Source organism: Rhinolophus sinicus, chromosome 2, assembly GCF_057876585.1.
Source record: "Rhinolophus sinicus isolate RSI-liver-muscle chromosome 2, RSI-T2T, whole genome shotgun sequence".
NCBI lineage: Eukaryota > Metazoa > Chordata > Mammalia > Chiroptera > Rhinolophidae > Rhinolophus > Rhinolophus sinicus.
This window is the reverse complement of record NC_142502.1, coordinates 102,503,619-102,564,566: the sequence shown is the minus strand read 5'-3', so window position 1 is coordinate 102,564,566 and position 60,948 is coordinate 102,503,619. Positions and strand designations below refer to the sequence as shown.

Sequence of the window (60,948 nt, the reverse complement as noted above, 5' to 3'; positions counted from 1 at the left end):
ATTCAAACCGCATCAAATGGAAGCCCACGTCTCCAGGGCCAGCTCATTCCATTTGTACGTTTTGCCTGTTTACAGACCCTGGTATTGGGTAGAAGCAAACTGAGGGGAGCGCTTTTTCCAGAAAAGGCAGGCTCGGTGCTTCAACTGGCTCCATGTCTGCCCCTTCTGCTCTAACCGCATGAACAATACACCAAATGACGCCATAAATGATGCCGTAAACCTGCGAATGTCATCCGGTTAATGACGGGTTTGGGAGGAATATTCTCTGAAGCTGAGAGGCTTTTGAAGGGACAGTCTCCCTGGTAACAGGTCTATGGCCTGGCTGATACTCTGTGAACTGTAATCTCGGCCTGGCCTAATTCAGAAAATCACCCAACACCCCGCCCTGGGGCTGAGCTACACCAGGCCCTGGCACCTCTTACCCACAGGCGGGGCTGCCCCCAGCCGTCGAGCGATGGCCCTCTCATACAAACACGAAGGACTGAGAGAGACTCTGCAGTAGTTTGAAAGCTCAGAAAAATAAGAGACTCCCCACAAAACTCCAAATCACCACCAATACATTTATTTGAGGGAGACAGGGTCAAATCTTCTCGGGCATTTTTAAACCGGGTAGGACTAGAGACACTGATCTGCCTAACCCTGGGTGTTCACAGAGGCACAGGGAACCAGGTCCTGCACGCTGCGGCGTCGCCATTAAACCACTGAGCACGTGATGAGGGGAAGACATTCTGAGCAGTCACATGATTTCCCATTCAGAAGGTGCTGCCTTCGTATCAGAAAAGTAGTGTTGAGAAAAACAAAGGCAGAACCTAGCAACAGTTTCCCAGCACAGACGGGGACATGACGTGACGCGGCCTCGTGAAAGGGGATCACGCCCTATTTACAAGCAGGAGAGCGAGGCTCCCATGAGCTGCAGGATGAGAGCTGGGGCTGACTTGGGTGTGAGTGGAGGTGGGATCTGACACCATGAGCCTTTTCCCATCCAACCTGGGCCTCCACAAGCCATTCTCTGGCCCCCTGCACAAGGCAGATGCAGCAAACATGCGAAGTGAGGGGACTGTGCCCCAGGCCCGCCCACCTTCCCCAGGTCTGACAGGTGAGCCTCACCCCCACCCAACCCCCACTCTGGACACACATGGCAAACATGGGACACCGGAGCCCAGCTGTGCTGGGGCACGTCTAGGTGTTGCTGGGTTGGCGCTGTCTTACAAGTGCCCGAGATGACCAGGCCTCACCCACAACGGCCAGGCTGAGACCGCGTGTTTTCCGGTGATCCCGGTTACTCCAGGGCGAAGCACGAGCCTGATGACACCCGGCGGAAAAGCAGGCTGGAGCCGCGGAAGAGCTGGCCCTGGGTTGGAAGGACCAGTCAGGTCAGCAAGAGGGGAGGCCATGCTTCCTATCCCGCCCCAGAGCCCGGCCGGCCTCGGGCGGCAGAGGACCCAGCAGCGCAGAGAAGCCGGGTCGGGGTGGCAGGCCGAGGCTCACATGCCTGAAGGGCGAGGTCAGACTGCCTTGTGCTGAGTGGCTCACTTCACACCACAGGGCGTCCAATGCTGGGGGACTACTCGGAAGGCAACCCCCCAAGAGGAGGGCACTGCGGTCCAGGACTCCTCCAATGCCCACGGGACGTGATGCACTAGAACCGACCGGAGTCGCTGGGGAGAACCCCACCCATCTCTCTGTCTCCCCACATCCCTCCTACGTGTCCTATGAGCAACCTGAGGCCAGTCAGTGCACTGGCTCCTCCTCAGGCTTCTGTCCCATTTTCCTTGAAGGCAAACCAAGGCCAAGAAAAGGCAAGGATCCGCCCTGGGCCAGATACCCGGGATTCTTGGCCTCTGGGCCCAGGAGTTCCAGCTGGCAAGAGGGTGCCTGGGCACAGAAGACCGGTCCCTCGCCAGGCTCACCATGTGGCCCAGCTCACCCGCTGGCTGTCCTGGGGACTGGGACGTCCCACAGGAGGAGGGGTCGGCCTCCAGCACGCCAGCTGCCTGGCAGAAATCGGTCCCAACCCAATGACTGCATTTCCAGCCATGTTACTCCAGGTGTAAGTTCTTGGGCTTTGCCACCTCCCCATGGCTCCCTCACACGTGTTCTAAGAGTCTTTCAGAGTTGAAGAAAGAGACCCGTCTCATGGACATTTCGAAATCAACTCAGATCTAATTTATCTCAAATCCTTTCTAAAATGTTAATTTATATGCCTTAAATCAAGACATTCTCTTTATCCTCTCTAGCCACAGCACTGTATCCCATGACGACCCCTTATCTTCCCAAGCAATGAAGAATCCACAAAACCATTTCATCTGCTCTATATGGAGGGAGTAGGAAAACCCTCCTCCCTCGGGAGCTTGCTTACCTGCACACTCAGGTACTTCCAGCAGTGGATCCAGGATTTGAACACTGGAGAGTAAGGGGGGAGCCCGGCCTGTAGCCTGCACGGGAAGGAGTGCATGTTAGATCCAGAGAACATGGGAGACGATCAGCCAAGGAAAAGGATACCGCAAGAAGCGGTCACCACCCACATCCTGAACCTGTCATCCCAAAAGGGTGTGGTGAATCCCAGAGGAAACCAGGGTGCCTGGCAGGCTGAACCCACACACAGACTGCGGGGGGGTGGGGGGGGCAGAGCACTGGATGGGCTCAGCCGGGTACCCGGAGCCTGGGCAGTGCCTGGTGGATGTGTGCACACTTACCCGCAGTTGTTCACAGCCATGAGATCACCGACCAGCAGAAAGGGGTAGGTCAGCATGCTCACTGCAATCTGAAAGCCAGGGAGACCTGAGTGTCAGGGACCCACCACCAGCCCTGACCTGGGCTCGGGGAGCAGGGACACACTGTGCCAACACCCTGTACTGAGGCCGGTAGGCCGGCCTCCGGCCACGACCAGAGCCGGCCTCCGAGGCCCCACCCAGGCCCACTGGGCAGTGGGAAGAGCAGCTGGCTTGACTTACCCCCATCACGAATTTGGTGTAGCTCCGGATGGCCAGGGCCTGGCTGAACTGCAGAGACAGAAATGAAGACGGGTTTGCCACAGGCACCTCAGGATGCAGACGTCAGATACGCAGGTGCTGGCTCTGTGCTGCCTGGTCTGTGATTCCCTCACCTGCCCTCCACACTGGCCTCACACACCCTCCACGCACACCACATGCCCTCTCAGGGCCTGCCAGCAGCTTCCATGGCCTTGTAGTCAGAACCAAGAGAAGAGCTGGGAGGCGCAAGTGGATAACCTCACTGAAGGGATTTCAGTGACCCAGCCAGGATGGGGAGAAGTGAAGACCACTGGCTGCGGCCTGTGTAACCCCATCGAGCTGGGAGCTCCAAGGGTTTGGCCTGAGCCTGCCTTAATCAGTGTCCAGGGCTTGGCACAGTCAGTGCTCAGTAAATGCTTACTGAATGAAAAGACAGACACCCACCCCAACTACCCAGGCACAGGATCCTAGTCCTGTAGCAAAAGGGGAGGGGAAACTCTGGGCTTACTGCTACCCTGTACCTCACCAAGCTCTCTCTCCCCCTTCAGACTCTAACTTCTGAAGTCTGCTTTGCCCAGGAAACAGCCCCTAAGTAGGAAGGGGGACTACCCATCCCTTAGTTTCCTGTGGCGTGGCCATCCCACCAGACGGGTGCCATGCAACCCTGAGTGGAGGTCTGCTCAGCCCTCTGAGTGGCAGCCTTTAAGCCACACACAGAAAAGCAGTTGGAAAACACTTTGAATGAAGCTGCTGACTGCTGCTGGTGCGACCTAAGTGCCGTAGCCCCTGGTCACACACCTGCCCACCTAGACTAGAGGAAACCCATCAGTTGTGGGACACCCCCCGCCCCAAGACACCCCAGCTGTCTCAGCCTTCCGGCAGCAGCTCTCCCATCCACGAGACCCCCGAGACAGGGCAGGGCCATGGCCACTGTAACTGTAGCTAGGAGCTGTCTCTACAGAGCCACTTGAATTTATTGACACTGGAAGGCCAGAGGACTCACCTACCCAAGTCAAATGGCCCAATAGCTTCCCTCTGAGCAGAGGCTCTCGGGGTACTCCTTGCCACAGACACATGCCCCCCCCACAGACACAGACACGTGTAGACGACGACCCCCAGGTGATTAGGCAGACAGGTCCCTAGCCCCTCACCTATCCTCATGGGGTGGGCAATTCCTGCTGTGAGAATATCTGGCTACCAGGAATTCCTTGCCCATCACTGCTCTCCAACTCTCATCTTGCTTCAGGTAGAACCAGTTAACTTATCGGGTCCCCAGACGTCCTTCAATAAGCGCCTTTTAGAAGGACCCATGCCTGACCCACTCTGCTGGGGTCTGTGTACCCCAGGCTGTGTAGGCCACCGCTGACAAAATAGTGGGGTGCTCCTGGACAGTACACGTCCTCCCTGATTTGAGAAACTTCAAGGGGGGCAGCAGCCCCAGCCTGGCACAGGCAAGGACCCAGTCCCAGCCCTGTCAATTCCTAGCTGAGTGCCTCTGGCGGGCCCTTCGATCTCTGGGTCTCGAGTTCTCTATCTGTAAAACAGGCTGATACGTATATCTGCCCTGCTCCCTGCACTGGGGTTCTGTCAGGATCGAATGTCATAATGTTCACAGAAGGGCTTTGAAAAGCAGAAAAACTCGGCAAAAGTTAAAGGGAGGTTGTTAGCTGGTCGGTCTATCTTCTGATGTCCTGCCCCCTAACTGGGTCACTAACTTAAACCATCCTCGGATAAGCAGGGGCCGATCTTATTTCTAAAGCTGCCCAGAGCCACTCATTCTATAAACTCCTCCGGGTTACCCATCTTGAATCTCATCTCTTGAGGCCATTGTTGCCAGAGGCAAAGCTTGGCCTGGGGACAATCAGATGCCCTCTCTAGCTCTCAGGGCCTGGTGCTCAGAATCCCAGACGCCTCCAGTCTGCCCCAGACCCTGGGCATCAGCAATACACGGAAAGATGGACAAGTCCTTGTTCGAACCAACCTGGGAACCTGGATTCTGGTCGTTCCCCAGCCCCCCTGGGGTGTCACTCACGCTGTCATCCACCAGGTAGGCATTGATGAAATGGGCCAGCAGGTTACAGCCCCACAAGAAAACCACATCTCCCAGGAGGTGAGGGATTAAGCCGCTAAAAAACAAGGTGAGCAAAGATGAGCAGAGGAGGGAGGGGGGCATTTCCTGGGCGCTGCACACCCAGGAAGCAGGCAGGGATGTTCCAAGCTCCAAACATCAGCATGTCCACCACCACGATAGGAAGGCAGCCTGCAGGGCCTGTGAGCCCACACCAGGAAGGCAGCTTCCTTTCTCCAGCGGGTGGATGGATGTTAGATGCCACACCTGCCGCCACAAATTAGTTTACGGTTTCACAAGTGGTTTTCAAACCCCAGAAGCTAGGCCTCAAGCTGTAAACGTTGTTAACTCTGGCATTTTCACTGTGCATTATGAAAGAGTGTCTACATGTTGGTAGGTTTCTCCTGACCTCTTAATCAACTCTCAGAAAACACTTGGCTCAATGCATCTGTTGTCTTCAGCCCTGGAATGCTTCAATGCAGACATTCCATGCAAGGTTTTACAAGAGGGCTGTCTTTTAAAGTGATTACCTTTGCGATAAGCAGCTCTACAAATAGATAAGGAAGCTTCCCCTAGCGTACAGTGCTGAGGACAAGCCACGCTGAGATCAGTGAGTTCTTTGTGCTACTTGTGTTTTTTAAATGAGCTTATTGACTTGCTGCAATATGGAATGACTTAAAAAGATCTCCAGCAGAATGATTATCTCTTGGGGAGGGGGAGCAGAATTATGATTTTTGAATTTTTAAAAATCCTTTTTCAAAAAATTTGAGTTCAAGAGTATATGCAACCCGTCTATGTAACGAGGGATGTTAGTAAAATGAACCTTCATGAATGCAGTTTCTAATCCTGTTGCTTCCACCTCTGCTCAGATTGACTTTCCACACATACCCTAGATACCAATGTGACAACCAAAATGTCTCCAGATGCTACCAATGTCCGTAGGGGCAAAATCACCTCCTGGTGGGTGAGACACACACGCCTACATGTAGTCATTTCAGGGTTAAAACGAGGGCTCAGAAATGAAAACACCTAGCCAACTATGAAACCACACTGAGTTACTAGAGACTACAATGAGTTAATACTTAGTATATACTTTGTACATAACAGCATGTACGTCACTGCCGAGACCTTAAAAAGGCAAATGACACTTGTCAGGCCCAGCTTTGGCGTTCCATTTGCGGCTTTTTCTGTCTGGACACAGTCTTTCGGATATGAGTTTTCTTTGTAAGTAAAGTAAGGTGGATGTGAGACACCGAGGAGGGCGGAGGGTCTGTGGCCCTCGGGAGACCATGTGCCCCGCTGACGGCTGCCAGCAGGGCTAGGCTTTCTGACTTTTCAAGAGAAGGCAGAAATACGGATTGCTATGTGAAATTCCCTAAACGTTAAATGTGAAGAACTCACGTGTCAGAAATACTACGTCAAACAGAAACCATCAGCTAGAGTCAGCCTGTGAGCTGCCAGTGCTCGACCCTCATCCATGTCCCAGATTTCAGTCCCCTTCATTGTTTAGCAGTGAAACACAGGACGAGAGAGTGCCCCAGCTCATGTCCAGCCCCGCGCCTACCCCCAGCCCTGGAGCAAACAGACGGAGCCCAAGGGGGTGGGGTCAGTCCAGTCAGCACTGGACGAACAGTACCACGTCTGTGGGAGCCGTGATCTGGCAAGGGCTGGTGGCTTTGTCCCGAGGAGCCGCACATGCTGTGGAAGTCAGCTACTCAGGCGGGCAGAGCTGGGGTTAGTCTGAGGCCAGCAGCTGCGGCCTGAGAGGTTGACAGTGAGCCTGTTAGTAGAGCCATGCCCTGTGGCTGGTTATGGGGGGTATAAACTCACGTACACGAAGAATCCCAGCAGCCCCTCCTCTTTGAAAATCTTCCCAATGGAGCTCAGCACACCGCTGTGAAGAAAGCGACACAGGGATAGAGGTCACCCAGTGACCTGGAGAAGCCTACCCTGCTCAGAGCCATCCAATCCCAGCTGGGATGGGCAAGGGAGATTCTGTTCCCAGGCAGAACCCAAGTGGAAAAGATTAGAGAGCTCCTGTTTGGGGGTGAGGGGGCGCTTACCCAGTTCGTGGAGACTGGGGAAACCCAGCCACGACTAGGGCAGAACCCTAGCAGTTCGCTACGGCTATTTTCTGTGGGTCTGGAATTTAGGAATGAACCGTCCAGCCTGGGCTGCTGCAAAGGTGACGGGCCCTTCTCCTGCCTGGCCGTGGTGCTTATCTCTGGCTGAACAATCTTCGGACAGAAGCCTGAATGATCGACAGAGTGAGAGCAGGGGTGGTGAGTGGAGAGAACCACCTCCCCAAGGGCAGAGAAGGAACACGGCCCTGTAGCAGGAGGCCCTGGAATCAGACCGCCCAGACGCAGCCTGGGAAAAGGCACCTGGCCCTCCCGAGCAGGGAGCTTGGGGACAAGCCTGGTCACTGCAGCCTGTAAGAGACCAGAGGATGGGCTGTGGCATCTCAGGTGTGAAATGCAAGGGAGGTTCAAGAGCAAGCTCTGTGACCTGCAGCTAGCAGTGCCAAATGGCCTGTCGTGTGCGAGGCTCTGCAAAGCCTAGATGGCAGGGGTTGCCTACAAGAACAAGTTGGTGGGAGACAGAGCTCTGGCTTGTGCTGGTCCTGAGGCACCCAGCCCTGCCAGGCCTCTACCTTTCTTCTCAGAACAGTGGCTCAGCCATTCCTGGTCCCATCTATCAACCTCACATCTCAGTCTGGGGGAATGGGCCAATTTCCCTGAGGGAACCAAAATGAGGCACCATGACAGGCGCGCTTCCTGGGGCAACGGCCCTATAGGACAGCTGCAGGAAACAACCGAACCTAGGAAATGAGAGAGAGGACAGGTAACACAGGCGCCTCCTCCTGTCACACGCCTCCAGGACTGAGAGCCTCAGAGGAGCAGAGAGGGCATAAGTGCCACAGAGCAGGGCTGTGTCAGCACACCTATGCCCACAGCCCTAAGGACACAGAGACGCTGCGTAAGTGTTTGGTGAACAACTGCAAGGATGAGCTCCAAGCCACGGCAGAGCGACAGGAGGAAACGAGCTGTAAGCTGGGTTCTAGGAAAGCTGGAGAAATCGTTAGGGCATAACCTCGGGTCTAGGAGGGAATCCCTGCTCAGTCCTAAGTAGCAGAACCAGCTCTGGTACAGAATCGGCTCCTAATCCACGCCGACTCCAAGCCCACTCACCCCCTCTGGCAGAGCTTCCAGGCTCATCCAGAGCAGCCTAGACCAAGGGTGCACAAGAGAATATGCCCCTGGATACGGACTACGGGAGCCACTGGCACGTTCCTCGGGAGCCAGCAAATGAGAATTAGGGCAGAGAAGCAGCACGACTGTGAGTGGGGACCGGGTCCCTCCTGCCAGTCCCGAGGAGAATGACCCACCTGTACTTGGCCTCCCGTCCCACAAACTGGACCATGCAGCGCATTGAGATGACTGAGGGGAAAAGAAACACACACAAGTGACATGACGCAAACACACCAAGCCCATGACATCCCAGCTGTGGGGTGCCCGCTGCAGTGGCCACTGCGTAACATGGCCTGCGTCAGAGTGCGGGGTGACACACCCCCATGACCACAGCATCCCGTTTCTTCTGCCTGGGAGAGCCCCAGCTGCCTCTGGACAGGACTCCCAGCCAACCTCTCCTCAGCAGGGTTCCAACGGAACACCCCTCCCCACTGCCACCGCCCAGGAATTCTACCGCTGCCCAGCTACAGTCCACGAGGGGTCATCCCACGGCTGAGCTGCAATCTCCAGTGGGGCAGCTCACCATGCAGGGGGTGGGCCAGCATGCGGGACACGCACTGCATCATCATCTCATAGGAGGTCTGCAAGAGAGCAGAGGGGGCTCAGTGCGGCCTGCCGCTGGGAGTGGCACTCCTGGGGAGCTAGGAGCTTTCATGAGGGAGAGCCCAGGATCCCGCAGCCCCCACGTGGGGCCAGTCTACCTCGATGGCCCCACTTGTCACCCACCCCTAATTCCTTCCGCCCAGGACTGCCAGGTCCCTGCCAGGTCCCTGGTGGCTCAAGGCTTTCTGGGATCCCCTGCAGTATTTGGAATGGGGCTCCTTCCACATCCCACCCCCCCATGCAAGCGTGAGGAGCCAACTCTGAGACTCAGTGACCTGCCTACCTCCGGAGTGAGACATCATCTGTCTCCCTCTAAGGGCCTCTCCCCCTGCAATTCTAACACCCACCTCTTTCACCACTTTCCTCAGAGAAGTCTTCATGTCATCCTTGTTGCAAACCTGCTCGACCTCATCTGGAGGGAAAACCTGAAATACAAAGGACAGCTATGCCTCTTAAATGTAACTCATGGCGCAGAGACAGCAGGAACCAGTTCCCACTATTTTCTCTGTCCATTAGCTGGGCCTGCCCCTGGAGACCCCCAGGGCTGGAGTTCGGGGAAAAAAGTCCCTGCCTGGTGTCACAGCTGTGGGAAAGTGGGGGGACTGCGGGGCAGAAGCCCTCCCACGAGAGTAGACGCCGCACTGGACCACCAGGGTTTGGAGCCTGGCTATAATGCTGGGGTGGAGGCCCAACCAGTCTGGAAACGGAGAAGCTGGACGGTGCACATGGCTGCCTCTGGGGGGGCAGGGAGCTCAGGGGAACCTCGGGCAACTGCTCCTGGCTTCGCCCCGGGCTCACCTTCTTCATGCTGCCCCGGGTCACGGTGGAGAGGGCGTTGGACATGAGTCGGGGGCTTAGGCCTCGGAACAGCCCTATCTTCCCATCCACTTGCACGATGTACTTGGCTGGAAGTAAGCAGAGGCGGCAGTGTCACACCCAGCCCAGACACCCACGCCTGGGTCCCATTCACACCCAGACCAGATGCAGCCTGTCCCTCAGTCATGGAAGGGAGCACCCAGCCAGGACCCCAGGAGTAATCAGGTCCCACCCCCAACAGCTTCTCTAGCCTCTCTTCCTTTGGGTAAAAACCTTCAAAACGTATTTTTCACAAACCGGTTCACATATTTTCTTTTTTCAGCTTTGAAAAATTGACTTGGCAAACTGAGCTAAAGTTTTCCAACTCAGCAACTTAAATGCTGCAACCCAGAAACCAATCCTGTCGCTTATAAAGAAATGTCTTTCTCAGGGGAAAGGAAACAGGCAGAGGGTACCCACAGGCAATGATGAAGTTTGCAACCTAAGGGAGGAAAAAAGGGAAAGGAAGGGCTCCCAGAAGAAAGGCTCAAGAACATCCCGAGTATGCCATGGAGGGGCCGTCCCCACCTTGTCACTATGCTTTGCCCAGGACCCCATCTGGCACTCGTGGGCATTTATTAGTCAAGGTGTGTGTGTAGGGGGAGGGCACAAGTGGAGAAGTAACTGAAACAGAGGCACCAATGAACTATTCTACAGAAAAACTTAGGCAGTCAAGGAAGCTAGACCCTACCTGTGCGTCAGTGTTTTTCATTAGGGTCTATAAAAGGATCACTTTTTTAAATGTCTTGTTGTTTTAATATCAGATTTTAAACTATGTTAAAAAAGGTGGTGTATTTTTGTAAAGCTGTGTACTTGGAAGCTAGCAGAATGTTCTCTCAGAGGTGCTCCCCTTTCAGGCCCACGACCTTAGCTCTCCAGCACCGCACAGTGGCAGGAAGCAGCACACTAGGCCTTTCTCTCCGCGACATGTCTGCCAGCCCAGCGATTTCATGTCACTGCTAGCAGGGGTTTTCACAGGGCCTCACAGTACCTGTCACCTGTATTCGTGGCTTCCTGAGATGGGGTAGGGCTCGGAAGAGAGCGGAGCGACGTGGCAAGGTGCCCTGCTTCACAGAGCGAACAGGTAGAAGGAATGTGGCGGGAGGGGAGCGCCAGCCAGCAGAGAGCTGGGCAGGAAAAAGCCTGAGTGATCTGGGCGAGACACTCACCTCTTTCTACCCGATTTGCCCACCAGTAAGAAGGAGTAAGGACCCCTACTTCTCCCCATCTCAGAGATGAACTATGAACAAGTGAGAGCAGAGAAAGGCATGCAGAAATGCCGACAGAGGCCTTTCCGGGTACAAAGGGGCTCCCTTATTCCAGGGGTTCTCGACAGTCTCTGGAAAACTCTCCAGGAAGTTCTCTTCATTACACCAAAGGACACCACGGCAGCTGCGGCGGTTTTCACCAAGACACGGGCGGAGTAGATGCTGCCCAGAGTCCACGAGACACCCAGACAGCCAAGGCCCCTCCTGGCAGGAGAGCCAGGATGGAGTCAGAAATACCCAGTGGGCATCTGCTTACAGCGTTTATATAAACGGGGTGGAGGGAGCACCTCAGAACGCTGCTCATCTTTGCAAGGGGCAGTAATGTGAAAGTCAAGGGCCCTCTACCTGAGTCCTTTAGGGAAAGGCCGTGCGACGTGAATAGAGCCAGTCTGGCTCCTAACGTGAGTCCCTCACATGGCTGGAAGCATGTGTAGCCGTAAACAGACCCAGTGTTCACTTTCTATACCGGTCTCACTGTACTTTGGTGGGGGAACCTTCCTAATTCCCCCTCCCCCACACTGACAATCTTTAAATAAAAACAAATATGAACACATTTCCCCACAAAATGACACGTTCTGCCTATACTTAACAACATAGTAGCAAAACTCAAAAAGACACATGGTATCAGATCCTGCCAACAGTGCATGAAGTAGAAAAATGGTGACAGGAGGCGAAGTCCAACTTTATTCAGCAGAAAGAAAGACTTTCAGAGAACCTTCTGGACTGACCAAACAGATACGAGCAGAGGTGAAAGAAGCATGAGGGGATCAGCCTGGCTGTGAACGTGGAGACCAAGGGCACATTTAAAGAAGTCCCCATCACGCTCATCCTGGGAGGGTGGGGACTGGAAGAGGAAAGCGATGGTGGACCTGAAAGGCCTCGCGCAGCTGGCACCTACGGGCCAGGGAATGGGCAGCAGAGGCAGCCAGGCGGGCTTCGCTGGCATCAGCAGGCTGCATGGTGGTGGGCTTCCTAGTGGGGCCCTCCCGACAGGCAGAGCTGCTGGGGCGGGGGTGGGGGATGAAGGGTCAGGCCTGGAGACGCCACTGTGCAGACGTGTAATGCGGGACCAGGACAGAAAGCAGCCCGAGCTCACGTAGCTGGTCAGGGCACACTGGCGTGAAGCCGTGACTCATCACGCATGCAGCTCTATACCCACTGGTGGAGGTGCCAGAGGGAGTCAGCACCATGCCGGGGAGCACAGGGAAAGAGGACAAACAAAGAAGGAAAAGAGCTGGAGAAGACGGAAAGCGAGAAAGATAGTAACAGAGCCAGACTGCTGGGAAGGCAGAAGGCACGTATACCAACCCCATTCCAGACAAACCTGGAGCAGCAGGGGTGACAGGGCCCAGTGTCCTGGACTGGCCCCTCCCTCGCACATCTGTCTGCCCCTCCTGCTGCCTGGGCTGATGGCAGCGGCTGTGGGAAGAGGAGCTGCACCACAGCTGTATCGTTTACTTGCTCCCACCCTGACACCTGCTGCCTCTGGCCACACTCTTCGATCCCCTCCTCCATGCCAGCTCTGACTCTGGGTGCCATGCTGCCCAGTGTCCCCCAGGGCCAGCAAGCCCTGCTCCCCGTTTGATGCTTCTTTTCTGCCAGTGTGGTCTCACCTGCCTTGGAAGCACACTCACCGTAGGTGAAGAAGCTCGGCAGATAGAGGACCTTCCTGCCCAGGACATTGGTCCCAATGGTGGGGGGCATCGGCTCATGACCCACCTTCGGAATCAACAAATACAGAAGGAAGGTCAGATTCCACTGCGGATTCAGTCCTAGAGCTTCTCCTATTTCCCGGGCCTCTAACTTCTCCCACAGACTCTAATCTAATGCCGCTCCGGTTGCTCCATCGAAACATACCAGAAATTTCATCAGTGTCTATAACCATCAGCATCACGGAATCTCCCGATGAACAGCAAGGTCAGTCCCAGCTACCACCCTCCCACAAGCCAAGGCACCTCCGTCCCGACAGGCTCACCTTCAATCCCAGGTTTCACCAGGGCAAAATCCATTTTTATATGCTTTGAACCCCCTGCTCATCTCAGAATAAATCTGTGAATTCTCATCTCTGGGTGAGAAACTTCAGTCCAGTCTCAGTCCCAATGTGGCAACACCGAAAACACAGCACACCCAAACCTCAGCCCCAAACTTCAGACAGCTCAGCTCCAAGTAACCTATGCCAAAGTTCACCCCACAACTCAAATTTCTTACCACACCCACTGAAGACGCCAACAGATCTGTTCCTCACTCCCAGGCAAACTGTGACTTTGAATCCCAGTTGGTCCTCAAACAACTAATTCCTCAACTGTGTTCTGATCTCGAGCACCCATATCCCTGTGACAGAATGTCCCCTCATTTCTGTGGGGCTGTCTCATTCTTGCTGTGGAAATGCTGGTTATATAAGGGACCTGTTAAACTCATGGGTGGGTGAAGGACCAAACCACCCATACCCTTGTGAGGAGGTGGGGTCTCTCCTGATGGGTGAGGCCATTTGTTATGCTGCCTCATAAATGAGGAGAGAGACTCTCTCCGCTGCCGGGCAGGAGGCAAGGTGTCTAGGAGACTAGCGCCTAAGCGTGGTGTGAGAAGGCCCCTTCCTTGGCCGGATGCTGGGACAGCAGCCCTGTCCCTCAAAGCAGGCCAGCCGAGCTAATGAACCAGAGCAGCAACTCTTTGAATGTGGAAAGGAGCAAAAACGGCAGGGCTGGGCAGCTCTGCCTTAAAAACTGGACTACGTATGCTTCTAGTGCTTTTCTGGCTCAATTCCCTTTCTTGTTTGTCTTAGTCAGTCAAGTGTTTTTGAAAGTTCAGGCTGGGCCGGCCCGATGGCTCAGGTGGTTGGAGCACCGTGCTCCTAACGCCGAAGTCACCAGCTTGGTTCGATTCCCACATGGGCCAGTGAGCTGTGCCTACAGCTAAGATTGTGAACAACGGCTCTCCCTGGAGCTGGGCTGGAGCTGGGCTGCCGTGGGCTGCCAAGTGTTGCCGCAGGCTACCGTGTGCCGCGGCCGGCAGCCACTGTGAGTGGCCGGCAGCTGGCGAGAGCTGCCATGAGCTGCTGTGACTGGTGATTGACTGCCTAGGGGGGGTGGGGGGTCAGGGCAAGGCTCATAATACCAGCATGGGCCAGGGAGCTATGTCCTACACAAGTAGACTGAGGAACAACAGCTTGAAACGGAATGTGGGGGGCAGCCAGAAGGGGGCGGGAAAGAAAGGTCAGGCTGTCCTTTGTGGATGTGATTCTCTGAGCTACATGACAGATCAATGATTATAAATTAAGAACCCACCTCTGGATGGGGACCTTCTTTAAAGAAAAATTCTGGCCCAGAGGATGAAAAGGATGAGCCAGCTGACCCAAGCAGTTAGCCCTCCCCTTCTCCACCTTTCCCCTTCTGGATTAAAAGCTCGAAGGTTCTAAGTTTTTATTTTTATTTTGTTCTCTTATACAGGCAACATTCCTTTTATACCCTCAACTCCAAGTCTGGGCTACTGCTCTTTTGCTTTTGCTGTGTTACCCAGTCTAGTCACTACAATTTGGGAGTCCCATCAATTCCAATTTCATCCTTAAATCTGCTGTGTCCTTTCACCCCATGTCCCCCTAGTTCTGCAATCTGTTGAGTCTACATTTTAAACTTCCACTGGGTTATCCAAGGCACAATGGTCAGACTTTACCCCTATTCCCCTCACCCTCAAGTTCTCATTAGGTATTTGTGCCTAAGTCATACCCACCTAATTTCACCCCCAATTAACCCAGTCCTAACCACAGCCAAAGCTGTGGCTCTATATCAAATATTGGCAAAGCCAGTATATCACCCTCAAATCTCCCTGAACTGCATTTTTATTTACCTAATCTAGACACCCCCAAATCTACCACTCCAATCCTGCTACCCGTCCCGAACAGGGGTTGGCCTTTTGCAAAATGTTACCCTGATTCCCAAGCTATACCATTAAGATTTCACCCTAAAATATGGTACACTCAGCACCCGCTGGGTTCAAATCGGATAGGCCACCTGTCACCCCAACTGAGTTCACCCATCCGTACCCCGCCATCCAGGTCTTCTCATCCTTTAGCCTCCCTTCATTCCCCAATTCCCATTCTCCCTCATTCCCAACTCTTTTTGTCCAATTCCCTCTTCAAATCACCCTTATTTCAAATTTCTTCTCAAATGTGTACATCAAATCTACTATGGTCCAAAGGATGAAGCCACCCCCCACTTATTTCACATGGAGCCTCCCATTCCTGTCTGTACTCCAGCATCCCCCACTCCACAGAGCTTCCTATCTGCCACCCTAAAATGCCAGCCCTCACCAATCTCACTCTGTCAGCCGAAAAACTCAGCTCCCAGTATCCTTACTTCGCATGTCAGGTACCAATGGTTCTAAAGCCCCAATTTCTGTAATTTCTATTGTCGTAAATATAATCCTAATTCTCTAAGTAAAGCAGCCCTCACTCCCAAATTACAACCAAATGACAGTCTTGACCTTCCTCCCATCAGCCATTTCCAAATCTCAGTAACAATTAGAGTCTAGTCAGGCACCCTGATTTCCCTGACTAAATCTCCTTATTCCTTGTCATACCCCCAAACCTACTACCCCATTCCTCAGACCTGAGATTTCAATTACTCCTATTGAAGTCTCTCTTATGACAATTGTATGTTACACTGTCAGTACAATTACAAAGACAGTATATCTAACACCTATCCACCTCAACTCAAAAATCAAACCTCAAATTTTGGTTGGGTCTCCATCTCAATTTTTACCCCCCACTACCCACACTCCTTAACAGGAAAATTCTAGGCTAAATCTTCAGACATTAGTCCAGGCCTGAACCACTTCCATCTAAACAGTATCCATCTCCTTCACCAGCAACTAATCCTGCCAAATACACTCCCTCCACCTCGCTTCCTTCCAATTCAATCTCTCCCTCTCTCAAGCAGCCTGCTTCATCCGTGAGGAATTGTTGGGCACCACCAAATACACCAAGTGCACCTGCATGATTAGATTCCAGAGACATCTGTACCTTGGTCTGTTTCTGCCGGCTGCTACCTATCCTGTCTCCTAATGTCCCAACTACCCTTTCTGCTCAATTCCAATACTTCCAAACCCCTTCAGCCCATCCCCCCAGACAGAAGGGCTGTGATCCCCATCTCCGACCACAACCATGACGTCCATTTTCCAAATACGTCATCTCTTTCTCCCCAAAAGCTTCCTCCTCACTCCCATCTCCAGAAAATCGCCACCATTCCCTTCCCCCATTGCGTCGCCCTGTTCCCTCCCCCCCAAACGCGTCACCCCGTCCCCTCCTCCACCAAGTCTGCCATCGCCATCAGATCCAGAGCCCCATCTCCTGCAAACCCATAGCTTTCCCCTGCTAAATCCTCTGCCTTCGCCCTCTTCCACTACATGCCGTAACCATTAAATCCATTGTCCCCGTCCCCTCCTCCCAGAGTCTGATGCCCTTTCTCCTTTCCTAAATTTTTGGCTCTGGCTTCCCGTTCTTTGTCTAACAAACCGCTTTAAATCCATCCCTATCAAATCCCTATCAAATCCCGACCTCTACCCTAAGAATGTGCTCATCTTCTAAATACTTTGCCTTGGACCCCAGTCCTCCTCCCCACCCATTCGCTCAAACTTCCCGCCCCTCCCCCCAACTCTATTGCTTTACTCACCCCAAAATGATGCCCCTTCCTTCCTATTCGAAGTTCATCGCCTCCATTTCTTCATCCCCCAAACCCGTCTCTCTATACCATCGCCCTCCCCCTTGCACTCCCCAAATCCTTCCACCCTCTCCCAAATCTGTCGCTCCGACCTCTTCGCCCCCTTTTCTGCACCCCCAAACCTGTGTTCCCTGCATCCCCAAGCCCCTCATCGCTTTCCTCCTCTCCCACAACTTCGGCCCGCCAAACCCTCGGTCCCGCCTCTCTCCCCAAATCCGTCGCCACAGACTCCTCCGCCCCAATTCTGACCAGATCGAGGCCTGTCACCTTCACGCGAGCCCCCGCCTCCCTACGGCGCCCCCGACCCCCCACCTGGATGAGTAGCTTCACGTAGAGCAGCGGATGGCTGAGCGCTGTCACGCCCGCGCCCAGCGCCACGAAAAGAGCTTCGGTGGTCGGGGCGTTGTCCGCGGAGCCAAAGCCCCCCGACGCGCCGTCCATCCTGCGGGCCGAGGGCTGCGCCGCAGGCCGAGGGTGGCGCGGGTGTGCACGGTGAGCGGGAGGCGGATCGCGAGCCCGGGCCTCGACCCCCGCCGCCGCTCCGCCGCGAGCTCCGGCTCCCGCTCCGGCTCCCGCCATCCCCGCGGCACCGCCGCGAGCCCAAGGCGCCACTTCCGGGTCCGAGGCCCCCATGGCGCCGGGCAGCGAGGTCACTCCCCGTCACGTGACGCGCAGCGACCCGCCTCTCGCAGGCGTCAGGGGCCGGGCCGGGCCGCCCCACTCCGGGCCGCGGGGGAGCCCTGGGGGTGGCGCCGCAGATGGTACACACCGGATGTGGTCCCGGGCCGCGTGGAGACCTGGCGCTGCGCTGGGCTGGTGGCCGCGGGTCGGTGGTCGCGCACGGCCCCCGTCCAGCGCTAGGGGCGTGTGTAGGCCGCCGCAAGCCCGGGCGTCCCCCCCGGAGCCCCAGAGAGCGGCGGGGGCGGGGCTCAGCGGCTGTGGAAGCCAGACACCCCCAATATGGTGTGCGGCGCTTCTAAGCCCCCTCCCGGCTTCGGCAGTTTTCTCCGCAGTTCTGTGCCCGCCCCTTTGCGGCCCGGAGCCCAGGCTGGGCGGCCCGCGAGGCCGACCCCTCCGCTGTCTCCAGCCTTGTTTTCCCCTTTGCCTTCCCCACCAGATGGAATCCGGTCGCCCCTCAGTGATGTGGTCTCCCTCCTTTGCGCTTGAGGCCTCGCGAAACTACCTTGGAGCCAACGGTTAGAAAATGGGTTTTGCCCTAAAGTGCTAGGCGTATCTCTCTGACTAGATCGAGGGGGTTGTCATCAGCCGTTCAAAGTGAGCACACGCAGGCATTGTGCCTGCCAGACACCGGTAGTCTGATCTTTAGTTGATACAAATGAAGAATACTAACTGGCCCTTACATCGCACTTTGTGCCAGACACGTTCTAAAGTGCGCATGTTAACTCCAGTATAATCCTCGCAACCAGCCAGGGAGGAAGATACAGCAGGTCCTCTAATAACGTTTTATTCAACTTCATTTCCTTTTGTTACAATGTTGAGATGCAAAGGAACTTATCCCCGTTTATATTGATTAGCTTATGGTAAAATCAGTCTTATTACAGGATTCACATTTAGTCGCAGAACCTACCCCCTACCGCTGAGGACTTACTGTATTTATCGCAGCAGGTGTTCTGTTCCGGTTTGTAAAAGTGCCCATCCCCTCAACAACACTTAGAAGGCACCCTGCTACTTGTGAAGGTGCTCAGTAAAAGTTCCTGTTTAAATGGAAAGGAATGGAGTAACCTAGACTCTGCAGGAACACAGCAATGGGGCACCTGGTCCCTTTGCCTGTACTAGTCATGTGTTCATTGTGAGAAAGTTCTTTAGGACAGACGTCTGCCATCTGGCTATTTAGTCCAGATTTCCTGCAGTCTGCCCTTCCCAGCTCCCTTCCTGCCTTGCTCCCTAAAAAGCTGCCTTCCCTCTTGCCACTCCTGACAAATAGTCTATACACCTTCCACATCCAAATCCTGCCAGTCCACCTCCCTCCCTGCCTTTCTCCCCCACACTGGCCTCCCTAACCCAGATTTTTTCTGGTCTGAATCACTGCAAAGCCTCCTGGCCCTTTCAAGTTACTGTTCTCTTTCAAACACAACTTTCATTCAAACTTACCTCCCGCCCCAGGAGCACGTTAAAGGACTTCCTTTTGCCTGGATTCTGATTTAACTTTCTCAACAGGGAACTTCAAGTCAAGTTCATGCATAGCCTCATCTAACATTACAGCTGCCATACTAATTCTCCACCCAGAAGTGGATTTCTCGCTTGGGAGGTGGGATTACCTCATCTTCCTTCTGAAACTGCCTCACACAAACCTTTTCTTCCTCCTCTGGTCTTTTCCTCCCCATTTTTCTCCAGCTGTTTGTTTTTCCTTCTGACCTTGACTGCATGTCCACTGTTAGGCCTTTTACTCTGCCTTACATGGTCACCTAACTTTTTTGTGTATATTTGGTCCTTTCAGATAGTGGTTCCATGTAAGGCAACTATGTCTTACATTATTTTGTATCTTCCACAGCATCAAAAATATGGGGATATACCTGCAGTAAATGTTCAGTAAATTGTTTTTAAGTGATTGAATAATTTCCCTAAGCAAAGAAATTAAAGTAAAAATGGGTCAGTTAAAGCAGTTAGACTCCTAGGAAACCAAACAGAAGCAAGTGTAAAACTCCTCTATGGCTGTATTTCCACAACCCAGGACTCCTAGAGACACCAAGAGGAAGGAAAAAACAAAAAACCCTCACAATAAAAAAATTAAAAATCACTCAAAATCACATTCCATCATGAGAGTGAATGGACAAAATAGAAGGAGTCATAGTCCTGGGAACTTCACATAATAGAGCAATCTGAAAGAAACTTTAAGGGGGGAAATGTAGTTTTCAAATGAAGGCAAAGATAAAGAATAGAAAGTACTAGAAAAAAGAAAAGGACATTGTGAAAAAAGAACAGATATATTCGAAAAGGGATCAAACAGATCATCCAGAAGTGAAAGTATGCTTACTGAAATGATGGAATGAAAGAAAATCTTGCTCAGAATTCACTCAACAGAGCAATCTGGCAGTATGTATGTACTTAACACAGTTAGCTCTGAGCAGGGTTAGTGCCCCCCTGTGGTCCCATTCCCCTCTGCAATCACCATGGCAGTGTTTCCACACCATGCTATAGCTGTCGGCTGTCAGTCTCTCCTGTTACAGTGTAACTTCCTTGAGCGCAGGGACTGTCCTATTTATGTGGCACATGGTAGGAACCCACTAAATATTTACTAGAAAATGAGTGAAAAAGCAAAAATACTTTTAACAATCGTACAGTTATTTGTGATAACACCACTTACAAAATGAAAACTTTAGGGAGACCCGTATGCCCAAAGCAAGATCCCCTGAACAGCAGGAAATTAACAAAATATAAGACTCTTGTCGACTTTGAGAATTGCCACCTGTATAAACCACCAGTCCCCAGAATCTTGTGGGAAACTAATGGTAAGATGAAAAGAGAATACAAAATAGTAAGTACCCACTATTGCAACTAATTGACATCGCACTATTCAGGTCAGGAGAGAAATTGAGGTGATGCCAAGGTCAGCATGAGCGGTCAGTCCTCACCTGGGGAGAGTCGAGGCACAGCAAGTGTCAGGAGAATTTACCCTGGTGTAAAAGCCTGGATATAGGCTCCCTGTTTACTAGTTCTGGCTGAGAACGTTCTGGCTGCTGTCTCTGTTCACCTGTTGGCCTGGGTGGGGATGGGGAGCCCTGGGTCCCTAGGGTCCCATACCCAGACATCAATCCCACCCAGAGACCAAGCTCCAAAAGGAGCCAAAGTTAGGTTCTGGCACCACTGCCCCTGCCATTCCCCAACCTCCCCGCAAACACATAGGCTTCTATTGAGCAGTTTTAAGAGCTAAATTCAACCAGCTATCCTGTATTCAGGGGCTCCTCTGCTAAGTGAAGTGAACCAGGCCTGTACAGGGGCCCAGGTCCTGCCAGACACAGTAGCTACTGGCTTTACAAATACTAACTCCATTGATTATTACAATAAGAGGCCAGGGCTGTGATGATTATCTTCATTTCACAGGTGAGGAAACAGAGACCCAAAGAAGTGAAGTCACTTGCCCAAGGTCACACAGCTAATAAGAGGCAGGGCCAGAATTCAAATCGAGATCTGCCTGAGTCTGACACCCCATACTCTAAAATGGAGGTCAAAGACAGAAAACAGGCAGGTCTCCAGAGTGACGAGCCTGGGGCTGCTGGTGGGTAGACCAGTCACTTCAAGGTTGTTGATGGCACAAAGGCTTTCTGGATACATGGTCTATGAAGAGGACAAGATTTCAGCAGCTGTGACACACACCCTGTTTGCCTACATGTGCTAATGCCCACTCGATGTGGACACCCACCATGCACTTGTGAGCCAGAGGGCAGCCTGATGCCAGCCTCAGTCTGGTTTTCCTCCTCCATTTCTTTACATGTGTGGAGACAGCCCCTCCTTAAAGACTCATCACTCTCCCCCTGAGATTACACTCTTTGCAGGCCACGTCCAGCCTTGGGAGCTCCACAGTTGCTGACTTCTCTAGAAACAGCCTACCTGGTGAAGGAAACATGCAACCTGGAGTCAAAGGTATCTGGCTGTGAATTCCGGCATTGCTGCCCCCATGGTGAGGCCCTGAGAGCCTCTCTGAGCCTTGGTTTCCCCAGCTGTGCAATAAGAACTTGGGATGAGGAATGTGACAGAGTGACAGAACCACCACTCAATAAATACCATAGTGCCAAAACATCCGGGGGAAAGCCTCATCTTTGAATTTGAGAATTTCCCCCATGGATAGCTTTGAATATTTTCCCAGTCTCCCATCACTCCCTTCTTTGTGGGTAGTTCTTCATTTGTACAGTCCAACCCATTTCTGCACAAAGGAGGTTGGTGATCTTGCTGGTGGGGGACCATGTCCACCCCGGAAGTAATAGGGCTCTCACTGGGTGAGTAGTAGGGCTCTAGCTGGTGACAGCCCCGGCAGTTCCTGCCCAAAAGGACTCTGAACTAAGGGAGCAGAGAACTGTGCTAAGATAGAGCCGCTCAATTCAGGAAACACCTCTTGTCTTAATTATGCTAAAAGAAGGTGCATTATAACTGTGATCCCCTCAGAAATTCTGGCGTGTCATGCAGGTCACCAGAAATGTACTGGCACGAGGAATCACTATGCCTGCTGGGAAAAACATGGAAGACAACTTTGGGACGAAAAGGCCCCAAGGCCTTGAGATGAAACTTACAAAAGCGAAGGAGGGAAATGGGGTGTGTCACAGTGAGTGTAGCACTCACGCCGTGTCAGAAAGGATCAAATGCCTAGTTTGTGTTCTGTTCTATCATTCTACTCTTGGAGAAAGGTGAGTCCTTCTAAGTCTCTAGTACCCAATGTCTGTTTGTCCTAAGAGGTGGGAAGATGTTTTCTTCTCCGGCAGCAATTAGTAAAAATCAAAAATTAGTGGGCGCTGTCCAGAGTTTGGGGTTCAAGATGCTCTCATTCATTGGGAGAGTATTCAGCACTGAAAGGGAATCAACTATTCCTGGGCAATGACACGGATGAGTCTCAGAAACTACTCTGCGTGAAATAATCCAGGTACAAAAGAGCACCTGCTGTATGATTCCATTTATCTACAGTTCTGCAAGAGGCAAAATAACCTATGGGGATAAAAATCAGCGTGGCGGGGGCTGGCCCAGTGGCTCAGGCGGTTGGAACTCCGTGCTCCTAACTCCGAAGGCTGCTGGTTCGATTCCCACATGGGCCAGTGGGCTCTCAACCACAAGGTTGCCAGTTCAAGTCCCTGAGTCCCCCAAGGGATGGTGGGCTCCGCCCCCTGCAACTAAGATTGAACACGGCACCTTGAACTGAGCTGCCTCCCGAATGGTTCAGTTGGTTGGAGCTCGTCCTCTCAACCACAAGGTTGTCAGTTTGATTCCTCCACTCCCGCAAGGGATGGTGGGCAGTGCCCCCTGCGGCTAAGATTGAGCACAACACCTTGAGCTGAGCTGCCACTGAGCTGCCACTGAGCTCCCGGATGGCTCAGTCGGTTGGCTCATTTGGTTGGAGCGGGACCTCTCAACCACAAGGTTGCCGGTTTTGATTCCCGCAAGGGATGGTGGGCTGTGCCCCCTGCAACTAGCAATGGCAACTGGACCTGGAGCTGAGCCGCGCCCTCCACAACTAAGACTGAAAGGACAACAACTTGACTTGGAAAAAAAGTCCTGGAAGTACACACTGTTCCCCAATGGAGTCCTGTTCCCCTTCCCCAATTAAAAAAAAAAAAATCAGCGTGGGGGTTACCTATGATGAAGGAAGGAGTGGAAATGAGGCATGAGGAACTCTCTGGGGGGGAGGGGGGAGGAAAGGGAAGGGGATGGGGGAGGATGAAAGCATTTCTCATGTTGATTGGGGTGGTATTTACATCAGCTGATACATGAATAAAAGCTCACTAAAACTGTACTCTTAAAATCTGGGCACTTATTCCTTAATTAGGGAAAAATATTTCAGGACTAATATTTTTGTTGTTTGCTCTTAGTGGGTATCAATGTGTTTTTAAGGGAAGGTGCTGTCCAATGTCCACTGCACACGTTCATGTAATGTCTTACACAACTGGGAAGACGCGCCTACTCCCTTCTCCACTGCTTCAGGCCCCTAGCGGAGTCCAAATCCTTATAGGCAGTGGTGTGCTGGTAAGTGTTTAATAACTGGCTCTCTAGGAAAAAAAAAAGTTCTCATTTGTAGCACTTGCTGATTCGTGTGGTGTAAATTCTCTCACCATGAATGATTTCAAGCTGCCAATGTGATGTCACTGAGCGTGGCGTTGGGAAGAGATGGTCACAGTTGATTTTCGCAAGCCAGTAGGAGCCGGCTCCAGCATACCGCTGGGACAAGCCTGTATTTCAAAGCCTCAGGGGAGTGTTGGCAGAGTTGAGGCAGCAGCAGTTAAGCAGCGCGTGGCTCTGGGGTGAGCAGCAGTTTCCTATTAGCTTGAGTATGAAGGACGGCAGGAAGGAACGGACTCTGCCCTAACGTGGTCGTGTGACATACTAACCCCATTGTAAGAGGGGCAGCCTTGCAAGATATGGCAGTGTCGCAACTGTGTCCTCATAACTGGGGTTGGCAACCTGCTGGCAGCATCAGGACTTTTCAGTGAAAATATGAGTTATTTCATTTAGAATTCCTGAATCCTAATTTCTCCTGGGGAGAACGGAGAAGAAAACCTGGCACCACAAGGCCTGCATACCCTCCTGACAAGCACAGGTCATAGCGGAGTAAAAACGGCCCCTGTGAGAAGGACACAAATTCTCACCCATCACCGCATCTCAACAACACACCTGCCTCTGCAACCGGTTGTGTTACCTGCATGGTTCTAGTCGGCATTTGAGTTTGTAGATCCTGTCACTGTGTTTTTTGACTGTGACATTTCTGAGAATTAATTTGGTTTCTGGTAGAACAGTGTGTGTGCGTGTGTGTGTGTGTGTGTGTGTGTGTGTATACACCTGCTGGGTGAGCTGAAGAATATGCACAATTCCCCCAGTTGGAAGAACCAGACTTGGCATCTTCAGGTACCCAGGCTCACTCTGGATGCTCTTGGGAGACAATCGAACTTGGCCAGGACATTGCCTGGACCCCTCGTTCCCAATTCTGGCTGAAGAGTAAAATCAATGAAGGATTTAAAAAACCAAAAAAACAACCCCAGGCCTCAGCCCAGACAGTTGATTAAGAATCTCTGAGGCGCACAGACCCTGCACCTGCTGCAGAGCCGCTATGGCCCCGCGTGGCCTGGCCCCAGGCGCCGTGCGGCCTGAGCACCTGCCTAGAGCAGAACTGAAGCTACGGGATGGCTTACCAGGACCCTGCAGCATTAGCCCTTCCAACAAATGGTGTCCTCCGGTGCTGGGCTGTGGTCACCTCCTTCTCCATGACTCCCCTGGACATGGTGAAGGTCCGCTTGCAATCTCAGCCCCTTCGTGACCAGCGAGCGGATGCCTCCCTCCAGACTCTGGAGCCTCTTCTACACCAAATTGCCCTCCTCTCCCCAACCCACAGGGAAGTGCCTCCTGTACCACAGTGGTATCCTGGAGCCCCTGTACCTGTTCCCAGATGGTGCCCTCTGTGCCACTTGGTTTCAGGATCCCACTCGCTTCACTGGCACCATGGATGCCTTTATGAAGATTGTGAGACACAAAGTCCCAGGACCCTGTGGAGTGGCCTCCCAGCCACCCTGGTGATGACTGTGACAGCCACTGCCATCTGCTTCAACTATGACCAACTCAAGGCCTTCCTCAGTGGTCAAACCCTGACCTCTGAGCTCTGCGTATCCATGGTGGCTGGCCCACTGGCCCCCCTTGGGCACCGTGACTGTGATCAGCCCCCTGGAGCTGGTGCTGATGAAGCTGCAGGCTCAGCATGTGTCATACTGGGAGCTGGGTGTCTGTGTCCACGCAGCCGTGGCTCAGGGCAGCTGGCGCTCACTGTGGCTGGGCTGGGGCCGCACTGCCCTGCGGGATGTGTCCTTCGTAGCCCTGTATTAGTTCAACTCTGAGGTGGTAAAGAGCTGGCTGAGTGGCCTCAGGCCAAAGGACCGGACATGGGTGGGCGTCAGCTTTGTGGCTGGCAGCATCTCAGAGATGGTGGCAGCCATCTTGGCTCTACCCTTCGAAGACGTGGTGAAGGCTCAACCCCAGGTGACACTGGGAACAGTGGAGGCTGAGAGCCCCATCCCTGCATGTCGCTGACGCCACCTGGCTGCTGCTGCAGAAGATCCAGGTGGAGTTGGGCACCAAGCTTCCTCCCAAGGACCATGAAAGCTGCCCCCTCCTGTGCCATGAGGGTCACACCCATGAGTTCAATAAAAGCTTCTTCCAGAGGCCCAACCAGAACAGCCTTGGGCCCCTGAAAGGATGGAGGGGATGAAGGCCCAGTTTCTTCCCTGGATGGGGTGGGGCAGGAGGAGACTGAGCCAAGTGCCTTGTCCTCAGGGGAGGGGCCTCCGTTTTCTTTCCTCTCAACTCTAGGCCTGCCCAGGCCCTTCTCAAATAGCTTTCTTCTTTCTGGTCCTTATTCCCAAGCCCCAAGGATCATCATTTTTCCACCCCATCCCCCAAGTTCAAGAGCAAATCTGTTAACTCACCCACCCACATTTCCATGTGTGTTTGTTGTATCCGGGCCTGCCTGCAAGAGCCACAAAACCCTGGACCTGGTGTAGTCTGAACCAACCCCTGTTAATCTGTTAATTCCTTGAGTCTAAAGATGATGAACCTCTCAAAAAAAAAAAAAAAAAAAAAAAAAAAATCTCTGAAGATGGAGAGTCTGGAAATAAAATGTTTTAGAGAAACTCTACAGATGATAATTCCAAGGTGCACCCTTTAATTAATTAGTGAATTAATTAATTTTAAAGGAAGGCACCCCTTACGTTACTTTTTCCTTGGACTGAGGGAGAAGTCACAGGTAGTAGCATCAGTTTAAGTTTTCTTCCTATCCCAGGATGTAGCTCCCATTCCGGCCTCTAATAAAGGGGCAGGGCAGTAAGGAAGTGTGGCTTGCTCCTCCCACCCTGCTGGGGACCAGGTAGAAACTGCTTCTTGTCCAGGAGACTAGGCTAGAGGCTGCAGCAGGGACCAGAAACAGAATTAACTTTGGCTCACAGTGAGGCCAGGCCCTAGACGTTCTGCCTGGTGAGAGCTCAGGAGGGACAGAAAGTAAAAATTCCCCTTGACTCCTTCAACTGATATTTATTGAGCACCTACTATGTGCCAGGCACTATTGTAGATGCTAGGGATATAGCAGTAAGCAAAACAGATAAAAACACCTGCCCTCATGGAGCTAACATTCTAGTGGGGGGAGACAGACAATAAACACAGTAAAGAAATCAGCATATCAGAAAGTGATAAGTGAGAAACTAAAGCAGAGAGGAGGACTGGGAATGGGTGGCAGTGTGACAATTTGGGGGACATCTGTGGGATGAGGAAAGGATTTGGTGAAAAAGTGACATTTAAGTAAAGATTTGAAGGAGGTGAGAGGGTGAGCCATGCAGATACCTGGCAGAAGAGAGTTCTAGATATAAATGGCAAGTGCAAAGGGCCTGAGGGGGGGATGTGTCTGGCAGGTTAGAGAGTAGAGAAGAAGCCAAGTGTCCAGAGCAGAGTGAGAGAGGGGAAGCCGGTGGAAATGAGGCCAGGGAGTGGGGCCTTGTAGGCCACCGGCTACAGACTTGGCTATGACACCAGGAGACATAAACTAGGTATCCCTAACATAAACCAGATGAAGGTAGTCTTCAAAAAGCATGGGGAAACTGAGGCTAGAGTAGCCATTCAGCCAGCAAATCTTTCTGATTTGCCCTTTTGGGGAGGGTGGTGGCTCACTCACTGGAGCACTGAGCTCCGAGGTGGATGGAAAACTGGGGATGAAAAGCGTGCTCTAGTCTGAGGGGCTGGGCCCTGGGGTAGGAGAAGGGACAGGGCTGGGGCTGACGGGACCCGGTCAGGGTGGACAAGGAAGTTGGGGACACGAGAAACCAAACTCAGAGATGGCAGAAGATGGAGGAAAGAGAACGCTACCCTCTCCTACAACCCCTTCCTACATGTTCAGAACGTCCTGCTCCCTACGCACGAAAGATTTATGGAAGCCCTACTATGTGGCAGGCATTGTGCTAACATCTGAGGACACAGAGACACATAAGCCAAGGTCCTGCCCTCTCAAAGCCTTGTAAAGACTAAGGCCTCAGGCAAGATTTATGAGTATCATTTGTCGCATTTCCCCGAATTCCGAGCACAGGGGCTCCGTGTTGAAAGAAAGAAGGGGGAAACCTAGTGGGAAGGAAGGAATCCTGCAGCGCTTTGATGGGAGAACGGGATTTTAGTGGGCTTCTGTGTGGTTGGTTATGTAACAGCTCTCCTGGAAATATGTAAAAGAAGAACTTAGACAAAGTGCGTAATGGTGGAATCGCAGGCAGTGAATAACTCCCGCTATTGTGTGAGAAGATGGGAAGAGGTGGCTCAGGCTGGAAAGTGGGTCATGGGAGAAAGGTCACCAGTGGGCCGGGCAGCTGGCTGGCTGTGCAGAAACAATTGCTTCTCTTTCTCCACTTGGAAACCTGTCGATTCTCTCCAAGCCGCTCATGTTTCTCCTTGAGCTGCTGTGAAGGACCCAGCAGTCCTTGAGAAAGGCCCACCCCTGTTTGGAGATAAAAGGGGCCTGACCTGGGGGTGTGAGGCCCCACATGCTGCCCATGTGCTGGCACTCTAGGCGCCTTCTCAGGCACGGCCTGGCACCGTTCCTGGGCTCTGGTCTTGTCTCGCTGGTTCCCTTCTGGCGCCTTCCTGCCCAGACCCTGGAGCTGGCTCTGCTGGGCCTCTCTCCTCCCCCAGAAACACGATCTGTCTCTCTGCCCCTCTTCCAGCCTCCTGGGGACATGGCTCCTGCCTCCTGCCCTGCTGCTATTTCACACATGCTGCCCCTCCCTCTTCGTTCCTGGTTTCCCAGGACACCTCTTTCAGCCCCACCTGCTGTCTGCCTCTGGTGACCTTGAGTCCTTCCTGCATAGTGGGGTGGGTGCCAAGGCCTGGCACAAGCCTTGCCCAATCCCTGAGAATGCCAACTTTGAAACTAGATAGTGCGCAGGCCGCCAAAGAAGAAAGCTGCTTATGTTCTTCCCTGACGTCCTCCTGGCCACCCACGTCAGGACTGACACGTTAGCTGTCTTATCTTTGCACTGTCTTTGCACCCTTAGCAGACCCTCTGCCTGGGCAGCCGGCCCTCGGCGAGTGTGTGGAGGGGGTTGATTTTTGCTTCCTTGCGCCCCTCACAGAGCTGAATGGCTCTGAGTAATTACAGCCCCCAGACTGACAATACAATTTAGGAACACCCAGATCACAAAGGGGCTGGAGCGCACAGAAGCCAAAATGTGGGAAGCATCCTGGAAAAGGTGCAGGGCAGGGAAGCAGGCAGCTTCCTGAGGCCTGGACCCACGTCCATTGATGGTGCAGGTGGCAGCCCCAAGCTGTCCCAGATGATAGCCTCAGCAAAGGGTGGGAGTGTGGCAGAGGGACAGAATGGGGAAATTCCGATTATCTGGGGGAGGGGACAGACCAGACTGGTCTGCAAGGGAGGCTAACTTTTTTCAGCTTCCTCCCTTCAAGCCAGGGACTGATGACCAAAGCACTAGTGTGGTCTCTGCTCACCATGTGACTACCCAGACAGCCCCTGCCAGCGCCTCCTGAAGACCGGCAGGGCAGGAGGGGCTGAGGGGGAAAGAGGGGTTGTGAGGTGGGCATGGGGAGGGGTGACAAGGGCTGCAGCAGCCGCAGGAACAGGTTTCAGTTGGCTGCCTGCATCTTCCCTGGAGCCACTTCCCTCCCTCCGTCACTGGCCTGTCTGTCACAGGCCATTAAGCTTTCGGCAGGTGCTGTGCTTGGCTGAGGCTGGGGGCCAGCAGCGGGGTGAAGTTGAAGGCATGGAGGAGGCTCGAACACGCCAAGCCAGCCTATCCCTTCTCAGTCCTTGGCTGACTGGGCATAAGTGCTCCCCTGAGAAAGCTATACCCTCATGAACCCCTGAGATTCCCTGCGCACACACACACGCACACACACACACCACATACACCATACATATCATACAAACACCACACACATACCACACTCATGCACACACCGCACATACCACATACACACACCACACACACACCACATACACACCATGTACACACATACCCCACATACACATACATGTACACCAGATACACACCACATACACATACAAACCACACACATACACACACACACTTGCAGCATCCAGGTCCCAAATGTTGACACTTCTTCCCTGGCAGCCCCCAAATGTCCCCTGCTGCTCCAAGGTTCTCAGTGAGAGGCCTTTTGGGTGTCCCCATCTGCACACAAAGCTCCCATTGCATCCCAGGGCAAAGCTTTCTTGACAGCCAGCCAGCCCTGCTGTTAATGCTTGGGCATCTTTCTTTCCTTCCCGCCCTCTCTCCCTCCCTCCCTCTCTCACTCCCTCCTTCCCTCCCTCCGCCTCCCTCTTTCCCCCTGTCTGGGCTGCAGGGGACTGAGCAATTCCATCCTCTTAGGGCTTGAAAGCACAGGAGAGAAAGCATAAGGCTTATATCCATGCCAAGGACACCAAGAGCCTTGAAATGGAGACGTTGCCCCACTCAGAGGGAGATATGTTTACGCCCATCGGATCAGGGTCCTCTGCTTAAAATTCTGGACACACTCCTCTTACCTCACAAGCACCTCAACTCGGCAGACAAAGCCTGTCAGGACCAGGCTCCTGGGGCCCCCTCAGCCCATGCCCTGCCATTCCCCAGCCCCTGGACATCCCAACGTGCTGGACCCCAGTTCTTCTTCCTGGTCTTGCCCTGGCCTCTCAAGCCCACATCATTTTGCCGATGCCGTTCCTTCTGCTTTGAATGCCTTTTCTTACCTTGTCCACCTGGCGAGTTCATTCATCCTTCATTCTTTAGGTTGCCTCTGCTGGGAGGCTTTCCTTAATAGCACTCTCTGTTCTCTGCAGACTTTGATGCTCCCTCTTTGAGTGTTCATAATTCCCTTGCTCAAAGCATTTCCCACATCGTATTTTAGCAGTTAACAGGCCCATCTTCCTCATTACATTGTGAGCTAAGGGGCAGGGGACTGTGTTTAATCCAAAACCTCTACCACAGAGTTGCCACATAATAGGTGCTCAAGAATACTTGTCAACCGATTACATGACTTAATGAATGGGGCAGAAGAAATTAAAGTAAACAGAGAGGAACACCAGGTGTCTGAAGAGGGAAAGGAATTTCCAGCAGTGGATATCAAAGAAGGCTTCCTGGAGGAAGTGACCAGGCTGTTGACAGGATAGAGACATTCACAACAAAATAGCTAATTGGTCAAGGTAGGGGCAGCTATAGGAAAGATTTTCTGTCAGGAATAAAAATGTCTGTAGCCAACATTCACTGAGTACCTACTCTGTACCAGGATTTACTCTAAGCCCTTACACATATTATTATCCCAATTAATCTTGAAAACACTAATTACAGGTTGGCACTGTAATTATCCCCACTTCACAGATAAGGAAAGTGAAGTTCAGTTACTAGCCCAAGGCATATAGATCCAGTTTTTTAAAAATAATTTGAATTGTTTTCAATTACAGTTGACATGCAATATTATATTAATTTCAGGTATACAACATAGTGGTTAGGTGTTTATATAACTTATGAAGTGACCCCTCCCCCATAAGTCTAGTACCCATCTGACACCATACATGGTTATTACAATATTACTGACTATATTCCCTATGCTGTACTTTACATCCCCGTGACTGTTTTTCGTAAATGTCAGATTTGATGAGAGAAGCATAACAACCAGGAGTGAGACAGAATACGGAATTTGACTTTTTACAATGGGGAAGCTACTTTAAAAATTGATACTTCTGAGACTAAAATTATCAGGGCAGGCAGTGGGGTAGGGAAAATGGATGTGAAGTGGGGGAAGCAAGAATGAACTGAACCAGTGAGAAAGACCTGGGACTCTAGAGGATGAACAGGCAGCCACCTCCAACCCATCAATGACACAGGTGACCTGCAGGAGAAGTTGACACACTTTGTCCTGCAGCGGAACACACACTTGGCCCAGGATCTAGACAAGCTAGAGAAGCAGGTGGGGAGGGAGCCCAGAGACCTGCATCGACAGGTGTGCGGTGCAACAATGCTGCACCTACCTCAGGAGCGAACACGGCTGCTGCGTCCCCTCCTGCCACCACGGCCAACTCACAGGAAAGGGGATTCTGGAACTGTCGTTCAGCTTAGCTCAGCTGACATAGTGCAGAGCCACCCCTCAGGTCACAACCCACACCTGGGGGTGGGGCTGGGAAGGTTGATCAGAGCCAGACGAGGAGGGTCTTGACAGCTCACCAAGGCATTTGGGAATCCTTCTGTGGGATAAGGTTCTGGTTTTAGGGACTGCACGTTGAGTTGGAAGCAAAGGTGGGGCATGCCTTGGCCACGCCCTGCAGGTGTTGGGCACACTCCCGGCTGGGGTCGGAAGGCAGGAACCCTGGGAGAGATTCTGAACTGGGCGGTGCAGGGTGTGTGTGAAGGAGGAGACCAGAAAGCCTGGGTTGAGCCTCAGCTGATGCTTGCAGGTAAGACACGAGTTAGGCGGAAAGGCTGGCAGAACTGTAAATAGCCAAGGTCAAGGATGTGGAGATGTGGCATCTTGACCCTTCTTCCTGGCAGATGCAGCTCTGATGGTGCCTGTGTCACGTTCAGAGCTGGGCTCTTAGGTAGCTTCGTACAGGTGCCTCTCCCCACTCTCTCGCCTTTGTGTGAGGGGCAGGTCCTGCTGTTTGGGCCCAGATTCTGCTCTGGAAGCTCAGGCACTCGCTGCTAGAGTATAAGATAAGCCTCTGGGCTTAAGGTGTGACATTTGTCCACTGCCTTCTGAGGCCCCCACTGTATGCGGGACACTGGGCTGGGCTGGGTACCAGCCAGGAAGCCTGTGTGTGCCCAGGCCCTGCCTTCAGGGAGCCAACGTACCATCTGCTGGAGACAGAGGAAGAAAATGGGCACTGTAGTTGAGGGAAGAGGAGCACCGAGGAAGGAAGCCTCCCCAATCTGGGAGGACGTCAGGAAGAAGTGGCATTTAAGTATGAATCTGGTCAAGTCCCTAGATCTAACCACCACGAACAGGAAATCCAGAGGCCGGTGCTGCCGTCGTTCCAACTGCGGGACCTATAAGGCCAGCAACCTAGTGTCCTCTCTGCTATACTGTGCAGGAAAACAAAAACAGCAAGGTGAACCTGTGGATAAAAAGAGAGTTAATAGACAGGACAGCTCATTGTAACATGTGCACCTTATTTGAAAATGATGATGAATTACTCTGCTCAGACTGCGATAACAAAACACCACAAACTGGGAAGCTTAAAAATAGCAGAATGTGTTTCTCACAGTTCTGGAGGCTTGAAGTCCCAGGTCAAGGTCTGTCAGGGTTCTGTTTCTGGGGAGGACTCTCTCCTGGCTTGTACAGGGCCTTTTCTTGGAGCCATGTGATTGGGGGGGGGGGGGGATGTAGAGAGAGATCACTTCCTCTTCTTATAAGGCCACCAGGCCTATCAGATGAGGAACCCATTGTTATGACCTAATTTAACCTTAATTACCTTCCAAACTCCCCATGGCCAAATACAGTCACATTGGGGGTTAGGGCCTCAATATACGAATTTGCGAGAAACGCAATTCAGTCCATAGCAGATGACATTTATGAGGAACCAGCATTTTGAACGTTGACTGGGTATTTGATTATATTGAGGAACTATTGCTAAATATCTCTTGGGGTATGATAATGGCAATATTGTTTCATATATTTACATATACATGTACAGTTGACCCTTGAACAATATGGGGGTGCGTGGTGCTGACCTCCCACGCAGTTGAAAATTCGCATATTATTTAAGTCAGCCCTCCACACACTTTGATCCCAACCACCAAACGTACAGTTGAACCTTGAACAAAGCAGGTTTGGCCTGTGTGGGTCAATTGAACTGCTCAGGTCAATTGAAAACAATCCATGTATAAGTGGACCAACACAGTTCAAACCCACATTGGTCAAAGATCAACTGTACATACATAAAATTTATGTATATTGGGAGTGCCAAAAAAATGTATACAAGTGGACACTTTGCTCAGCATTACTCAAGCAGTGGATCGCTGTAATCAGAAGTGTCTGGATGCTGATGGTAACCACTTGGAGCACCTCTTGTAATTGCAGAAGTCAAACGTGACTTGTATTCATCTTTTGTTATCGGTATATAGTGAGTATTACAATTTTAATACAGTTTTCCTTTCTTAAAATGTGTATACTTTTTTTGGCACCGTCTGTATATGTACGAGTTTGGACAATTCAGTTCGCAAACTCACCTCAGAAAAAGTGCTACATACCTCATTGCTGAATATCACTACCATCACCTTCAAAGGACTCCCCTTGGGAAGCTATGCACTGACACCAGTGCCTAGTCCACCCTTCTAAGCAATTTTGGAACTCTTTTCTGGAATGGCCATCAGGGATGTCGTCGTATTACCCTTGATGTCCTGAATGTCATCAAAATGTCTTCCTTTCAATATATCCTTTATCTTTGAGTAAAGAAGGAAGTCATTGGGGGCCAGATAGGTGAGTAGGGAGGGAGTTCCAATACAGTTATTTGTTTACTGGCTCAAAACTCCCTCCCGTGTGAACTGGTGCATTGAAAAGTTCACGCAGCCTTTACAGCACTTCCAAATAGTAAACTTGGTTAACTTTGTCCAGTTGGTACAAATTCATAATGAATAATCCCTCTGATATCAAAAAGGTTAGCAATATTGTTGCAACAAGTTCGCGAACTCAATTGTTAGACCTCATATGTCTGCATATATAGAATAATATTACCATGATATGTGTGTGTGTGTGTACCTTTTTCTTCCAGACACACGCGGAAATATTTATGGGTGAAATCATCTGATGTTTGGGATTTGCTTCAAATGACATGGAAAGGGGGAGTGAATGTGGCTGCAGATGGAGCAGGTCTGACCGCGAATTGATTGTTGTTGGGTCTGACTTATAGGTTCATGGGGTACATTATATTATTCTGTCTACTTTTTCTGTGTTCTGAATTCTCCATAATAAAAAGTAAAAACAGGAAGTGAGGAGGGTTAGGAGTCAAACAAACAAGTTAGGAGGGTTAGGATTGGGAGGAGGAGCCAGGCACCTGCTGGAAGAAATTGCTCAGCTGAAGCTCTGAGAGAGCAGGGCTGTTGGCGTGTGAGGCCCCCTGGTTCACAGGCGCTGGAGTGTGAAGCTGTGCCAGGCCCTTTGGGTACCAAGTCCCTGCACTGCAGGACAAAGACCAGTCTCAATGGAGGGCCCTGGCTTAGGCCAAGGGAGACCAGAACCTAGTGGGAAAACCCTGAAGGGTCTGTGAGGCTTGAATAAGGGAGAAGAGGCAGTGCCCACTTGTTCTGGAAGGGCTGGGAGCCCGGTGATAGAGGAGGCATCAGGCAGAGACAATCTAACGTGCCAGGAGCAGGGAGGCCTGAGGATGGAGCAGTGAGAACATGGTCATCCAGGCTCCCAACCAAATCTTTGCTAGAATTATAGGACATTTACCTCTGCTTTGGAAATATCACTTCTTTTGTGTTCTTACTGGGTGTCTTTGGGTAAGTTACTTAACCTCTCTGATCCTCAATTTTTTCTTCTGTAAAATCAGGCTAGTAATAAGACCCACCCAATAGGCAGTTGTGCAATTAAATAAGAAAATACTTGTAAAGCACTAAAAAGAGCTATTATGTATTAGCTATTATTATCATCAGAGTTTCAGGGAGGAAGTTGCTGTCCCCTGGGGCAACGAGGTGGAGACAGAAGCCATTAAAATGAGAGAACCCAAGTAGGGATGGGGGGTAAGAATACATACTCCTCCCTGCCAGCCCTTAACAGTTTTGTGATTTTTTTTTTTTTTTTTTAAGATTTTATTGGGGAAGGGGAGCAGGACTTTATTGGGGAACAGTGTGTACTTCCAGGACTTTTTTTCCAAGTCAAGTTGTTGTCCTTTCAATCTTAGTTGTGGAGGGTGCCATTCAGCTTCAAGTTGTTGTCCTTTCAGTCTTAGTTGTGGAGGGCACAGCTCAGCTCCAGGTCCAGTTACCCTTGCTAGTTGCAGGGAGCACAGCCCACCATCCCTTGCGGGAGTTGAAACCCGCAACCTTGTGGTTGGGAGGACACGCTCCAACAACTGAGCCATCCAGGAGCTCAGTGGCATCTCAGCTCAAGGTGCCATGTTCAATCTTAGTTGCAGGGGGCGGAGCCCACCATCCCTTGTGGGACTCGAGGGATTGAACTGGCAACCTTGTGGTTGAGAGCCCTTGTGGTTGAGAGCCCACATGATGGCCCATGTGGGAATCGAACTGGCAGCCTTCGGAGTTAGGAGCATGGAGCTCTAACCGCCTGAGCCACCGGGCTGGCCCCTTGTGATTTATTTTTAATTTAAAAAAAAGAAAGAAAGCTCTTTCCTTACAGCAGTGAACAGGGTCATATGCAGAAAAGAAGTTATTGAGAAAGAACTGTGTAAAATCCACTGGACCTTGAGAGAAAGTGTAGTTAGCCAGAGACACTCAGGCCAAGAGGCCAGCCAAGGGCCCAACTCAAGAAGCTACCTCTTGCCCCCGTGGTGGCTTCTGTAAGTGGGGGTCTGCAGGAGTGAAAGGTCAGTGCCTGTGAGGGAGGGGTGGGGCCTGAGCGGGCTCCTCCCTCTGCGGGGAGCACCGGCCTTTCCCCTTCAGGGCTGTGGCTCTGGGACCACTTCCTCTTTCTTCACTCTGAAGCCAGGAGCAGGCCTGCTGAGCCCTTGGGAGAGACAGGAGCAGATTCCCGATGCCTTACCCACCTGTGACCCCAGGTTGGTGTGGCTGAGTGTGCTGGCCGGAGGCCTCTCTCCCTGTTTCAGGGCCCCTGGAGACCAGCAAGATGGAGGGGGCGCGAAAGGAGAAGCTGGCATCTGTGTCCAATCTGGTGACTGTGTTTGAAAACAGCAGGTATGGGGTGGTGGGGGTGGGAAGGGTCACCTTGGCTAACTGGCAACCTCCCTCCAGCTCCTCTGTGCAGCCCTGCGCCCCGGGGCGTCACAGGCTCTCCTAGCCTCCAGGCTGAGGAACAGGATCAGGGCCACCTTGGGTCCCCACAAGTGAGCGGTTCTGTCTCTGGGCCCTGTCCTAGACACCTCCTCCTGTCTGGGCAGGGCCCAGGGCCCGGGGCCCAGAGCCCTCGGTCAGGGGGTCCTCAGAGCATGGGAGAATGCTGTCTGGGCACCTGGAGCTGAGCAGAGGTGAGAAGGCAGGGTGTGGGTGGATGTGTTGGGGAGAGTCCAGACATGTGTGTAATTATGCGTGAGAGTGGGTGGACCAAACACAGTGTTTGGGCTGCAGAACTCCACCCATTGCCCCACCAGAGGAAATAATAGCTAATACGTATCAAGCACTTACTCCTTATACATAGGATAACAATATAATTTGTCATTCCAACCACGACACAATTGACACTGAAAGTGAATGCCATTGAATTTTTTTTGGCGAGGGGGAGGGGACAATAGGAAAAGTGGAGACTGTATCAGGTAAATGAGGATGTAGGGTCAGTCTATCTATGGGCTTTGTTACTTATTTCATTAAATCATCTAACAACCTAACGGGTGGGTAGGTTCTATTTTTATTCCTATCTTACAGATGAGAAAATAAAGAACAGAGAGGTGGGGAGGGGGCAAGAGGCAATGCAGGGGCTTCTGTCTGAAGGGAAAAGCCTGGGCCAGATGTGTGGAAGTCTTTGTGGCAGGGGTGGGGTGTGTGTGTGTGTGTGTGTGTGTGTGTGTGTGTGTGTGTGTGTATGTGTGTGTGACAATCTGCTCTACAGGCATGTTAGGGACAGTTGTAAGTAGAGTTCTCTAGAGACAGACTCTGAGATAGAGATTTACTTCAGGAGATTTGCTGGGCGGAGTTTTGGGAACAACACTATGGGGGTGAGGGATGCAGCATTGGGCAGAGAGAGAAGTTGAGCTGCCACACACTTGCAACAGAGGCCCCAGGCTGTCCCAGGGAGCTCAAGTTGTTCCAGTTGAGGCAAAAGCTAGGTCTTTGTATATGGACTAGTCGTTGGTGTGGACGTCACCTTGGGTGAAGTTAGCCAGTTCTCTTCCAGGGAGGGCAATTCCCAGAGAGGAATTCAGTCAATTACCTGTCAGCTGCCATACTACCAGGAGCTGGGAAGAGTGCCTCAGTCCTGAGTGGATGCGGGTGGCACAGCGCAGCATCACGCAGGAACTGTAGCAGACACGGAGCCTAAAGAATGAACCCTCTCTGGAAGATTTCTGCCTTTGAATGCTAAGCTAATGGAATTACCATGCTGCCCGCTCACTGACAATAGATATCCTGGGAGGAGCCTAGACTCTGTGCTGAGGGCATCAGAGCAGACAAAGCCTCCTGTGGGCTTCCCAGCAGAAGTGGCATAGATGTGAACCCACAAGGGCAGTTCAATGTCCTGAGCCAGGTAACCTTACCCTGCCTCTCCCAGGGTCCTTTGCCAAGCACGTTCTGTTCAGCACCGAGGACAGGTCTAGGAACCACCTTCCTGGTCCACCAACCACCTTCATGGCTGTGGAAAGAAGGCACGCCAGGCACGACCAAGGGAGACCCTCAAAATGTATGCTTTGCCCTAGCAGGAGGGGTCGGCCCTCAGCCCAGAATGGAGTCAGAGGAGGCCCTGTCAGAGGGTGAAATTCACCCCTTATTGTGTGAGGGGCCCCATGCCAGCTAGCTTGGCTTGGGCTTTCTTATGAAGGCTTCCAGCACTTTAATCTGAAACCGAGGGGTGAAGAGGAAAGAGAAGCTGGCCTGGAGCATTTGGAGAAAAATGCAGAAGCTGAAACCACATGTAGAAGAGAAAGCCTGAGCCCAGCAACTTCCATGAGCTGCAGACCTGCGGGCTAAGGAACTAGGCATTGGGGTACCAGAGAGGGGTGGAAGAGCGCGTGAGGGGCTATCAGGGACTGGGTCCCAATCCCACCTCTGCCACGAACCAGCTGTGTGACTTGGGACCAGAGGGGAAGGGGACAATAGGAAAAGCTGAGGGGACAATAGGAAAACTGACTCTGGACCTGTTTCTCCTTGACTCAAATGGAGATGGACAGTTTAGGGCGAAGGCTCAGGAGCCAGACTGGCTGGTCTGAATCCCACCTCTGCTACCCCTAACTGAAAGTTACTTATCCTCCCTGTACCTCAGTTTCCTTAGCTGTAAAATGGGGATAATGAAAAACTTTCTCACAGAATGTTGGCTGGTTGTCCATTTCCCAGCCCGTTTCTCTCAAAAGGGTACCCACCTGTGTTGTCATCACAAGTTTTTCCACACCAAAGGGAATGGGATACAGGCCAAATCATTGGATACATTCAGTGAGGGTTGCCTCTGTTATCGAAAGAATTTCACTGGCCTGCAGATCCAGTAGGTAGAGTAACAAAGCTGTCCTACAAAGACCCATCTCTGGTGGCACAGGGAAACTGCTCCCAGACTGGCTTTCCCTGCCCAGAGGTGTGTAGGGCATAGCTCCCATTGAAAAAAGCCCCAGCTTTTATAGCTCTGCCCTCTCTTTACAGTGTTCTATGGCTCTCACCTTCTCTCAATGTATCAGTTACTAAGGTTTTAAGGCCTTTCCTGCTGCACAGACTAAAAACGGGTGAGGTCCACAGGTGAGGGTGATGGGGGGCACTTAAAAATCTCTGTGTGCAGAAGAAGGGCTCCTTGCTGCCTTCTAAACAGGGAAGTATGTAGTTCCCCAGAGAACAAAACGCAGTTCATGCTGACTCATTTTGAAGACTGGAGTTCCTTCCAAAAAAGTATTGGAAGGGAACTGGAAGTTTTACTTAGCAAACTCCTCCTGAGAGCCAGTTACTCAGGGGCCACTGCACACCTGTGATTTGCATGAATCACCCCAAAATCCCCACCAGGAAGGTGCTATTCTTCTTTCCACTCTACAGACAGGATACTCTCAGGTCTGCTTTCTTCTCAGGACACCGGGAGCAGCACCCGGAGCCCATGTGCTGGAAGCCACGCATCACAGCCCTGGGTGCAGGCCTCCCCCTCCCGCAGGACCATGGGAGGGACCCAGTGTGGAGGAGGCCGTGGGGTCCGGGCCCAGGACGGTCAGCAGGAGGTACCTGAGCTCCCTGAAGAGCAAGCTGTCCAGCGGGGCCTGGAGGAAATCTTGCCAGCCTGGGACCCACCTGGGGCCAGGGATGCAGGTGCCTGAGGGCTGGGATAGAAGTGGGGAGCCGGGGGTCCCCTCCACTGACTTCCTCCCCATACATTCTCTTCCAGTCAGAGTCAGCACTTCCCCAGCTGGAACCTAAATTCTCCCCCGTGAAAGGCTTTTAATTGTCTAGTATGCACCCCACTGCCGGTATTATTTCATGTACCCCTCAGTGTAGGAGAATTTTAGGCAAGGAAATAAAAACTCAGACAGCTTAAGGAATTGGTCCAAGGCCACACAGCTTGGAACGATCTCTCTCTCGTGAACCAGGTACCCTTCCCAGGTGTGGACTCAGCTTACCCACTGAAGGAGGCAATAATCCCAACTAGAAATAGAGGCCAGTGCTAATTCCTTAGATTGTTCTTGGGCAGGTCACCTCTTTTCTCTGGGTTTCAGTTTCCTCGTCTGTGGAGTGCAAGGGATAGGCTGCATCACAGGGTGTACCTGGAGCCACGTGGCAGGGTTCACGTCCCAGCTTTTTTGCTTACTAACTGTGTGACCTTGGCAAGTCACTTTAACCTCTTTGTACCTCAGTTTCCTCACTTGCAAAATGGGGATGGTGGTCATAATAGTATGTTCTAGTTATTAACTGCTTTGTGACAAACCACCCTAAAATACAGTGTCCAGATACAATGTATTATTTCTCACAATTTTGTGTGTTGACTGGAATGCTATTGGATAGTTTTTCTACTGGTCTCATTTGGCATTTGTCCTAGTCAGCACAGACTGCCATAAAGTACCATAGACGGGGTGACTGATACAATAGAAATGTATTTTATCGCAGTTCTGGAGGTTGGAAGTCCAGGATCAAGGTGCCGGCAGGGTTGGTTCCTGGTGAGGCCTCTCTCCTGGCGTGTAGATGGCTGTCTTCTTGCTGTGTCCTCATGTGACCTTTTCTCTGCAGATGCTCTCCTGGTATGCCTTCCTCTTCCTATAAAAGTACCAATCCTAGTGGATTAGGGCCCCACCCTATGACTTCAAGTAACTTTAACTACCTCCTTGAAGGCCCTATCTCTAAATATAGTCACATTTGAGGTTAGAGTTTCAACATATGAATTTAGTGGGGGACACAATTTAGCCATAATAGGGTCTCTTGTGTGGCTGCAGTCAGTTGGTGGCTGGGGCTGGAATGGTCAAGCAGCTCAACTCTCAAGCCCGGTGCCTGGCCAGGGATAGCCAAGAGACTGGGTTCAGCTGTGAAGCCGGCATGGCTGGGTCACTGACTCTCTCTGTCTCTCTCCCCCTGTAGTCTCAGGGCTTCTCCTCTCTATGTGGCCTCTCCACAAGGTCTCTCCACCAGGACAACCAGACCTCCAGATATGGTGGTTCAAGGTTCTCAAGAGAGTACAGGCAGAAGCTTCTAGGCCTCTTGGGGCCTAGGCTCAAAACTGGCACAGCTTCACTTCTTCCCCATTTTCTCAGTTAAAACGACCCCAGCGCTAGCCCAGGTGCACTGTGGGAGGGCATGAATGTTGGGAGCTGCATTTCACTGGGGGCATCTTTGGAGACGATGCCCAAGGTCCACCTCAGAGGAGACTGAAGCTGTCCCTCTCCTTCTCCTTCCCCCAAACCCTTGCAGGAACCTGAGGAGAAGAGGATTGTCCAGGAGCTGCTGGTGACAGAGCAGGCCTATGTGGCACGCCTCCATCTGCTAGACCAGGCCAGTAGCCAGGACCATTCACCTGAGCCCCAGCACCTGGATGTCCTCACCCGACCCCTGCTCTCCCTCCTGACCCACCTCACTGAGCTGAGAGTTAGAACCCCTCAATATGATTCTATAAAGCCTAAGCCCTTTAACCCCATTGGCTGGAGTTGGGGCAGAAATCAGTACTTAGCCCATGAACACTGTTCCCCCTTCTGCCCTTGGAGCCTCACATATAGCAGAGTACACACCAGCCAGTCCTTCCAGGCCTCACACAGCATCCCCATCTGTCATCCCAATGCCAATATCCTAACCATTATTGCCCCTTCACAATTTCTTAAGGAGCCCCAAAGCTAGAGGGTTAAATCATTGAACATCAGCAGAGGACGCTTTAGCTCGGCAAAGTCCAAGACCTTGACAGACCCCGAATTGGCCCATTTCTGACGTTCATCAGCTGCCCACCTTTGGCCAAGTCCCTGAGTCTCTAGGCCTTGGTTTGCCCATCTGTAAAATGGCCAGAATACAATCTTCCCTGCCTATCTCTTCTGGAGTTGTCGCGAGGATGGTGGGAGATTAGGGAGGTGAAAGCATTCAGTAAGCTGGGGAGGGCTGCCGAAGCCCCTGGGGCTGTGTTTGTCTCCCTCTGGGTGGCTGTGGGTGGCCCCCTCTCTGCCACACGCCCCGTGACCCCACGGCGGCTGCAGGTATTCTTCCAGGAGCTGTTGAAGGAGGCGCGAAGCAGCAAGGCCTTCCCCGAGGATGTGGTCAGGCTCATCTTCTCCAACATCTCCTCCATCTACCAGTTCCACGCACAGTTCTTCCTCCCAGAGCTGCAGCGGCGGCTGGATGACTGGTGAGATCCACCAGGAGCCTCTGAGTCCCCTGACCACAGCCCTGGCCAGACTGGGGCACAGCCCCCAGGGCACCGGTTTCGACCTATTTGTCTCCTGCTCTTTGCTGTGTGGCCACACGACAGTCTCCCGCTCAGGGCTCATTGTCTGCACAGCAAGGGGCTTGGACAAACGAACCCTGGGAGGCGTGTGTGTGTGTGTGTGTGTGTGTGTGTGTGTGTGTGTGTGTGTGTGGAAGGAGACGGATCAGGTCCTCACGTGGCTGAATGACTTAGGAGCCAGTGGAAATAGAAATAGCCAGCATGAACAGGGCTTCCGATATGCCCGGCCTTGGGCTTTACACCCATTAACTCACTTAATCTTCACATCAGCCCACTGTGTGATGATGGCATCGTGGTTATGTAAGAAACCCTCTTTGTTTTCAGAGATGACCACTAAAGTATTTAGTGCTGAAATTACTTGCTTTCTGTATTTGGCCCAAGAAATGCCATGATGTCTGGGATGGCCTTTAAAAATCTTGGGCAAAGAACAATGTTAGTAATTGTTAAATCCAGGGATGGATATATAGGGGTTCATTATTATTATATTCTTTTTACTTTATGTTTGCCTCAAAGGTTTCACAATAAAAGTTTTTTTAGACAACCCTATGAGGTCACCTACCATCATTTTCATTTTTTCAGATGGGAAAATGAGGCACAGAGAGGCAAGGTGACGTGCCCGTGAACTAGAGTGAGAGGTGTACTTGGGAGTCGAACTCAGGCCAGCTCCACAGGGTGGCTCCTTCCTGCTTTGCTGTAACAGTCCCTGGGGTGAATGACCTTCAGGTCCTACCCCAGGATGATCCTGGCTAAGACTTACCTCTCTGAGCCTTCATTTCCTCATGCTAAGATGGGCCAAGAACTGTTCGCCCTGCAGGGTTGTGAGAAGGAAACGAGACGAGACCAAGACGAGACATGCAGCGTGTCTTGGGCACTGCTTGGCACGTGGCCCTTGTCATTGTTACAAGTACCAAGTCATTAGTGAACACCCGTCCTGGGCCTAGCTGGGCCTTTGGGGGAGCCCAATCTATGGGAGAACAGCATCTGCCCTGAGGGGGCTCACAGTCTAAGAGGGGCAAACCACACACTTATGAGGGAGGATGACATGCCGCCCATTGCCTGCACCGAGAAATGAGGCAGAAACGCTGCTTTGGGGGTTCAGGGAGCCTAGAATCAAGAGAGGAGGTCCTCAGGCCGAGGATAACGCCTGAGTGCCCCTCCTGCAGGTCAGCCACCCCACGTATCGGTGACGTGATCCAGAAACTGGCCCCCTTCCTGAAGATGTATAGTGAGTATGTCAAGAACTTTGAGCGGGCTGCTGAGCTGCTGGCGACCTGGACTGAAAAGTCTCCCCAATTCCAGGAGGTTCTTACCCGCATTCAGGTGAGGCTGGGGTAGAGGCGGGGCAGAGCCTGCACTGCCACCCCCTGTGCAGTGCCTCAGTTTCCCCAGGGATTTGGGGTATCTCTTAGGTTCAGTGCTTCCACAAGTTTTGGTACCCATCCGCCCCACCCACTCCCATGGCCCTGAGGGGAAGCCTGACCCACCCCTCCCCACTCCCCCACACTACTCCCCCATCCCTCCCCCTCTCACCCCACACTATTTCCCCACCCCTCCCCACTCCCCCACACTACTCCCCCATCCCTCCCCACTCTCACCCCACACTATTCCCCCAACCCTCCCCCTCTCACCCCACACTATTTCCCCCACCCCTCCCCACTCTCACCCCACATTATTCCCCCAACCCTCCCCCTCTCACCCCACACTGTTTCCCCCATCCCTCCCCACTCTCACCCCACACTGTTCCCCCCCACCACTGTCCCTCCCCAAGAGCAGCGAGGCCTCGGGCAGCCTGACCCTGCAGCACCACATGCTGGAACCTGTGCAGAGAATCCCACGCTACGAGCTGCTGCTCAAGGAGTACGTCCAGAAGCTGCCAGCCGAGGCCCCAGACAGGGCCGATGCCCAGAGTGAGGACACCCCCGGGGATTCAGGGGCTGGGGAGGCCTGAGCCGCTCCTATATATTTAATGAGCACCTGCTAGCATGCTGTGATGACCATCAGCCATCAGCATCGATTTTTGGTATTTTGTAGACATTATAGCACTTTTTACAGACAAGGACACTAAGACCCAGAGAGTTTAAGTGACTTGCTCAAGGTCACACAGCCAGAAAGGAGCAGAGCTGGGATTTGAAGCCATGCCTGTAGGAGGCTGAAGCCCATGCTCTTTCCACTGCACCCTCTGGGTCTGGCTCACTTTGGGGAACAGTGAGAGACACAGAAGCCAATCGCCTAAGCCCTGTCTTTTCAGCGGCTTCCAGTCTCTCCACCCTGAGGGGGAAATGGCCCCCCATCATCCAGACACCTCACCTGCTGGGCTGCACTGGGAGGGCTCCTGCAGGGGGCGCTCACAGCAGGCCCCGAGGCTAGCTTGCTAGGCCTGAAGGACCTCCTACCTCAGCCACCAGCCCCAGACTTCCAGGGGATAACTCTGGCTCACCCCCGCTCTCCTTCAGAAGCCCTGGACATGATCTTCTCAGCCGCGCAGCACTCCAACGCAGCCATTACTGAGATGGTGAGCAGCCCCGCTCTCAGGGCTGGGAGCAGCGGGCATCCCAGGGCCTGTCACCTACTGCCTGCGGCTCTCTGCCTCCCTCAACCCACCCAGGTCTCTCTATCTGCTCATCCCCTGATCCCGCCCCGTGGCACGGGCCCCACTGCTGCTCTCCCTCTCATACCCTGACCCTGTACACACAAGGCAAAACTTCCAGAAGGAGGTGGACCCTGCCCGGCCGTGGCTGAGGGTGCACCCCTGTCCCCAGGAGCGACTGCAGGAGCTGTGGGAGGTGTACCAGCGCCTGGGCCTGGAAGACGACATCGTGGACCCCTCCAACACCCTCCTCCGCGAGGGCCCCGTTCTCAAGATCTCCTTCCGCCGCAGCGACCCCATAGAGCGCTACCTTTTCTTGGTAGGAGGATGCTAAGTTCCCCCCCTCTTACCCCCCCGCCCCCCCCCCCCCCCCCGCCACTCCCCGCACTGGGGAGGGAAGTCATGGGCCGCACTGCCCAGGTCCTGCCCGCCTGGTGTCCACCTGGTACTGCAGGAGGAACTGGGATGCTTCTCTGACCTTCTGTGCTCTGACATCTGGGTGGCTTTGGACAAGTGCTGCCTCCAGGCCTCAGGGATTTCCACCTGAGGGCTTTCGCACACATGCCCTAGGAAGCAACCGAGTGAGCATTAGAACCCAGTCGGTTTGCTTCCAGCCTGTGGTGTTATTTGTGCTCTAGGACTGCACAGCAGGAGGGAGTTAGGTTAGCTACTAGGAGGAACTGCCTGGGTTTGCACTCCAAAAGGCAGCGGTCTCCTGGAGATCTGGAAACTGGTCCTGCCTAGAGGTCTGGGGGAGGGCGTGACCCCTTTAGTAAGCCCCTGCCACCCTGAGCCCCCTTGAGAAAGGCCTCATAGGTTTCTGAGCCCTGCTGTGGTCCCTGGAAGCCCACAGGTAGGGCAAACCTGCAGTGACCATCCTCGTTGGAGGCGGGGCTGGACAACCCCTTCCTCACAACCTGTGACAGACATCCTCGAGCTGGCCCAGAGTGTGGCGGGAGGGGAAGGAGACCAGTGGTGCCTGGCCCACCCTCGGGGAAGCCCCCCCATCCTTCCCTGACCCGCCACTACACACACGCTCACACATGCTCACGTTGTGTCCACTGCAGTTCAACAACATGCTGCTCTACTGCGTGCCCAGGGTCATCCAGGTGGGCGCTCACTTCCAGGTGAGGACCCGCATCGACGTGGCTGGGATGAAGGTGAGAAGCACCCCAAGCATTGTCGGGATTCACCCCGAGGGTAGGCCCAAGTATGGGGAGGACTAGGAGGGCCTCACCCTGGTTCTCAAACCAAGTACCCACCAAGTCCTGGGCCACCGCGGAGGTGGGAGAGTTTGCGGTTAGAGCTCTCCCATCTGGGCCCCCAGCCCTCCCGTAGCCCCTGCAGGCCTGGCCCCCCCTTTGGGTCGGGTGCCCGCCCAGCCTGGCCTCACTCTGCTTTCACCAGGGCTTGCAAAACTTTAATAAGTACATGAACCCCCTGAAGGTCTTGTTAAAATACAGGTTCTGATTCAGCAGGTCTGGGGAGGGGCCTGAGATTCTGCATTTCTGGACAGCTTCGGGCGGTGCTGACAGTGCAGGTCCACAGGCCACACTTTGAGTAGGAAGGGTCTACACTGTCAGCTCAACTGCTGGCTTTATGTGTCCCCATCCAGAGGTGGCCACAAAAGAGCCGGGACAGCAGTCCGTAATAGTGCCCACTAATAGGCAGTCACCGTCGGTCGGGCTCTGCCTCATCCCATCAGATCTCCTTACCAGCCCTGTGATGTAGGGGCGGTTTTGGGTTTTTTAATCTTTTAAAAATAATAATTTTATTACTTTAAAAATATAGGTAATACACATTCCAAAACTCAAACAATATAAAAAATATATACAATGCAAAGTCTCCTCCCCAAGGTCCCGTTCCTGGAGGCAGCCTTGGCTTATCATGAGGCCTTCCAGAGGTAGTCTTCACACACACAAACTAATACTGTATTATTACTGCTCCCTTGCTTTTGTTTCACATCAACAGTGACACAGGTTTTCACATACTCTATCTTGTGCTTGGCTTTTTTAGCTAAATAGTAACTCTAGGGGTTGCTGTGTGTCAGCTCATGAGGAGCTCGGTCCTCCTTTTGCAGAGGACCGAGTGGCCCAATGTGTGCCTGCACCGTGGCTCATTCAGCCAGTCCTTTACTGAGGGACATTTAGATTGTTTTCAGTTGGCAGCCTCTGCAAATGAGACTGTTGAATTACTGTGTGCAGCTTGCCTGTGTTCAACTATCTGTAGTTGATCCCATTTTTAAAAATAAGGAAATAAACTCTGATACATCCAATGGAATATTATTCAGTGCTAAAAAGAAATGAACTATCAATCAGTGAAAAGACATGGAAGAACCATAAATGCATCTTATTAAGGGAAAGAAGCCCATCTGAAAAGGCTACATACTGTATGATTCCAACTATATGACATTCTGGAAAAGGTAAAACTATGGAGATAGTAGAAAGATCAATGGTTGCGATAGGTTAGGAGAGAAGGAGGGATGAAGAGGCAGAGCATAGAGGATTTTTAAGGCAGTGAAACGATTTTGTATGATATAATGATAGGTCATTATACGTTTTCCCAAACTCACAGAATGTGCACCAGCAAGCCTGCCTCCTAATGTAAACCATGATGTGTCCATCCATGTAGGCTCTTCAGTTGTTAATGAATGTGCCATTCTGCTGCGGGATGTTGATAATGGGGAAGGCTGCGCATGTGTGGGGGCAGGGGGCATATGGGAACTCTCTGTACTTTCCTCTCAATTTGCTGTGAACTTGAAACTTTTTTTAAAAAAATGAAATCTTTAAAAACTATAAGGAACCTAAAGCCTAGAAAGGTTAAGTAACTTGCTTGGGGTCGATCCAGGTTGAAGGTTCAGGTATAACAGAGCCCAGAGCCCCTGTGTCTGCTCCCCAGACTACGCTGTGTCCTATTAAGCCTTCAACCCTGAGGAATAAAGCTTATGGCAGAATTGCAGGCCTAGTAGAGGAAATGGCGGGAGAACGAACCTTCTTGACCACTCCTTTTTCATCCCTCCTGTCCCGGGTGTCCTGAGGGCTGGGGCTGGAAGAAGCATGTGCAGGCTTGTATTTCTGGGAGCCCTGGTGAGTGAGACTGAGAAAGGCAGGTTTATGAAGAGTTACAGACAGACAAATGGAGACAGACAGCCCTGTCTTAGGACTGGCAGAGACCCAGGTATAGAAAAGGAGAGGCAGACACTGACTGACAGGTAGAAAAGCCAAGAAATATAGAGACTAAAACAGAGTCATAAGAAAAAAAATAGAGATGGGGCTGAATGTCAGACACTTAGGGCTCATGGTCCCAGCGTGTGCCAGGTTCCTGGTGTCTGCCAGTCCCAGTGAGCTGTTCCCCGCAGGGCATGTTCTGTGCTCCAGTGGCGGCACAGCACCCTCTCCTGGATGGCACAGGCCTGGTAGGTGCAGACTATCTGGCCATGACTGTGTGGGAACCATTTTCTGAGTCTGACAATTGGAGGCAGGTATGGCCTGCGACCATCATGTTTCCCATTGGCCTATAACCTCCCTGGCCTCCTCCTTCCTGGGTGTCAGGGAGGCCTGGTTCTCAGCAGCTGAGTCTCCCTGAGGTCTGACTTGGTTCTAACGTTGTGCCATCCTGCACAGGGCCAGCCTAGGAAGAAGGAAGGGATGTGAGCACACACCGCCCCCTGCGGGTCTCCATGCACCACGGTGCAGGTTGTGCACTGCATGAGCTCACCTCAGCTAAGATGAGCCACACCTCACCCACAGCTGCTGTCACAGATGGTAGATTAACAGTTCTCATTGTCCGGCAGATGGCAGTCAAGCATCTTGTTCCAACAATATCTGACTATTAGGCCAATTTGCCAACAGATGTCAGTAAGGTGTTTTGAGGAAGTGGTGTCTTTTTCTAATTAGCACAAAGGCACTGTATGGGCTAGCAGGGACCTGAACCAGCCCAGACTTGGGGGTGGTTGAAACTGGGCACTCAGGAAACTGTTCTCTAGAAAACTTCATCCTCTCCGTCTGCAGAGGTAGACGGCCCTGGACCCTCATGTCAGCAGCTCCTCCCAGGTCTATTAAAAGCATCATGTTTCTTCCTACCTCTGGACTCCAAACCTTAGATTTATCTCTTCTTTTCCCTCTCCCTTCTCCCTCACCCAAGGAGTCTTGCCAGATTTTCTGATATTGTCCCCCAGGCAGAAACCTCTTCTCTCTTCCCAGGTACAGGCAGGCCCTAGGTAGGCCTGGACTACTTAGGGCATCACTTCCTAACTGGCCTTTGGGCAATTGGTTTGTGCCATTTCCCCCAGATCCAGCCCTTCAGACCTTACACACAACTGCTGGAGTGACTTCCCACACGCCTCTTTCCACCTGAGCTTCTCCCTCTGTAAGCCCTCAGAGCCTCTCCATTGCCAAGACTATCGAGTCCAAGAGGGGGCAGACTGGTTCTGCGGTCCTGAAGGGTGGACCAGGCCTAACATGAAGAAGGGTGTGCCCAGAGTCTAATGCTCTCTGGGATGTGGGGGGGCCTCTTTAAAGTGGTCACATGTAGCAGGGAGCCAGCAGAGGAGCTCAAGTGTCAGATGGATTCAATGACAACAAAGTTCCCCCACACTAGGGCTCTTGGGCTCTAAGTCTATGGTTTAGCTTCCTTTGTGACTGCTTCTCCACACCACCTGGGAGAGGTCTGTGCGTACAGGACTCTGGAGGTTGGGTGGAAATAGATGCTCTTCCATTTTACCTTTGAGGGCCAAAAACTTGAGTTTGAATCCCCATTCTGCCCTTTAGATGCTGTGTGACCTCAGGCAGCTCTCTTGCCCTCTCTTAGTCTCCATGTCCTCATCTCCTAAATGAGGGTGATAATATCCACCTCCCAAGATTGCTGTGAAGATTTTCTTTAACTTTTTATTATGGACATTTTTAAACCAAGGAAATGGTACAATGAACCCCCATTTATTCATCGCCTGGCTTCAACAGTTGTCACTGAAAGCCAGTCTTGTTTCCTCAGCATCTCTCCTCTTAATCCCCTTTTCCACTGGATTATTTAAGAGCAAATCCCGCACACACAATCATTCTACCTGTAAATACTTCAGTATGTCTATAAGAGATAAGAACTCCTTTTTTTTTTTTTTTTTTTTTGGCCCTAAAACATGACAGCAGTACCATTATCACATCTGACAAATTAATAATAATTATTTAGTAACATTAAGATCCTTAGGTTTGCCTTGGCTGTCTCATACACATCTTCTCACAGCTGATCTGCTTGAATCATTAGTAATACACTTCTTACACCCCTTTTAATCCATCATACCTCCCTGTCTCTTTTTTCCCCCATTTATTTATTGAAGAAGAAAAAGATCATTTCTTTGGTAGGGTCTCTCATAATCTGGATTTTGCTGACTGCAGCCCTGTGGCGTCATTTAACATGTCCCACAGTCCCCTATATTTCTTGTAAACTGGTAGGTAACCTGGAGAGGTACCTGACCAGATTCAGCTCTGCAGGAAGACGAGCTGGAAGACACTGCCCCTGGGGTGGCTGTTGGCGTTAGGACTGATCGGTGGGTTCAATAGTTGTGTGGATTAAATGAGAACACGCATGGAGAGCCCTGAGCTCAACGGCTGTCACTTAGCGAGCTCTCTCTGACTGGTAGCTTTCATAATGGCCTCAGGACTCTGGCATTCTGGGACAAGAAGATGGTGAAAGACAAGATCTGCTTGATCTATGAATTGGGCGAGCAATTCTTTCATTCACCGTATGGGAAAAAGAGTCTTATTCAAGGCCCTAGGTCTGCTCTTGAAAAAATGGTGTCCCCAAATCCAATTTGTGACCCAATTTCCATTTTTGGAGAAACCTTTGTCAGGAACTGTCACCCCTACCTCACACTGGACCAATTTAGCTGCTGCTAAATTCCAGAAGCTGAAAGTCCGATTTGCTCAGAGCCAGGCCCAGTGCACGTGCACTTGCTTAGCTCCATAAGGTTAGGGAGACAGTGAACAAGCTCCCTATCCCTGTTCCTGGAATTTGAATTGTCCATTGAGCACAACCCACCTCCACCACCCACACTGCCTGGGGGCGGTGGGACAAGTCTGAACGGCAGTCGGTGTCTGTCCTATTTCCGCGCAGGTGCGGGAGCTGACTGATGCCGAGTTCCCGCACTCCTTCCTGGTGTCTGGGAAGCAGCGCACCCTGGAGCTGCAAGCCCGGTAGGCGGCGGGCTGGGGGCGGGGAGGCAGGAAACTGGGAGGGTCTGCTTTCATCAACACCCGTGTTCACTTTCTGGGCAGGTCCCAGGAGGAAATGATTTCCTGGATGCAGGTATCAGAACGCTTCCTCCCTGGGCTGAGGGGGAGGGAGGGGTGCATGTGTGTGGGAGCGGGGTTGTGGGGGGAGGAGTGGGTGTGTGCCCAGCTCCTCCGTGCTCTTCCTCAGGAGTGGCTCTGTGGCAGTTTGGAATCAGACTTGAGTTCAAATTATGCTGCTTCTCACTGCATAGCTGGGTGGCCTGGGACAAATCACTTAAAATCCCTGACCCTCAGTTTTCACATCAGTAAACTGGGGGTAATCATTTCTCTTCCCTTAAGTCAGCCAATGTGTGCTTAAAATCCAGCGCCTGGCACCCAGTAGGCTCTCAGCAATGTTTGTCGAATGTGTGGATGGATGGACACATGAGTGAGCCCCCTGCCACCCCTCTAACCACCTCCTGTGCCCCTGCCTCAGGCCTGCCAGGCCGCCATTGACCAAATCGAGAAGCGGAATGAAACCTTTAAGGCTGCGGTCCAGGGCCCTGAAGGAGATGTCCAGAAGGAGGTAAGTGAAGACTGCAGAGCTGCCAGCCGCACACAGGGCTACTCCCGCTCTGCGCTACCCAGGCCCTCTTGGAGGGCTGGGAGAGTCACCTGCCAGGAGTGATTTGAAGGGGGAAGCCCACCCACCCCAACATCGCCCTACTCAGAGACTCAGTGCCAAAGGTTCCCTATTAGTAAACAATTCCTGTGGGAGCCTCTGTACGCAACCACCCCTAAGACGGACTGCACGTCTATACAGCTCTGGCCGTCAGGGGCGACAGGGGCGACGGCGCAGGTTTGGGTCTGAAAGTGCCTGAGATGAGTAAGACCAAAGAGAGGTAGAGGGAGGCGGGAGGGTGGGGGTCAGGGAGAGTTTCTGTGACTGGATTTCAAATCGAGCTCTGAGCTCTGACTTGCTGGGTGTCTCTGCTGAGTCACTTGACCTCTCTGGGCCTCAGTTTCCTCACCTGTAAAACAGGACTAATAGTAAGCCACCTACCACACAGTCTTCATTAGTTCAGTCAGCTCCACGTGAAGCCACTGGGAAGCACCACACACATAAGCCCCACCACAAACAGGGGGGCAGGGGCCCCAGGGCCTCAGGGAGGGGGCGCAAGAGGGTCACGAAGTCCCCGCCCTGCTCCCCAACAGCTGCAGTCCGAGGAGCTGGGCCTCCGGGCCCCACAATGGGTCCGGGACAAGATGGTGACCATGTGCATGCGCTGCCAGGAGCCCTTCAACGCCCTGACGCGCCGTCGCCACCACTGCCGGGCCTGTGGCTACGTGAGTACTCCTGCCAGCACCCCTGCCTCCACCTGTCCCCCTTTAGCCTCTGCCCTCTCTCCTCAGGCCCTGCTCACCCCACTCTCCCCTCCCCGCCGACTCTGCCGGCTCCAGGGCAGCCCAGAAGCGCTGGGTGTGATCTCAGTGCCAGGCATGTAGCTACCGTGTGTGGACCTCGCAGCATCCACCTGTGAAGCAGGGTCTGCATTATCCTCATTCCACAGACAGGGAGACAAGGCACAGAGAGGTTAAACGGCTTGCTCAGGACACTCCACAAAGTGACCCTATTAATTCACCGCCATTTCCCGAGGCCCCCAGATCCAGCACCAGGAAATGGTCTCCAGCTCCAGAGTGGGGACATTCGAGTCCCTCAGCCCCGCTCAGGTCTTGCACCCACCAACCACCGCATCAGCCCCATGCCTGCTATATCCATCCCTCGTTGTCCTCTCTTCATGACCGACCTCGGCTCACTGTCCCCTCCTCTTCTTGGCAAGTCCTCAGCACTCCAGCGTGTGATCAGCTCTATTGCTAAGTCTGCCCACCAGGTTCGGCCCTCAGTTTCCTCACCTGTACAATGGGGATTAGAATAGACAGACACCTCCAGGATACCGGTGAGGACTCAACAAAAGAAGGTGCACTCCTTTCCCTCTCTTCCTCCTCCTTGCCTTCCCCCTCAAGAGTTCAGGCAGGGCTCACAGAGGAGTGAGTCACCAGCTGATTGAGGAAAGGACCTGTCCATTCCACTTGTCCCTCTTATCAGCTCAAGCCCAGTGATCAGAGGCAGATCTGATTTTGCTTTTTAAGCACCTGCTGCACTTGAGCTGTTCTCTGCATCACAAGCCCCTCCATTTACTCTGCAAACAGAGAAGCCCTTTACAAACTTAGTCTTTAATGACTTCCTGGGGACAGGAGACCAGCTGGGCAGGTTGGGTCAGGGAGGTGTCCCCAAGATGTGTTAAACTGCAATCAGGACACAAAGCAAATTTCTAGGACTGGGGACACACCTCTGTTCAGATGTAAGTGACGAGTTACACCCCAGAGCCAAATAGAAAGGTTCTGGAGATTCGCTACTGTTCTTGGTGATTCCATCTGTAAATAAGAGGTGAGTCAATTCACACTTGTGGCTTTGTAAGAAGCTCCTTAAAAATTATTTTAAACAGTTAAGAAATACAAAAAGGCACAAAGAACAATATAACAATACCCACTTCCCTAGCTTGCAGGTACATGGAAGAAATAAAATATTCTGACAGATAAATGAAATGTATGATCCCTGATTGGATCCTGGATGGGAAAAACAAAACCAGCTACTGAGGTCATTATTGGGGCTGTTGAGGGAAATTTGATTATGAACCATATGTAGATAATATTGTGTCGATGTTAAATTTCCCGAGTGTGAACAGGACATTGTTAATGGGCAGGACAGTGTCCTTGTTCTTGGTTGATATCAACTACATATTTAAGGGTGAGGTGTCATGATCACTATAATTTATACTCAACTGGTTCAGAAAAAAATTATATATATATATAGAGAGAGAGAGAGAGAAAGCAAATGTTAACAACTGAGGAATTGGGTGGTGGTGGGGTTTCATTGTATTATTCTTTCAACCTATCTGCAGGTTTGAAATTTTTCAAAATAAAAAGTTGGAAGAAGAGAAAATAAATAGATTAATAATATAAAAAATATTTTTCATCTCAATGAGAAATAAAATACTCCCGAAGTAGTTCCTCCTATGTGAGGCTGTGTGCGATACCCTCGGCCCGGTTTTGGGGTTTCTCCTGCCTATGCATACCTTTGTACTCTGTGAGTCATTCTCTCAGTGGTTTGGTGGTTTGGTGCCCAGTTTCTGTCTCCCACCTGCCAGACGGGAATCCTGGTGAGGGTGGGGCAGGCCCAGGACTTGTCCTGCGGGGCCCTCCCAGGTTATTTGCTGTGCTGGGCACACAGAGGAGCTCCCTGATAAATATCCTTCCCCCCTCATCTCTACCTCTTGCTCCCCGTTTCCAAGCCCACATCCTGGACTCATTGTGACACCCCTGTCTTCCTGGAAGTCGCATCCTGCAGCAGCACCCCGTGTTTCTCTCCCAGTCTCATCATGCCTCTTTCACCCTGTCTCCCCAGCGTGGTCCACATCGGCCTTCTTGGGGTCCTCTCCATGGTGGGCTGGGGGTGGGCCCCACGCCACAGAGTACCCATGGCAGATCTTCCTGGCAAAAACAACCAGCCCATCATTTTGTATTGGAACACGCTAGACTCTAGGATTGCGTGGAATGCAAAATTGGCATGAATCTTAAAGCTAAACCACCAGAGGGCCAGTTGTTGCCAGTGAGCTGTGTGGCCTTCAGCAAGTCGCTGCCTTCTCTGGGCTGCCCTGCGCTTGCTGTCGGGTGAGGATGGAAGCCCTGGCGCTGTTCACCTGGGGGTGCTGCTAGGAGAGTCAGGTGAGATGGTAGAGAGGACAGAGAGCACTTGGAGAAGTGAATCACATGCAGGGGTGTGTGCAGGGCTAGGCCCTGGGGTTAGCAGCTGCCTTCCCAAAAGAGGAATCTGAAGGGGAGAGAAGTTGAGGCATCTGCAGTGGGGTCCAGACCTCAAACCCCCAGCTTAAGGAGCCCAGAGTCTCTGAGCTCTCCCCCTTCACCGCTGCCTCCAGGCGGCTGGGCCTCGGCCAGCATGGGGAAGACCCCTCTCTGCCTCCATTCCTCTCCTGAATCTCCTGTTTCTTCCTCCTGTCCCTGGTGGCTCTCACACCCCCACCTCACTGGCCCCGGTACGAACACGGTCCTCTCTGCCTCACCTCAGGCTCCAAACCCCTCCTGCCTGTCATCCCCCAGGTGGTGTGTGCCAGGTGCTCTGACTACCGGGCTGAGCTCAAATATGATGACAACAGGCCCAACCGAGTCTGCTTCAGCTGTTACACGTTCCTCACTGGAAACGTGCTCCCAGAGGACAAGGACGACAGGAGGCGGCACATCCTGGAGGTGAGGCCACCACCCTCCACTCAGCAAGTGGGTGCAGGGCGCCCACCACACCGCGTGCTGGCACTGTCCTAGGTGCTGAGGGAAAGCCAGCTGTGGTCACACTCTCCCTCCTCCTCCCTCTGCCCACAGACACACCCCCATCCTTTCCCCGCCAAACAGAGCTGGGCCTGTCACCAAACGGAAGCAACTTTTGGCGGCAAGTTGTTGTTCTGGCTCTTCCACCTCTCCCCTGTGTCCCCATCCAATAATCTCACAGCCCCTCTGGGACAGTTCCTCTTCATGTCCCCATGTCCTAGCCAACAGTCCCAGGAGGTGAAGAGAGCTGGTGTTACTGAATCCACTTTACAGATGAGGAAACTGAGGATCTAGGTCAGGGTCCCACTGTTGGAAAGAGGCAGACTGGAGACTCCATTCTAACTGGAAGGGACTTCAGGGACCTATCCCATGGAGGAGACTCAGGCCCAGGAAAGTGACTTGCCCAAGGTCACACAGAATGTTAGGAGCCAGCTCTCTGACCTTACCACAGACGTCCTTTCTGCTGCCCTTGGGGCCTCGCTGAGCCACTCTCCACCCCACAAGCACTTCCCAGGCGTCTCCCTAAATGCCAGTCAGCACCGATGGGGCACTAACTATATTCACCCACCTGCTACGAATACAGCATAACTCAGCCCCGCGCTGGGTACCACAGCCCACTGCCCCTCACTCATTGAAGGCCAGGTTGACATTCCACTCCCCTTGGGAGGTGGAAGAAGACCCCAGCCTATTCCAACTGACCACAGCTCGCAGGTTTCACGTTGGTTCCTTTCCAGGGACACCTGCCTGCTTTCCAATACTCTCCATTCTTCTGGTCCAGCCCCTGCTCATGCTCTCCCTGACCACTATGCAACACAGCCAGCCTCTGGAGAGAGGGGATGGTCAGCCCCCCTGATCAGGCCCCTCAGTTCTGCTCCCTGAGGGAACTTGTAGGTGATAAGTCCTCTCAGCACCCACCCCAAGTTCAGGCTGGCTGGGGTTTGACTGCAGCTCTGCCGCTGGCCAGCTGTGTGACCACAGGCCTGTGATGTGTCCTCTCTGAGCCTCAGGCAAATAACCCTCCTTGCACTGTTGCTGCAGGCATTAGAAATAGTGGTTGTCAAGCCCCCAGACCAATGTCTGTCACATAGTGGTGTTCTGTTCCCTGACAGTCTCTCTCTCTGATTTTAGAAAGGGTCCACGGCGGGGTCTGAGCAGAGCCTAATGTGCAGCTTCCTGCAGCTCGTCGGGGACAAGTGGGGCAAGAGCGGCAGCCGGGGCTGGTGTGTGATCCCCCGGGATGACCCTCTCGTGCTCTATGTCTATGCTGCCCCTCAGGTAATGCCACCACCTGCTCCCCTAGGCCTCGGCCCTCTCACAGTGTGGGGCAGGGTACAGGGGGCGGGGAGGGTGAGTACTGTTGGCCCAATATGTTGGATGAGGAAACCGAGGCCCAGTGAAGACATGGTTCCCGCCAGTCACAGGATTAGTGGCTTTCAAAGCTGGACCCACACACTAGGTCACAATTGCTCTGCCCTCAAGGGGCAGCCAATTCTCTTCTCCTTGATGCCCTCCTGCCAGCCACCCTGCCTCACGAGTGTGTGGGGAGTGAGAGGTGGGTGTGTGGCTGTGACCTTCAAATGACCCAGACGGTGGGGCTGAATGGGAGGACAGCTGCCCACAGCTCTTTCCTCCCTCCCAGGATATTCGTGCTCACACCTCCATTCCCCTGCTGGGCTACCAGGTGACAGCAGGGCCCCAGGGGGACCCCCGGGTCTTCCAGCTGCAACAGTCAGGCCAGCTCTACACCTTCAAGGCCGAAACTGAGGAGCTGAGGGGCCGCTGGATGAAAGCTATGGAGCGGGCGGCCAGCGGCTGGAGCCCCAGGGGACCCAACGATGGGGATCTGTCTGACTGAGCCACAGCCAGCCCCCCTTCCCCTCAGAGCCCGGCTCCTGCACGCTGTGACCTTCCACCCCACGCTGAGTTTTAAATCATTGATTGCTAGTCACCTGGGCCCAGACCATGTGTCCTGATTTGGGGTTTAGAAAACATGGGTCCGTTCCTTTGGGAAGAGGTGGAGGGGTGACCAAGCTCCTGGTTTGCCCAGAGCTGAGGGGCTTCCGAGGACATGGGACTTTCAGTGGTAAATCCAGGGAAGTCCCAGGTCACCCAGGATTGTTGGTCACCAGTGTGGTCTCAGCGTGGGCTGCACAGTAGTATCACCAGGGATCTTTTAAAAATACCCATGGAAAAGATGTGAAAATAAACTAAAACTTAAAAAAATAAAACAACAATACCTGTAGCCGTCATCAAAGATTTCTGATTTAACTGGTCTGGGATGGGGGAGGCACGGGTATGTTTCAGGAGTACCCACGGCCTCGTTACCCAGATGAAGAAGGAAGAAAGCAAACGACCACTGGTTGAACACCTAGCAAGTGCCAGGCATGGCAGTAATAATAATAAGAAGAAATAATAAGAAACGTTTTACATGGATTATCTCATTTCACCCTCAGGACTGATAATCCCCATTTTCCAGATAGGGATACTGAGCCCTAGCGTGGTTTACTCATTAGCTCAAGGCCACACTGCTGGCGGATGCCAGAGCCAGGTTTTATTTTAAACCGGTGCACTAAGGTCAAAGCTCTTTCCATCAGGTAGCAGAGCAGTAGGGCAAGCAGAGAGGGCAGTCAACAGGGAGAGGAAAAGGAAGGAATGAGAGAAGAAAAGGCGGGAAAGCAGGAGGGAGGAGGTGGGAGGAGGAAGGGAGGGCAAGAGCACCTTTCTTTGGTTCCCTAGCTGGTGGGTGAGGCTGCTTTTTCATAAGGGACCACCAGGGGGTGGCAGTAGTCAGCAGGCCACCTGCAGTGGCCCCAGCCTGGGCCCTGACACCCCAAGCGGCTTCCATCAGGTCCAGACACAGCTGGGCTCTGCCCTTGAGGAAGGCAAAATGGACAAGTCATAGATCTTTGCCCCCTCCAGTCCCCACAGTTCGCCTGCCCCCAACCTGAGGCTACCTCCTTCCTATAGGGTGTTTTTAAAAGCCCAGGAAAACCTCATTGGCACAATCTCTGGGCACCAGGCTGCCCATGAGTTTATCCTTTCATTCAACAAATATCTGTTGAGCATCTTCTAGGAGCCAAATGCAGTTCCTGTACTGGGGACACAGCAGTCAACGAGACAAACAAAAATTTCTGCCTTCATGGAGTTTATGTGCTAGTAGGGGAGATAATCGACGAAATAAGTATGCAAAACATAGCACACATCAGATGTGATAAGTGCTTAAATATGGTGACAAACCAAAGTCCTAAAACTGGACTTTCCTGGTTTTAAAACTGAAAGTCCCAGGAAACCCTGGGTCAGTTCGAGGTAAACCAGGATAGTTAGTCACCCTCGTGAAAGAAGAAAAAGCAAGAAAGGGAATGAGGGAGAATGGTGTGTGTGTGCATTTAAAAGGAACATCAAAGAAGGCCTCGCTGAGAAGTCGATGTTTGAAAAACAACCTCAAGGAAAGAAAGAAGGGGGGGAGCTACGCAGGTATCTGGGGGAAGAGTATTCCAGGTGGAGGGAACAGCCGTCCCAAGGTCCTGAGGTGGGGGCCTGCCTGGTGCGTGCAAGGAGCAGTGAGGAGGTAAGTGTGGCTGGAGCAGAGTAGGCAGAAAGGAGATCGGAGAAGACGTCAGGTCATCACTAAACTAAGGGTAGGGGTTGGGGGAGGCAGAAGGGAGGCTGAGGGCTGAGTAAGGGGGTTGTTGGGGGGATCTGATTTGTTTTAACAAACTCTCCTGCCTCACCCTCACTGAAAGGGGTGAGGGTAGAAGCAGTTTAGAGGCTATTGCAACCATCCAGGTGAGAGAGGTGGTGGCTTCCATCCGGCTGAAGCAGTGAAGGTGGTGGGAAGGGACAAGATTCTGGATCTATTTTCAAGATAGAGTGGAAGAGATTCCATTACAGAGTGAATGTGATGGGCGAGAAGGAGGAGCCAGCGGTGACATCCAGGCCTCTTGACCTGATGACATGGGGGATGGAGCTGCCGCTGACCAAGAAGAGAAGGCCGTGGAAAGGCAGGTGGGGGAGCAGCAGCCTGTCAGGAGCTCTGACATGGACAAGTCACAGCTGAGAGCCTCTCACACCACATCCACTAGTTGGGTATCTGAGCTCAAGCACCAGGTCTGGGCTGGGCTGGAGATACGAGAGCCATCATCCCAGAGACGGGGTTTAAAGCGTGTGAGACAGGTGAAGGAAGAGGTCCAAGGACTGCACCCTGTCCCGCCTTTTAACGGTGCACGCACCGACTCTAACTACATTCTTACCCTTTCACCTACAGTTAAAATTCTGAGAAATTACCCCAAGGACAGACTGGCCAGTGTGACAAGATGTGTGCATATTGTTTCCAACAGTCCCCCAAGTTGGAAACTACACAAATAACCATGCAAAGGAGACCCATTAAATGAGCTTATGCCCATAGAGAGGAAACTCCTAGGAACCACGCAGCAGAGAGCCGTGCGGCTGTTCGACAAGAAGACTTAGATCTTAGTGTGTGGACGTGGGAAGACACCCGTGAGGTGTTAAGTGAGTAGTAAGTACAGAAGGAGCTGACATCTAAACACTCACTGTGTGTCAAGCCCTGTCCTAAGGCTTTAGTGGAGATTATTTCATGTCATTCTTAATATTAGAAATAGATACTATATTTGGACCCTCATTTTACAGATGAGTAAACTGAGGCGCCGAAGGTTGAGTAATTTGCTTGTGGTCACATCAACTGGGGGAGAAGAGGCAGCATTGCGAACCACTAAGCTGTGGAAAGTTCCGGTCCTGCTTGGATGAGAACATTTTATATCTGTACTGCCTAAAAGGGTATACAACACACTTCGGGAGTGGTTGTTTTGCTTCCTTCTTTAGATGCTTCTGTGGTGTTTGAATTTTTTTTCAGTATCAGGTATTATTTCTAGAATCGTGAGAACAAAAGTGCCTTTCCTGTATTAGGGGGGAAATGAAGGAAGAACAGAGGAAGACTCACCTGCCCTGCCCGGGCAGCCTAACCTGCCACCATGTGAGGTCACTAGAGCATCAGTACCAGAGCCCAGAGGCTGTGTGCCCCAGGAGCCACTGGGACGCACCCCACAGGAAGGGGTCACTTACTATTCCACGAACCAGTGTGGAGACACAGAGATGAGAAGTGACCAGGGGCAGAGCAGAGCTGGACCTGCAGTACCCAGGGTCCCACAGGAAAGCTATGGACACTGAGAGGGTGCTGTCCTCGGGGCTCTTCTCCTGGGAGCTCAAAAGGGGCCTGTGTGACCCAGGGGAGCTCCCCACATCCCTGGCAGTACCTCATCCTGGATGCGCTCACCCAGTGACACTGCATCCCAGGCTCAGGCTGCGTTAGGCAGTGAAGACTAAGGGCTTCAAAGTTTTATTACTCAAGGTACTTATATCTGAAAGTCTGGAGGCTCCCCCAGAAGTCTGGTGGCTCCCCCTGGAGGGGAGTTTGTGTGGGGGGAAGGCTGGCCGATGCCAAAGTGGGGGCATCTCTGGAGGGCCTGGCAGACCCCAAGTCAGCAGGAAGACCTTGCCTCTCCCTGCTTTCCCTCCTGGGGGAATTCTCTTCCCAGGGAAATTCTTTTCCCAGGAGCTGTTCCTGCTGCCAGCACCCTGGGGCTCTGGGAACAGCATTCATTCATTCAT

The 60,948-nt window shown here is 52.4% G+C and overlaps 2 protein-coding genes, 1 long non-coding RNA gene and 1 pseudogene across 8 annotated transcripts; 2 read left to right on the top strand and 2 right to left on the bottom strand.

Moving 5' to 3' along the window:
- Positions 1 to 540: 540 nt before the first annotated feature.
- MTCH1 (mitochondrial carrier 1) lies at positions 541 to 17,944 on the bottom strand. Of its 2 annotated transcripts, none has more exons than XM_019738747.3 (12): positions 17,044 to 17,944; positions 12,652 to 12,736; positions 9,693 to 9,799; positions 9,242 to 9,319; positions 8,815 to 8,872; positions 8,429 to 8,480; positions 6,875 to 6,934; positions 4,954 to 5,098; positions 2,955 to 3,002; positions 2,697 to 2,764; positions 2,360 to 2,435; positions 541 to 1,351 (listed from the first exon to the last, which is right to left on the bottom strand). In XM_019738747.3, exons 1-12 carry the CDS (start codon positions 17,362 to 17,364, stop codon positions 1,280 to 1,282), a joined length of 1,170 nt encoding a protein of 389 aa, XP_019594306.1. In that variant the 5' UTR covers positions 17,365 to 17,944; the 3' UTR covers positions 541 to 1,279. The 2 variants fall into 2 exon arrangements, with proteins under 2 accessions (XP_019594306.1, XP_019594307.1); XM_019738748.3 differs by having other exon boundaries at positions 5,005 to 5,098; positions 17,044 to 17,401.
- LOC109450891 (mitochondrial glutathione transporter SLC25A39 pseudogene) lies at positions 17,363 to 25,645 on the top strand (annotated as a pseudogene).
- A 5,273-nt stretch (positions 25,646 to 30,918) lies between these two features.
- Positions 30,919 to 32,778, bottom strand: LOC148758863 (uncharacterized). The gene is made up of 2 exons (XR_016020346.1): positions 32,676 to 32,778; positions 30,919 to 32,527 (listed from the first exon to the last, which is right to left on the bottom strand). It is a non-coding gene; the product is annotated as an uncharacterized LOC148758863 (long non-coding RNA).
- A 3,248-nt stretch (positions 32,779 to 36,026) lies between these two features.
- FGD2 (FYVE, RhoGEF and PH domain containing 2) lies at positions 36,027 to 57,565 on the top strand. 5 transcript variants are annotated; one of them, XM_088795804.1, is made up of 17 exons: positions 36,027 to 36,148; positions 39,299 to 39,530; positions 40,323 to 40,453; positions 41,118 to 41,198; positions 41,885 to 42,033; positions 43,296 to 43,452; positions 43,901 to 44,039; positions 44,586 to 44,644; positions 44,892 to 45,038; positions 45,787 to 45,879; positions 50,825 to 50,904; positions 50,986 to 51,016; positions 51,419 to 51,508; positions 52,138 to 52,269; positions 55,102 to 55,248; positions 56,452 to 56,598; positions 56,963 to 57,565. In XM_088795804.1, exons 2-17 carry the CDS (start codon positions 39,383 to 39,385, stop codon positions 57,176 to 57,178), a joined length of 1,947 nt encoding a protein of 648 aa, XP_088651930.1. In that variant the 5' UTR covers positions 36,027 to 36,148; positions 39,299 to 39,382; the 3' UTR covers positions 57,179 to 57,565. The 5 variants fall into 5 exon arrangements, with proteins under 5 accessions (XP_088651930.1, XP_019594303.3, XP_074188968.2 ...); XM_088795803.1 differs by having other exon boundaries at positions 36,144 to 36,284; XM_019738744.3 differs by lacking the exon at positions 40,323 to 40,453 and having other exon boundaries at positions 36,066 to 36,284.
- Positions 57,566 to 60,948: the final 3,383 nt, after the last annotated feature.

Excerpts from the sequence above, each read along its gene's own strand:
- FGD2 (XM_019738744.3), top strand. The coding sequence starts at position 36,217 with ATGGAGGGGGCGCGAAAGGAGAAGCTGGCATCTGTGTCCAATCTGGTG. Across the intron at positions 41,199-41,884 it reads GCCTCCATCTGCTAGACCAG|GTATTCTTCCAGGAGCTGTT; the intron begins GCCAGTAGCCAG and ends CGGCGGCTGCAG. Across the intron at positions 45,039-45,786 it reads TAGAGCGCTACCTTTTCTTG|TTCAACAACATGCTGCTCTA; the intron begins GTAGGAGGATGC and ends TGTCCACTGCAG.
- MTCH1 (XM_019738747.3), bottom strand. The coding sequence starts at position 17,364 with ATGGGGGCCTCGGACCCGGAAGTGGCGCCTTGGGCTCGCGGCGGTGCC. Across the intron at positions 8,481-8,814 it reads GCTGGCCCACCCCCTGCATG|TCATCTCAATGCGCTGCATG; the intron begins GTGAGCTGCCCC and ends TTTTCCCCTCAG. Across the intron at positions 2,765-2,954 it reads ACACCAAATTCGTGATGGGG|ATTGCAGTGAGCATGCTGAC; the intron begins GTAAGTCAAGCC and ends CCTGGCTTTCAG.